Raw genomic sequence first — 59,961 nt, 5'->3', positions numbered from 1 at the left:
ACATAAAATACATTTCTTAATAATACTAGTAGGAAAGCTAATGAATGTCTTGTTTTTTATGCAGCACAAACAGCACTTGTGCAACACTTTGTAAAGCTTGCATTATAATACCAGCTGGCTGCTCAGTATTACCCTGAACCAGCAGAGGGTGGTCATGGACTTAAAGAAGCCTCACCTTTCAGCAGCTGGAGAGAAGTTAGGCAGTGGACACTGAAGTGAAGTTAATCTATTTCAGAGGCCTGTACTACGAAGCTGGTTCAACCTAGCCTGGATATGTTTAGCCGGTTGGCCTAATCCAAAACATACGCGCTCTCGCTAAACTGTATGATGTGATATGCCGCAGATTGTACTTAATGTTACTCTGATCCGGTTACTTATGTTGTGGCAGATATTTAAGTAAGCTTTCTTAATGCTAATGTTATAATAGTCAGATTGCTCTGAAGATGAAGACCCACCCACCCACACACACACACACACACACACACACACACACACACACACACACACACACACACACACACACACACACACACACACACACACACACACACACACACACACACACACACACACACACACACACACACACACCACACACACACACACACACACACACACACACACACACACACACACACACACACACACACACACACACACACAAATACGTCTGCCACAAAAACCAATGTATTAAAATGATGTTACAATATCTCAAACAAGGTTTAACAGTTTATAGACTTCATTAAATCAATATTAAATACCTTTCTCATATAAATGAATGCATATCACAACTGTTATTATTACCTTTCAAATTTTCAGGAAAAGTTATGGCCACTTGATCAAACTGTCAACACTGCGTCAGCTATAAAAGCGTAATGCTGTGTTCAGGTTTTATTGGGCATATCATTTGATGTTTTTTTTCTTTTTTTGACAAAACCACATGTAAAATGACCATATTTTACATTACATATTTTCAATTTGATTTGAATTTAAATAGGATTCTTATCTTTAAATGTAAAGGCAATTACACATTACTACATTTGCTTTTAATTTAAAAATAATGATGGAACAGAGGAATGTGTTTGCAGGGCTTTGCAGACAGAAAATAAATGTTAGACATTTTTTTTTAAATGCTCTATACATTCTATAAACAGATATAAGGGGCATCTGATGTAACAAAGTTGATACCTGAAACATATATTTTCTGTCTTATGCTTACACCTGGATCAGGCTGATAGTATTTAGACATCCCCCAAGGGAAGGGTAGGGACCAGTCTTACTGTGAGCCAATATAGGGCAATGTCTCAGGAATAATATTGTTATTATGTTAATGACCCTAAACTCCCTGTTTCATAAAAGCTGGGTGTGGTGCATTTGAAACCAATCAACATTCAACAAACAGCTTTAGTACATTGTCAAACTTGAGGGGTTATATATAAGGATTCAAAATTGTAAGGATTATTTATTGGCATTATGCAGCACAGTTTTGCACAGTTACAAAACAAAAGCAGTTGTAGCTTAGTCCATTATTCTACACACAAACAGCAGTAATAGCGTGCATTCCTGAAGTGCATTTGAATTAACATCAGGATTTATATCATTCTGTATACTTAGTTAATTTATGAAGAAATCCTTTTTTTCAGCATGGCAACATATACATTTGTATATAATTGGATTAGCAAATGTTTTCCAACTCTTGTGATAATGGCTTCAAGTCACTTAGCACAGTCTTTTGTAGGTGAACCCTATGATGGTCATTCCTCTCATAAAGGCATGGATGGTTTAAAAGCTTCCATGGCCACATTAGACAGACACCGATTTTTCACATTATTTTCAAAGCTACCCAGACATCAGAATAATACTCTGATACCAAAGATTGATAGGTAACACTGCTCAGTAAATTATTGGAGGTTGGATAGTGAGAACTGAAGCTTCTTCTTCAAATGTCTCCTGGGCTCTCTTCCAGCTTTAACAGTTGTAAGAGGCTGACAGTAGCTCACAGATTTACTGAGAATTGTTTGTAAAGGCAGAGCAGGATTTAGTGACACAATTTAAATTGCAGTCTCAAAACCAAAGTGCTCTATTATCTCTGTGCTATGCATCAGGTCAAATGGCTCTGAAACAGAAACACATTCTGGCTAGGTGTAAGATTATAAATGTAGCACATAATTGCACTTGAGAAGCCACAGCAAGTTATTTGACATGTTAGAGAACTGTGCTGCAGTAAAAAGGCACTGTGAGTGAATGAGCAGGGAAGAATGACTCATTGACTTATTCCACTCAGAAATAAGTGGCTTTATGCCAGTTGGTTTTGTGTTCACACCTAAGACAAATCTAGGCAACATTTTTTGTTGATTTTCAAGACAAAACTTTTATTTTGGGTATGTTTACATATCCTGTTTATTTGGGTAATTTGGTAGTTACATGAAGGGATCAACAACAGGCTATAGATATTGTGATAAGCTTACGGCTAAACACGGGCCCGGCAGGTCAAACATCAAGTCTTTAGTAATTCTTGGTCGATGTTTCATCAGGGGATGAATGATAAACTAAGCGATTAGCTGATCTACAGACATTTTGTCTTCAACCATTTTAATAACCAATCATCACTTTAGCTATTGCTTAAGTAACAATGCAAAACATTTGCTGGATTCAGCATCTCAAACGTAAGGGTTATGCTTTTCTTTGACAAACGTGAAACAAGAATATCTTTGGGTTTTAGACCAATTGGCCATTCAAAGATGTCACCATGGGATGTGGGAAACTATAACATCATTGCTCTTTATATATTAAGTATCAAATAAGTTTGTCTTCAGAAATACACAAATGCATTATTTTTTCTATTGCATTGCTGTATGAAGATGCCATCATTTGATTATTGTTGTATCAGTATTATGTGTCAATACTACGTTGGAGATTTGGAGATGAACCGTATATAATCAATAACATCGAAACATTTGAATTTGAATAAAAAAATGTCTTACAAAGTGGGATATCTAGCCTGATCCTGTTCTGCAGACAGTTTCATGTTACAGTTAATGCCATCAAATCCTGATCACAAACAATCTATTTATATATTCACTCAGCTGTGGACCCAGTACAACAACATATGTAATTGGCAAAGGTTTGTCAGTACACTCAGACAAATCTTAAATCATCCATGAGGAGAAAAGTGGAGAAGAAGGGAGGGGGTTGGGGGAGGAGTCTCTGATTGACTTTCACATCCATTCAGCCTTTTCTGCAGCAGCATTGAAATTGCAGAGAGGGGGAGAGAGGAAAAAAAGGGCAGACTGGACAGTTGTTTTGCAGAAGGAGCTCGGTGCTTTCATCGCCGAGGCTGCCATAGCGGTTCCTCACAGAGCTTACTCCAGGCTTCTATGAAATGTGCATCAAACGTGAATTGTTTCCCGATTCACTGAAGAGTACTGCTGGAGAGGAGTGGTCAGGGATCAGTATGCACTTTTAGGCTCGACGCCGCCTTGAACGCAGCACAGCAACATCGCAGATTCTCTCAAGTGCGTTTAATATCCGAAGTTGTGTCAAAGAGGGCGGTTATTCGCATCTGATTGTTGCTCTGGAGAGGACTGCACACGGGCAAACGCTGCATTGTGACAACCAAGTCGCTGACTCCTTCGCGAGCATTGCACAATCTGTGCTCCCCAAAATGTCATCTCATGCGAAAGTCAAGAAGGACAAAGAGATTATTGCCGAATATGAGACCCAAGTGAAAGGTTGGTAACGTGCAGGCCTGCTCGTATTGTTATTCTGTGTGTGAAGGCACCATTGCGTAACTTTACCACAAGCTTTGGCTTATTAGCGTGCAGGGCTGTGGGGTGGGACACACAGTTGAAAAAAATGACAGCCATTTATTATCTTTCAACACATATCTTTGATAAATATCTCAAAAATGCTCATTATGATCATACTTTAATCCAGTCAATCGATGAAAGATGTAACTTGGTTGAACTGGTTTCTCTGTACTGATGATGTGTGCTCATTAACATGCCAAGCCCTGCATGTGTGGCCATTTAAGCCACTGGAGCCTGATGATTCGTTTTTTATATGCAGTTGGTATGTACTGTGAGAATGTTCTGGTGCTGTACACCCAACAAGGGAATTCACCTTGGACAATCCTTTTAGTAGACTGGAGGTCATGCACCTCAGGTAGGCAGGCACTCATACAGGATACTAGGAGACATCTTGGTACTTACATTTTCTTCCTAGAAATAAGGTTTGGAATAAATTGGCATCTTACGCATTTAAAAAGACAATAAAGTGTAGTACTTCGATGACACGACAATGTGTAATTGTATCAGATGAAAAGGGAATGCTAGGGAAGATCAAACAGCAAACAGTTCATGAAGTCCATAAATAATGTATGCTGTCTGTATGAATTATGAACCATGAAAGGATTTTACTGTCTGCATCTAAATATGTGACTGGATGAACCAGCCAGAGAGAGAAGAGTGTCAGAACAGTAACACTATTTTGGAACAGACTGTGCAGGATGTACAGTATATAATGTATGTGTGTTGTCTTCTTAGTCACAACTTCATGCAGTGTGAGCTTTTGTGCATCACCTTTGCACAATTGTGGTTTTGCTCAGTAGGTTTCAGTACAGTGGCGCGTAGAGCATAAGCTTTCTGTGATAATAAGATACCATTTAAACCAGGATCACTAACTACAAAACAGGCCAACATGGATTATCCCTACACAGTACATAGTCACAGGTTGCAATATCAGCATCTTCTCAGACCCTCTGGTTTAAAATCAGGATCACACTAATCTAAAACACCCAACCTACAAAGTTGAGTTCAAGTTGAACGTGCCACTGTGAACTCATGGTGTGTGAATCTATCTATCTATCTATCTATCTATCTATCTATCTATCTATCTATCTATCTATCTATCTATCTATCTATCGATATATATTATATATATATATATATATATATTATATATATATACATATAAATCTATATATGTATATCTCTAAATCTAAATATATATATATCTCTAAATCTAAATGATCAAGCAGAAATGACCCAACCTTGTAAGCATGTGTCTGGAATGATTAGCATTTTGCAGACATAGGTGTGGTTTACTTTCTTCCAGCCATTCTCTTTGTCTGTTTATTTGTTTGACTTCTTCACTCTCACTCTTTCAGACACACACACACACACTCTCTCTCTCTCTCTCTCTCTCTCTCTCTCTCTCTCTCTCTCTCTCTCTCTCTCTCTCTCTCTCTCTCTCTCTCTCTCACTGGTCTCCACTCCAGCTTTGAGAGAGCCATCACAGCTCTGACTCTCGTCTCAGTTTCAGAAAAAGCTTTCAAGCTGACATCTTAAGCTCATTTGCAAACTGGGCTTGAATCATTTTGGAGCTGTGGGGGCTTTACTCTGACACTGACACTGGCCTCCAATAATGCTGAGTTGCTCACTGCATGGTAGTTCAATCCGACGCAATCATAATGCATTTGGGGTATTTTTCGACATATCACAATTCAGCAAACTGCAGGGTCCCTGTCACATTTGAACAACGATTGTTTGTGTGATGGTGTGCTTTAAGCTTTACAGGTCTGGGCCTGTAGTTGTGACATCTGTCACTTGTCTTACCGGATCTATTGATGTTGAAATAGTCATTCATACTTTGTACAAAAGTGTTATCCTCATTGCCATCACTTAGTCATTTGAGTCATAGTCTTTTCCTTGTTTATGACCAAAACATTATTTGCATTCCTGAATCGCACTATATGCAGATTTGCTTTACAGTGTTGTAGTTAAACATATATGTTTCCCTCTAAGGAGTGTAGTTGACCGGCCTGAAGTATCTCTAACGCCCCTGCTTATTCCAAAACCAAAACACAAGAATATGAGGGGATGCCCTTCATCATGCAGCATACTGTACTTCCAGCTGTCGGCCACACTATCTCTAATGCCATTTGATCTGTTTGCGGCCCAGCCGTTTTAGTCTAATGCACAAATTGCTCTAATAGGGTATTTTGTAAACCGTTTGTTGTCAGATTTGCTGTTGCTAAGGTAACATGTGGCAATGCAGGAGTTGTGTAACATACATTTTTCAAAGATGTAAATCTTAAATTCTTATAAAATAATGAAAATAGGACTGTGTTACAATCGCTATATTGTTGTTTTAGAGATTTGATATGATCATACAAGCTTGGTGACAATCTGACTGTCACAAAATAGCATCTCACTCCTCCTGCCACCACTGTACAGAGATGCATTCCTGGAGAAACATGCAGACAGAGCCCTCTGTGTGTGTATTCATCATAATGAAAGAATGCTCAGACTGATACTGTCTTGAAATGTCAGTGTTGCGACAGTGAAACAATATCTGTGTTTCCAGTGTCTTCGTAACACTGTTGCTATGATGACAGGTACATACCCTCAGTTGATCGTTATAAGATATAAAGAGAAAATCACATAGAATTCTGCTCAGTACGTCCTAGATTTTCCTGTCCTGTGGTTGCACAAATCGCTATGCATTTCCTTGTTATAGATATGTGAGAGAGGGAGAGAAAGAGAGAGAGGGGAAGAAATGTGAAGCAAATAAACTGTAAATGCATACCATAGCCATTACTGCATCCAGAAGACAAGTGTTCACAGAACACAGCCTTGATTTGTACCAAATTATGTCAACGTGTCAGTCTGGGTTAAGCATGTGCCACGCATGGCTAACTGCAGACACAGCCCCGGAGACTGCTGCTGGCCATTGCAAAAACTGTGCTAAATTTGAGCTCCCGTGGTGACAAGAATGTGATATTTGGGGCTCTATGCTGCCGCAGTACAGGAGCCTAACTGGTAACCCTGCAAGGCAAACGTTACCGATAGCTTCCCCCTATTAAATGGCATTATCTGTCAAAGATCCAAGTAGCATCTAGACATGCGGTGTTTGAACTTGGCGAGCGGATTTCTTTTCTCCTTTTGAATGTGCAGATTAAAGGAAGTGGTGAGCCTCCATAAAAACTGAGCATAGGCAGGTCGTTTTGATTTTTAAAGACACAAACCTTCAGACATGACTAAACAATGTGGGTGGAGGGGATAATGTTTCAGCCGAGGGAAATTATGTCTGTCATTATTCTAGTTTTCAAACTACAAGTCTACAACATGATTGTGTGAGTGTTAATGTAAATTCTCAATTATGACCAGAATAAGAATTTTCCTCAATGTTATCCTTGACTGAGTATTAATTAATGCTTTAAGTGCTTGTTAAAGTCACACATATAACAAACAGGTCTTATTAAGGAAGTTCCCCCTAAAGTCTTAGGGTGTTTTTATTTTACATGTTCATAGGCAGCAGATATATTGGTCTAGCATACAACATTGTATATTATGTCATCAATACAAATAAAGAAAATAATCCCAGAATTTAGGTTTTGAGGCTTATTCCTTGGTTTATTCACATGGACTCCTCGCCGGCTTCCTCGTAATTATGCATTGCTCTGCAAAGGCTTGAATCATTCATTGAATGTATTGCAGAGTAGTCCCTAGTAACAGTTTAGGTTCTAAAAATAACATGCTCACAGGAGAGCGAATGCAAATAACACAAGTTTATTTAATGTCTTGCTGGTAAAATGCTGCGGGTAAATCCATTTATATTTGCTCTTTATTTTCTCTGTTCATTCTTTAACAATGCAACCATTTCATTAAGAGTGATTAAAGTCACACAGGCCAACAACAAATGATGATGTTCAGGGCTCTAATTCAGCGCAGGAGTACATTGCAGTGACTTTTATTTCTATTTTAAACTTGATTACTGCTTGGTTTATCAGCACAGGCTTTTTATTGAGTATTTCAAGGCAGAGAAAGTTGCCCTTGTTCTTGGCCATTATGCTAAACAGCCTGACTGCGACTGTCAGAACAGGGAACTGGCCTGCTCTCATTGGGATTCCTCCAGAGGCATGTAACCAGGCAACTGGGCAACTATGGGGACCACAAGGGGTACATCTCCTAACAGCAAGGGACTACATATTTACTCTGTCTTGCTAGCTCTTTCATTCATGTATTGGGTCTCGCAGAAGATTTTGTAGGCTTTATTCTAAATCTGTTTTATTGTAGATTCAGACAAAACATTTGGAACTGAACTAATAGGTTTTCTTCTGCTGGGCCATCTTTTCCATTGATATTCTTCACAGTTTCTATCATTGTACAGCAATCATGTGCAAGGTTGAAACAGCCTATCGTAATAAAATCTTCAGCTATCTTAATAATACTCAATGGTTTCTTATTATCTTTAAAAGAGTAAAGTCCCCCCCCAGGCTGTGTGTGCTAGGTCTCTAATAATAATAATAATAATGTGTTTTTCTTGAAACTCAAAGACACTTTACAGAGTAAAACTTCATAAAAACAACTCACTTAAACTATGTTGCAAATGTCATCCAAGTTGATGATTTAACAAATTTTGTGAAATATTAAGAGTTCAATGTCCAAGTCTGATGTTACACGACATTCATTTTGTGGTTTAAGAAAGATAATTTGGCAATTTAGATAAATTGGTTGGCCTTCTTTGGCCATAACTTTTTTTAATTATGTTTTGTTATTTATCTATAGTTAGTTAGTTGCATGCTAGCTTGCAGTGCTATACTTTCACAGTAGCTTCCACTACACAAAGGATATAAATAGAGATTTAGAAGAATATCCATATCAATATCCTTATAGTGATCACTCAGCCATAGGCTCTCGTAAGATTTATGGTTTGTCTGCATCCACACATTCAGAAGCCTTTTAGCCACTGGATTTATGATAGCCTTGCAAAAGCAGTATATGGACGAAATAAAATATTATTTGTGTATCTTGTTAATGTTAATGCAAGACTGTAAAAGAGACGGGACTTACGTTTACGTTTTTGTTTATCCCCTGATATCCTAGAGGTCTATTAACTGCCATCTACCTGCACAAGCTGCCGAACGGGGAGTCTGTAGATTTCTATTCTTAGTCATTAATGAAAATCTTAAATTCAACTATATTACTACCACGAAAGCTTCAACAGTGAAACATTTGGCACAGTATCGGTACAAACTTCAACTTGAACAATAAAAACAGGAAACACTCTATTTTCCTAAGTTAAATATTGTTCCAACAATAAAATAAAACATATTCTTAAATTACATTTCAACAATGTTTTAAAATATAGACCATAAATATGTTTGGCTTATCCTCAGACTATGATTAGGAGCAGTGATTTTCCAAAACTCACTGAGAGAAACCACAGTGTTCATGTAATCAAAAGAATGCCCGCAATTTGTTTTTTCAAGACAATTTTCTCTAAAGGCTCGCTCAACACAATGCATTTTGAGAAGCTGACCTATTTTTTATTTTCCATGCTGTCTGCTGCAATCACCAGACATGCATCACATATGCACGTGTGCTTCCCCAGCATTTAGACCCCCCCCCACTCCCTCCAACTACACGCACATGCACGCAAACACGCATGCACACACAGGGTAACAATTAACTCTGACACCCAGTTTATCCAATTATGATGACTTTGTTATTTTATTAGTGCCTGTGCTTGACTGTATCCTGACACATTTATATTTACTACAAGAACTTAGGGTTAAATGCTGACCTGCAGCTCTGTTTGGCAGGCAGACGTGAAGCCCCACATGTGAGCGCTCTCCTCTAGAGGCCTTATTAATTCTGAAGGTGGTCTCTCCCTCTTTGATATGCAGAGATCCGTAACCAGCTGGTGGAGCAGTTCCGCTGTCTGGAGCAGCAGTCTGAGTCCCGGCTGCAGCTGCTCCAGGACCTGCAGGATTTCTTCCGCCGAAAGGCCGAACTCCAGCTTGAGTACTCCAGAGGCTTGGACAAACTGGCCGAGCGCTACTCTGCCAAGATCCGCACCTCAAGAGAGCACCATCACTTTAAGTGAGTCTGCCCACTGTCTGTCTGCTAAGTACTGGAATGTCTGTATCAAATGTGTTTGGCCGATTAATAATGTTTACATATTTGTCATGGATCACTGGCACGGCACTGAGGGAAATAAATAAAAAGAAAGGCAGAGGAGGGATAAGCAACGAAAAGGAGAGGAGGGATAAAAGCAGAAGAAATGACCTGAAATGGAGCCAGGGCCAAGGAAGCTTGTGGCCTTAAGCTGCTGTGTTCCTCCCAACTAGGTCAGACTCTTTATCCACCCCCCCGTTTTTCCTCTGTGGCTGTCATTTCATTTCCATTCTCACACTCCACGCTAGACTGCTACCCAAATACTTTTTTCAATGGACACAGAAAACTAATTAGTGCTTCAGTTAGGAGTCTCCAAAAAGCAGAATGGGCTTGTTTACTAAGATATACCTAAATAGATTGTGTAAGGGAGAGCTGTGGTCATGAAATGGACAAACCCTACTACAGCATGGTGAGGCTGTTTAGATGCTCTGACCAGCCTGCAGCTCACTGTGACTTTCAGATAATAATCCTACAGCCCATAGCCGTGTGGTTCATTCGAATCAGTGGGCATAAATAAGGGAATTAATAATCAGAATTAACATGTATAAATTAGGGTACATTCAATGAACATTTTGAATGTTATTGTTTGCTCTTCACCTTGAAAATTGTCCAATCAAGCCTGCCAAATAAGGTTTAAACCTTAAAAAGGTAATAAATAAATGTTGATTCATTTGTGAAATTAAAATCTATTTGAATAATCTGCTTTTGTATTTAATTAGCAGTGCAGAAAATCTTAAGAAATCTTAAGTTCTTGCCTTAGGAGAGGCCTGCACTTACCTTACAAAGCACTACAGTAAGGATGGTACAATTGATACGTCGGCAGTTGCGCACCCTTTGATGTGACCTGGCTGTGGCAGTCATGCGTAACAACACGTTGGTTTATTCAGAAGAGGCTTCTCCATCTCTCTTTCAGTCTCTCCGGTCAATTGGACATAAAGAGTAATCGTGGTGGAGCGCTCCCATCACTGGGACATTGATAAATGGAGCATTCCCTCGCAGGGAGACCCTTGCAAGAGACTCCCATTGCATGACTTCTCTCTGTCTACACCATGCTGTCCCAGTTTCTCCCCCATCACATTAAATGGTCATCACTGTATCTATCTGTCTCAGGCTAGATTCACTCTCAGTCTACAGTGGACTCTCTATCATTAATAATCCCATGCAGTCTTCTGGCTCTGCACTCTCCTTTAATTAAAACAAAATTCAATTGCAAAACCTCAGTGCCCTTCTTTCTTATCGTTCAGATTTTAATTTATTTTTAGCAGGGCTAATAAATCGGCTGGCAAGAGATTGTCAAGGAACATTTTGAAAGCTGCCTGTAATAGAGTGGCTGCAACATAAATGTGATTATAAGAGAACATGTTTTACGAGTCAACACAGTCAATTAATGCAAAAGTTCACTATAGTTCAGCTTGATGGTGCCAGTTGATGTACCTTATGTAGGCTTTCAGGTAAAAAAAGTTCTTCCATCATCTTCCATGAGCAGTCCTGTTTCACTTCCTTTGTGTCCTGAATACCACAGACTCATCCTTATTCAAGATCAGGCAACAGTCAAAGTTGTACAGCAGGTTCCTGGCATCCAGTGTCCAGGATCAAACACGCTCCCTGCTTGAACGGAGGCCAATAGGGATAGCTAGCTTGTTCATGTTTTATTATTATCAAAGTGGTAAAGGATGAAAGGAACACCATTTCTGATGCCCAGCAGTCTGGATTACCTTTAGCATCACCATAATAACAGAACCTTTCACATTTCTGTTATCTTGTAAGCAGGATAGAGACATACACTGGAAAGTCAACCATAACCATTAGGAGGGGATTGTGATGAATGTGATTGTAATTTCTGAAACATATCAAATACACTTGTTAAAGCACAAGTGCAACTCAACAGATGTTGGTATTAGGCCAGTTTCTGATGACATTTTGGCACTGCCTTGGGCACATGATGGTAGCTACAATGTGGCCCTTTGTTAAAATGCAGCAAGCATAGCTGAATCTGTGTGAGCTTCTACATGACAGGAAATAACTCATATTTCACTTCAAAAAGGAAATTAATCCATGAATAAACCTCTTCAAGTTTCAAATGATCAATGTTTTTTGACAGTTGAGAGAAAACAAGTCAGGATATTTCTTCAACACTGAGATGAGACAAAAATAACTGCTGCGTATCTGACTCAAGGTACAGTCTGAGAAAAATAATAACTGTAGGAATACTTATTAGCCATTGCTTTCTAGAACTTGTGATACTGTTGCATTTAGTTTTTAAGACATGTCTTAAAAATGTACTGGCAATTATTCATCAAAAAAGTATTTTTTAACTAATTCAAGAATCCATTGGTCATCTGTCTGTGGTTTGCATCTTCTGCAACCTCTTCGTTTTAATGTGTAAATTATGTTGTGTTGATTACACACATATTATCTTTTGATGTGTTTAGCCTTAGGACTGTGTAACCTGCATCCACTAACCATTCACATCACATCACCATCTCACTCATAAGCTAAAGTACATCTTCTTTGAGTTTTCTGCCTGAGTTTAGACTGGTCAGACACTGGTGCAGCTCAGTTAGTGTGTGCCTCAGTTTCTTGTCAAAATAAGAAAAAGCAGTTAGATTTCCAAATAACAAGCAATCTGATGGTTTTTAGTATGAAAATATGTTTTTTTTCTTTTTAAATGAACTTCTCTAAAACGTCTTAGATCTTCAAAGAGAAACGCATCATCACTCATCTATAGCTGCTGACTGTTTTGTGATATGATGAAACTTCTGTGGGTGCAAATCAGCACAGATGCCTATCAGTGAGTGAACTTCATTTTGAGTATCCTCTTCCCTGTTAACAAAGACACGCAAAGGGTGAAAATCATAATTTCCTTTCAACAGATACTAAAGGTGAAATACAATTAGATCAGAATTTTACTCGGCATGAAACAGCTATATGCCCAGAGCAAAATGCCTTCACACACACCTTTTTAAGCAGGCTGTATACAAAAAAGTATGCAGCATTGTATTAACAATTGTTGAAAGCTGTCTTAACCCTCCGGTATCACTGTGGACGTTTTTGTCCATATGGGTCATTTTTCACATTTCATTTTGCAATAACTTTGTATGTGTTGGTGCAAATGACCAGATTGTTTTGTAACTAGGCTATTTTCTCTGTTTTTATCATGAATAACAACAGCGGTTTAATGTATTCAAAATGGCATTTAAAGGGTTAAAATCCTGAAATGATTACATTTTCGATTAGGGCTGAAGTTGCTTTAAAGATTGAACCCAAGAAAGTTGTGAAAAAAACCTTTTAATATAATATAAGTATTTTGCAGTGGACATTTTTTTTCCCGAATGACTAATTTGCGTAGTCCAATCGAATGATACCGGAGGGTTAAGACAAAAGATGAAGAAAAGCAACGCTTCGATTGAAAGATAATATAACTCACATGCTCCTTCCAGCAAGGTGTGTGTGTGTGTGTGTGTGTGTGTGTGTGTGTGTGTGTGTGTGTGTGTGTGTGTGTGTGTGTGTGTGTGTGTGTGTGTGTGTGTGTGTGTGTGTGTGTGTGTGTGTGTGTGTGTGTGTGTGTGTGTGTGTGTGTGTGTGTGTGTGTGTGTGTGTGTGTGTGTTGTGTGTGTGTGTGTGTGTGTGTGTGTGTGTGTGTGTGTGTGTGTGTGTGTGTGTGTGTGTGTGTGTGTGTGTGTGTGTGTGTGTGTGTTTCACCCATCAATGCTGATTCTTTGCTTCATGTGTACTGACCTCTCGATTGGGTAAAGTCCCCAGAGCTGGTACCATTGGATCAAATATAAGAACTGTGCGGCCCGTTGGGTGGTCTTCTTTCTGTTTTACGTTGAAGCACACAGAAAAAAAGGCCTGATTAAAAGAGGGGGACTAGTTGCGCAACAGTTGGTATTCTTAAAAAAAACGTTTCTTACTCATGGACAATATACTGTATGGTAATTGCAGCTGTATAAGTGTATGTTAGGCACCTTTGTAGAAATGTGTTATTGAGACAGACAAATGTTTTAATCTTTGAAGTGTTTCCTTGGCTGTTTCAGAAAAGACCAGAATCTTCTTTCTACTGTGAACTGCTGGTATTTGGTCCTAGAACAGACCAGGCGGGAGAGCAGGGACCACGCCACTCTCAGCGACATCTACAACAACAACGTCATTGTCCGTCTGGCACACGTGGGCGAGGATGTCATCAGACTCTTCAAAAAGGTCAAAATCTGAATGAAATGTCTGAGGGCATGTAACCCTGACTGTTACTAACTCACACATTCATAGTTATCTACTCAGAACACATGGATGATGCCCACAGCTGGGAACTTGACCCAACACCAACACAAATATGTAAAAATATGGGGAAATGTATAAGGCTCTACAGTATATCTTGTGCTGCATTGTTTTCATACAGCATTTTCCTTCAGGGGACAAATCTAAGATAATTCTGACTCATGTGACTAGCTTTACTGTGTCATAGCCAGTTACACTAAATCGTTTGCATGCAAGACCCCCATCCCCCTCTTTTTACTGTCCTGTTTCATATAATGGCAGTTAAGTTGAATATTCTTACACTGCAGTTTTACCAACCTGAAATGTCACCACAGGCTTACATTAGGCCCTGGCTACCATGTGTTAGCTTAGCATGGTTGGTGTGCTTCCAGTTCACATCTTAATTTGACCTCCTCCATTCATCATGTGTGTTGTCTTTCATAATATCATGCTCAGATTGCTCACTATTTAGATACTAACCTTTTCGACGCTCTTTACAACTCATAAGCCAATTCTCCCACTCAGTCATATACAGTATATAGTTCTCAATGCGCCAATCTGTGGGGTTATGGTTTTGAGGGATGCAGGATGGAAAACCTCTCTAAAATCTTTATCTCTTCCGATGATATCCTTGGTTTATAGCATCAACAAAACAAAATGGGTTTTTTCTTATGTTAAAGACATAGAATACATTTGTGTTACAAGCTGTTTTCACAACTCGTAAGGCATTTGTATCTAATGAATGGTCCTCAGTTCAGGGGTGATGATGAACAATCTGCTATGGGGATCTTAGATCAGTAGCGTTTGACAGAGTCAGGACTCTACAGTAATTTATGCCCTCTAGGGGGCTCTGCACTGTCACTATGAGAACATTTATGAGACTGGGATGGCTTGCGGCCAGCAAAAAAAAGCGGACTAATGGCTCCCTGCAGAAAAACTGTCTCCCTTTGCAAGAAGTTAGCTTACATTGTGACAAAGTTCTCCAAAACAATAATCCTGTTATGCTGTGACATCCTGGTTCAGCTGCAGTGCCGTCTCACTGCTTATGAATCACACATCCGGAATGAATCTACTCTGCCGTTTGTTGAGTCAAAGATTTACTGAATGTTCTATCATTTAATTCTTGCCACATGTGAAAATGTAGATGTAATTTCCACTGTAGATGGATGACTATGTATCTCTACTTCTATCCACTACACAAAAGTGAGATGGCAGCTTCCTTATCGTGCATAGAATAGTGCTTTGGACATCATTTGAAGCCAGAGTATGTGCAGGTTGATCACAGCTATTTAGCGAGTCTCATCTAGCTGTTACGTTAGTATCACATTAGCTGCTTGGACAGAAAGACACAACAACTTACCATATCCTGTTACGTGAATTTGTGTTTCAGAAATGTCATCTGCATGTCTGCTGACACAGATATGAACACACAACAGTCCATCATCACCGCTGGCTAACCTTGCCCTTAATGTAAATGTTGCAATTATCATCAGTTATTGTGTAAATACTGTCTAAACTGTATACAATATATAGCAAACAGACAGTCCCGGTTATTACAAATGATTGACTATTGAAAAAGTCACATCTCCTATCAAAGTATCTACTCTTCATACTCTACCGGCTCAGCGTCTAGAGAAGCATCATGAATGATGCCACACCCCCTTTTAATTGCATCAAATTACTAATTAAATACATATTTATTATAAACATTAAGAAAAAATGAACACTTGAACATACACTAGAACTACCTATAATAGAGGAAAGAATAACCGTAATTTATGGTGCCAAGCGTTTCTATATATCCTCATCAGGATTTCCAGAGTCACTCTCTGCTGGCCCCATTCCTCCTCTCGGGCTATAAGCCGTGTCACAGGACACGTCCAATTCATCATAGGCGCTTAGATGCTGTAACTGAGCTGAAACTGTGACACAACTCCTTGGGAAATGTTCTGCAGTCACTGCACTGTTCTATCTTTGTGTGAATGTGCACTTTTGGCATTGTATTAGATATTTTCTGGTGCAGAGTAATGACAGAATTTCAATGCGTGCTCATACAAAATATAACTGGAACAGCCTTTACGTGTTTCACTTGTGGGATGGCAAATCTATTAAATAACCCAGTGTGTTAAATGATTGAATACTTGCATTCATCTGTCCTTACAATGTGCCTCTCGACCTATCACCTGTTCTTTATTTTTCTTACAGAGCAAAGACATCGGGGTGCAGATGCATGAAGAGTTAGTGAAGGTCACCAATGAGCTCTACACGGTGAGTTGAACAACTATTATTGTCCCTACTAGCATCACTTTTTTTACAGCAACCTGCCAGTTTTGCCTTTACCCTTTGTTAGTCTGTGTGTGGTCCATCTGAGTTGTTTTCAGAGCAGAACCTGTAACCTGTGAAGCATCTGGCATGACACTGCACACGGCAGATATGCTTTATCAGCACTGCAGCTTGTACAGGCCATTTTTTCTATCTCCTGAGGTCGTGAAAGGAGACAATTTGCATTCTTCCTCTTACTTTGAATTTCTACATCAGTTGAAGGAGAAAGCGTTCTTGCCCCTGGCATCGCTTCATGCAGACTCAGCAGTCTGTGCTGCAGAGGTTCACTTTGCTCACAGCAAACATGAGCTGCTGTAATAGTTTCAGCTAATGTTACATGTAATCACACACATCTGTTTGGGGTTTGTCACTCTGTCTATTGTTTTATTTTGAACTGTACACTACATATGCAATAGACACCCTGTGTGGAAACATGTCTACAGAAGTCATTAAACATGCTGGTGAAGATAGACAACAGCTGTGTTTAGTGCTGATGAGGAGAATGAAGTGATGCAGTGATATGCTGGCTGAGGGACAGGGTGCAGCAAACACCACCGTGCTTCCTTCTGGGTCTAGTTGTTCAGTGATACCATGATCATTAGTTATTGTTCAACAGAGAATATGCAAAGATAATCAGTTAGTATTATTTGTATGATTTTTAAAACATCATTAAAATGACTGAGCTAATTTAAAGTCTGCCTCAAACTGAATATAGGGGTAAAATAACCAGACTAAATATGTTTTTACCTCATTGTAAAATGTTTAAGAGATCAATCATGGACATTTAAGAAACTTTGGGAAGCTTTAAGCAAGGTCATTTACTTTAGATACATTTATTATCGTTCTGTCAAATTGATTGTTACCTATCAAACATTTAAATTTTTGGGTTCAATAGAGTTCTATCTTATCTTATAATATAACTATAATTGTATCAATGTTGGACAGTCTCCATCGTGATTTTGATTTAGTTTGAAATGAAGAAAAACGGAAAGCTGCTTAGCTGTTGTAGTTAGGGATGTCCCGATCACCTTTTTTTGCTCCCGATCCGATTCCGATCATTTGATTTTGACAATCTGCCGATACCGATTTTTCCCGATCCGATCTTTATGCAATGCATTAAGAGAAAAAAAAGGCAACAGATAACGGCTGGTCATCCAACGCGATGAATTCAGCTATCTTGGCTGTTATTGTGTTGGCCTTTTCACTGTTTTGGGGCAGTTTCTCTTTACTTTTAAAAGTCTCTGAAAGTGTCGGTTGTTTCAGTGCCGTTACCTGAGTGGCCGCTGTGTACTCGCTGTGTTGTTGTTGGTGTTTGTTTCTCAGGTAGCGTATTAGATTGGTCGTGTTGAACGTAGCTCTGTTCTTTCCACCACGCGGAACCTCTGCCTTGCAAACATTGCATCTGGCTGTTACACTGCCTTCGCTTTCAATTTTATAATACTTCCAAACTCCTGACATTTTCTCTGTCCCGACTCCAGAGTCACCAGCTGAACGTAGCCTCTCGTTAGCTTACTGCTACTATTAGACACTCTGTTGCCAGATTTCAGAGAAATAAGCAACCAGGTCTATGAAAACAAGCCCAAAGAAAGCAACACATACATGATGTTGTGTAATTTTAAACCAAAACTAAGTCCTCAGGATGACTTTAAGACGTGAACATGGTCATTTTTGGTTTGTAACATCAAATAAAAAAAAAATATTTTATAAAAAAAAAAGAAAAAAATCCCAATCCCCGATTTTTTTCTCCCGATCCCCGATTTTTTGAAAATCACGTGATCGGCTCCGATCCCCGATCACGTGATCGGATCGGGACATCTCTAGTTGTAGTACTAGTATATTTGATTGCAGAATATAGGACAATGTTAAATGGCAATTTCAGGAGTTAATTACCAGTAGTCCAACTCATTTTAAAAGTATTGTTGGTTATGGCTCATTTGCTCCAAGGAAAACACCACATGATCACCACCATGAAATATTCTCACATGTAACATTATACAGCACTTTCCTGCTTTACTGATATTGATTTTTCCTTTCTCTGGTTCATGCATTATTAAATGCCTGTCTGCAGCCCGAGCACAGTATGAGGAATTGCGGCAACCTGTTAAGGTTTTGGTTAGGTAAAGTTAAATAACTTAAATGAACTTCACTTTGTTAGTAATATCAGTTATGAGTGAATGTAAAGTCAGGCAGTGGGTGGATTCATCTTTGTCAGCCTGCTGGTCTCTGCTATTGATCTGCTGCTGGGTTTTTGTGGAAATCAGTAGTTTCTTGTTTCATGGATAGCAGGGACAGTTGGTCATTGTCACTTTGTGAAATCCTTCTTCCCTGCTGATCGATCACGCTGTCCTCTGCCTGTCTGCTTCAGTCAGGGTTGCTAGGAAACCAACTTCAGAGGCAGTGATAGAGGAGCAGATGTTGTTAAATGTAACTGTTGATACTACTAGTTAAAGATAACATGATAACACCTAGAGTTTAAACTATTAGTCGACTACCTTCAACCATTTTCATAATTTATTTATTTTGTTTAGTATAATGCTTGTTTCAGACATTCAGCCCCAGCATAAGACATTAATGGTTTTTTCGTGACACTCATGACAAATGTGAGTGTGGATTGTCTGTTGTGCAGTGATAGCGCTGTTGTAGTGCAACACACAGTTTGACTTGCTCTACATCGCGAGCACCTTTTTTAACTTCTACAATGATCTGGTTCAGAGAAAAAAAAGGTAGACATTGGCACACCACCTTGAGCTCAGTTGGAAAATGTAATCGCAAATCGACACACACATGATCAGAATGAGTAAGTGTTACTCCCACATTTTTATGAGTTTACTAAAAAAAGAAAATTCTTAGGTAACATAAGTTCATTTGTATTTCACATGTATCATTGGAAACAATTAGTCATGGTTATGTGGCCAAATAATTAATAGCATTCAATCTGCATTATTATTATTATTATTATTATTATTTTTTGACTATTTAATATGCCTGCATAATTTGAACTGCATTGGCAAAGGAAAAGTGGCTTTGTTCCAAAGGCCATTGCAATTCTACACAATGTCCCTTCCTGATGTTGGACACATTTGGCACTATGGATCAGCCACTACTTTTAAAACTTTTGCCTTTCCCCTTTAATATTTAAAGTAAAATATTGTTAGTGTTCCTATTGTTTGTGTGTGAATTATTTTTTTATTTTTTGCTAACCAGCTCGCTTAGAACTGCCATTAAGGGAACGAATACAGTGTTTTGCTATAAATGAGCTCTGACAAAATGAAGCAAATCTGCATCATTACAACAGTAACATACCAATATGAAGTGTCAGCATGTGGTTCTGCATACATTGTTTATTCCTATATCATCTATAAAGGTTCCTTGCTTTGTATACAATCTTTGTTTTACTATGATGCCATGTTACAAACTACAGTTTGACAGAAGATGTATGTTGTCACAGGTGATGAAGACGTACCACATGTACCATACTGAGAGTATCAGTGCTGAGAGCAAGCTGAAGGAGGCGGAGAAACAGGAAGAGAAGCACAGCGGCAAGGCCAATGACATCGGTTCCAGCCTGCTGCGCTACGGTCATGATGAACGTCCACAGCGCCGGAGCTCCGTCAAGAAGATGGAGAAAATGAAAGAGAAGGTCTGTTTTGGTTGACTGGAATATACCTGATAAAATATGTTTTACTTTACAGGTAGTGTATTTAAGGTCAAATGCATTTGTAATGAATTTCCCCATTTGCACAAATGACATTGGATAATGCAAATTTAAAGCACCAAGGCGCCCGTCTATACATTGTGAAAGTAATAGATGCATTTATAAGATTAAATCAGATTTGATTTAGTAGTCCATTATTTTAGTGCATTAGGAATCCATTTTACATCCTGGCATAAATGTGACTCTCTCTTCTCCCCCCCCCCCCCAGAGACAAGCAAAGTACTCTGAAAACAAGCTGAAATGCACAAAGGCCCGGAACGACTATCTTCTCAATCTGGCAGCTACCAATGCCCTGGTGGCCAAATACTACATCCATGATGTCTCGGACATGATAGATGTAAGTAATCAGTAATTGCCTGAACCAAAAATGCAGAACTTCCTTTTAGTCACAGAGTTTCTTGTGTTAGCTCTATGCCTTTGATTGGTTTGTAGCTAATGATAGTGCTTGAATGATGAGTTGATGAAACATTTTGATAATTTATTAACCAAATCAAAAATTGTATACAGACATATGAAAGATTTATGAAACTTAATATCTTTGGGTTTTGGATGGCAGAAAATAAACATTTAAAGACATCACCATGGACTTCAGAGATTTGGGATGGACAGTTTTCAGATTTTTATTGTTGATCAGACAAATTATGATACTTAAAATTAGTGGCAGACCTAGTTATTTGTTGTTTACTTATTGGTTCTCATGTTAGCTCTATGCCTCTGATTTGTTTGTAACTACTGATTGTGCTTGAATGATGAGTTGACTTATTAAATAGTGGATCGACAGAAAAATAATCGCCAACAATTTTGATAAACTATTAACCATTCAAATTAATTTAATTCAAAAATCAATAAAATGCTATTTAGACAGCTTTTCTCTTTTATTTATCTTATTAAACTGAATATCTTTGGGTTTTGGACGGCAGATGTATTTTTCTAAAAACATCACCTTGGAATTCAGAAACTGGGATTTTTGTTTTGTTTTTGTAGATCAGACAAATGATGAAACTTAAAAATAGTGGCAGACCTAGTTATTAGTTCACTTTTTGTTCTCAGTGCTGCGACCTAGGTTTCCATGCAAGCCTGGCACGCACCTTGAGAACCTACCTGTCCGCGGAGTATAGTCTGGAGACTTCACGCCACGAAGGTCTGGACTTGCTGGAAGGATCGGTAGATGCCATGGACAACAGAGGAGACAAGCTGAAGTGTATGGACACACACAGCCAGATTTTCTGTCCTCCAGCACGCTTTGACTACCAGCCACACATGGGGGACGAGGTGAGTCACTAGGGAAAAAGATACAATAATGGTTTGTTTTGAAGGTCTTAGTCTTTGACATAAAGTGCCTCTCATTCTGTTTGATGTTCTCTGTGTTAAATCCTCTTGGTAAACTTCCTTTCTTTCTTAATCCCAGGTGTGTCAGGTGAGTGCACAGCAGCCTGTCCAAACAGAGCTGTTGATGCGCTACCACCAGCTGCAATCTCGCCTCGCCACACTGAGGATAGAAAATGAAGAGGTGAGAGTGCGCACAAGTGTCAGAGGGCTGAAGGTAGTTAGTGTCCGTGTTTCTTTGCAAGCAAGCTTTCTGCAAGCATGCTAAACACAATAATGTTATTCTCTGCCGGGTCATATGTACTGATATACAGTCAGTAAAATATTTCCTCTAGGACATTTTTAGGCTGAGGTGATAGACTAGCCAGGTCTTAACACGTCATCTTGTGATCCATTAAGCTTGTAGATGAGGTCCTAAACAATAGCCAAACGCATTAAATATGTTGCTTTGGCATTATGAAATAACACATCCGCTCTTTTACCCTGAATGTTACATTTTTTGTTTAGTAAAATGCTGACAATTGTATGATGAAAGTTGTAGGCTTTGTGGGCTTTTGTACTAAAAAACATTGGGGAAAACCTTTATGGTTATAACAATGTTTACACAGTTTGTATTTTTATATGTATAAAATATATGAATTTTAAATTTGGCAAGGTGTTGGAGATGAAGAAAAAAATATGATGTTGGACAACTAAGAACCTTCTTTTTCCCCAGCTGCAAAAGCACACATATTTTTACTAGGAGTTAATATCAAAGATAATTGGTTTAAGCAAGAAGATCTTGAAAGTTGGTGAGAAACATTAAAAGACACACCTCGTATGCTGTAGTGTAGAGTAACATGGTGTGCACATAATAGTCTTAGACATTTAAAAACAGAGGCCATTGCATATCACCAGGTTATTGCAAAATATTCTGACAGGAAATGAATGTCTTATCCACTTTCAATCAAATAAAACGCACAGGAAGCCGTCTGCTAAGATCTCTTTAATATCTGCTAACACAAACTTGACATGTTTTGAAGTCTTTGAAAAATAGTTTTTACAGACCTATAATAAATAATTGAACGTTTCGTATGAACGGTGTGACATTGAAAGTTAAGGAAGCTGCCTGATTGTGGTAGTCTCATATTTACCATACCTTCACGAGAGTGGTTTAATCCTCATATTCATCTCTCAGTCAAAAAGAGAATGTCACAGTTATTTGAAAAGCTGTTTCTCTATAAGGCATATCATTTCTATCATGTTAAAGGTTTTATATTTAAAAAATAATTCTATGTCTTATTTTAAAGCAGGTCTAGGAGCTGGGAACACTGTGACACTATCACAATGGATAATCCACAGAGAAATGCACATACTGTAGCTGTTTTGAGAAAATAGCCTTTAAACCAAGACTTCGTTAAATATAAATATATATATATATATACTATAAGTGGAGTGCAGACAAAGAAGACCCTGTCCAATCAGATCAGATCAGATTTTTTTTTTGTATCACTTTAGCCAACACACTCTCACTCCCTAAGTGTCCAATAGGAATACTTACAATTACAATTGGACGCCACGGACACGTTTGGTCAGTGTCCGTGGCGTCCAATTGTGACGCTCCTAGGCTCCTTCAGCGTCATAAAGGGACGCAAATAGCTTTCAACTGATTGCAATGTATTCCCATCTGCGTCGGGATTTGACGCTCATGGAAGCACGACATTCGTTTATGCCGGCTGCCCTTAAAGGCAATGTGAGCGTCCATTCCCATTGGATAACGGAGAAGTGTACAACCGGAAGTAAGTATTCCTCTTACTGTCGATTGATTTTACATTGATATCTGCACTACTCATCGACTAAAAAACACCAGATTATCCTTGTTAATTACACAACATTGATTGGTTTAAATTGTGTGCAATGCTTTTGTATTTTTCCCCTTCGATTCGGAGAAACAAATATTTTTTCGGAGTAAAGGATGGCAGAAGACACTACACTACCCAGAATCCCCAGCTATCGTTTGGACTACACCATGTGCTCTGTTTGACAAACCCCGTTTTTTTCACCATTCATTCCGATGGCTGGCGTCTATGTCACATGATCTTCAAATTTCTCCCTGCAGAAAAAGAAAACATGGCCGAACTTCGTTTTATTCTCGGTAGAAAATGCCTATTTTAAAGTTAGTTTGGCCATTAAAATGCGTTTTGATGTCATTTGATGCGACAAATATGAGTTGTTATTTCAGATTATATGTGCAGTGGATGTACATGATCTTTAGTTTGCTAGTTATTACGAAGATTACTTCAGGAAATCGCGACGTTTTCATTGTTACCAAGGTGGTTGCTAGGGACGCTGCTATCGATATTATTTCTGTTATGTTGTGTAACTGTTTAATGGTGTTATCTTTATTGCTACCCCCTTCCCCGTCAATGTATAGTGTTGGTCCACAGCGCAAACATATTAGTTTAACAAAATCCGCATCTAAAGATAGCCTACATTATTTCCCCCTGTGCAATTCCAGTCTCACATCTCACAGCACATCGTCATTAACAAATACCGGAAACAGACCGAAAACATTTAAAAAAAATAATAATAATACCTTATTCCGAGTGTGCTTGCTTTTCTCTTTGAAAGTCATCACATAATGGCATTGTAATACAAGGTTCGGCTGCATTACATATTACATATCTGCCGTAGTTCTGTATTTATAGAGCCCTGATGAGAAGACAAACATGAGGAACTGAAAAGGTGACGTGGATCATAAATATATCAGCCATTAAACAACATCTTACATTTCTTTTCACACAATACGTCTCCTTGCAGTATCAACACTAATTCGGCTCACTTTTATATTTGATCCAATTGGTAGATAGGCTGTATTTACACCATAAAGGTGCACAGCTGATATAAAGGGACACCTGGTGGTTAAAGCATGTTATTGAATTTAATTATTTTTATTATTAGATATTAATACGATTCCTATAAAGTATATTCATTACTCGTTATTCTCTACTAATAGTTAATTAAAGACTGTATGTAATGACTATTTTGCACATCCCTTTCAAGATTTCAAGATTTTCTAAGGTTTATTGACATATCATATAGGCCTACACAACTATGGTGTAGTTCTGCACTGAATGAAAAACTTGGGTTGCAGGTTCCTCAATAGTGCATTACAAGACATCTATCAATATGTGTGCATACCTCCATCAATGTTAACTATGTTGAAGCACTTATTTTAACTGATATTATACATAATGTATTATACTCTTATAAGATGTATGTAGATATTTCATCTCCGGCCTTGTCAGGTATTGAACAATCAATAAATAAAGAACACAGAATTGTTGAATATAAAACACAGAATTTGTGTGATTATACTAAATGATTTTCAAATAAACACCACTGCATATTTAACTGTTACACATGCTGATGTAACGCAAATGTTCCAACTTGGGATCAATAAAGTATATCTTATCTTAAGCTGATCGATGGCTACTGCCATATTTGCAAAATGTGCCTCTGAACCTTGACAAGTGCATGTTTCAGGCTCATCAATTAATGTAATGTAATGTTATCACAGGGGTCACACACATAAGACCAGCTGTTAAATAAAGCTCTTCTGACCTTAGCTGGCATGTGTGTATATATATTAATACTGCCCATAATGGGCACAAGCAATTTTCACCCATTTATTAATTATATGTTTTAAATGTGAGTGTTTCCTGTCCCCTAAACCTCCAGGGATGTACACAGTTTAATACTGGCAACTTCTTATTATGGGAAATACGAAAACGTCTTTTAAAACTACAACTCCCAGTAGAGACGTGCCATAGAGAACATGTTGCGAAACAGAATAGCCAGCATGTGTAGTTCTGGGGACGGGGTGGGGGAGGGGGGACGCGGTGGACCCGTTCAAATCCAGTTTTGGGCAGTCTGCCGTGGTTCCATCCCATGGAGCACACTCTCCAATCACAGAGCTTGAGGACTATCACGGGGTTTGTCAAACAGAGCACATGGTGTAGTCCAAACGATAGCTGGGGATTCTGGGTAGTGTAGTGTCTTCTGCCATCCTTTACTCCTGGGAATGGACGCTCACATTACCTTTAAGGGCAGCCGACATAAACGAATGCCGTGCTTCCATGAGCGTCAAATCCCGACGCAGATGGGAATACATTGCAATCAGTTGAAAGCTATTTGCGTCCCTTTATGACGCTGAAGGAGCCTAGGAGCGTCACAATTGGACGCCACGGACATTGACCAAACGTCGCTATTGGACGCTTAGGGAGTGAGAGTGTGTTGCTTTAGCACGTAAAAATGCTCTAGTACCAACCCAAGTTACAAGTATGAACCCGTATTGGACATAATTATAGTGAATCACTGTTTGTCTTACTTCAAGCACCCGAAGCGTCCTTCTTTGGCTTTACGTTGTTTAAAACGGGATTGGCAGCCTCTCATCTTTATCACTGTCCACTAACATGTAACAGCAAACTAGTCCTCAGCAGTCACCCTGCATTTATGTTCATCTTTAGTCTGACACTGACCTGTGAGGTCATCTCTCATCCAGTCTTCTGCTCCAACCTCCCAGTATGCTCCCTGGCATGCTCGCCTGGAGTCACCAAGGCCACGGTGACTCAGGCCTGTTTAAAGGTCATCTGGGTGTGTATGCATGAATATGGAAATGCACATTGCCTCCCTGTCTGCCTCACATAGTTAATCTTGCATGTCACGTAGCCTCATGCTAGGTAGCTACTGTCAGTCAAACTTCTGTGGAAAGGGCCTGCAGTTGTCTAATCTAAGGTTTACATTGTGCTGATATTCATCTTCTTTGAACAGCTGTACTGTATCTGAAGCATGTACATTATATATAATTATAATATTCCTGTTACTTTTGTTTGTACAGCACATCTAATTAATGTAATCGTCAATTCATACTTTGTTGAATTAAAGTCACATGTTTCATGCTGTGTGTGTGTGTGTGTGTCAGGTGAGGAAGACTCTGGACGCCACCATGCAGACCCTTCAGGACATGCTCACAGTGGAGGACTTTGATGTGTCGGAGGCCTTCTCGCACAGCCAATCCACTGAGTCGGTCAAATCGGCTTCCTCTGACTCCTACATGAGCAAGGCAAACATTGTGAAGAGACGAGCCAATCAGCACGAGACTGAGGGCTTCTACTTCACTGTGAGTTCTCGGACAAATAAGGGCACAAAGGCACGGCATCATAGAGAACATACCATGTGACAAGAATGTACCTTGCGGCTATTTATCTTTATGTCATCAACAGAAATATAAGGAGTTCCTGAATGGCAGCAATCTGATCATCAAACTGCAGGCTAAGCATGACCTTCTGAAGCAGACGCTCGGAGAAGGTGAGACTTATTAGCGGAGTGGAGAGTAGTGGTAATAGTTTGTGGTTTATCTTTTATTGTAACTTTAGTGAAAAGTTGCCGACCCTTTATCTGTCTAAATAAGGCGAGATTAAAGCTTTAAAAAATAATGGGGTAAAGAAATGTACCATAAAATATAGTAATAATAGTAATAGTAAAAATATAGTACCATAGTAATATTTCACTACTACGTTATTTATCTGGAGTTCGTTCCATATTTTTGGAAATAGAATACAACATATAATGAATTAGTCATTTCCTTGACAGCTTGACAGTTTTGAGACCTAAACAGGGCTATTGGCAAAAAAAAAAAAACTAGATTTCCTGGTCAGACTGATTGTGCTTAAATGTTATGACATGTCATGCCTTCAATATTTTTTTATTCAGTCAAATGTTTAAATAAGGAAGTATATCTTGTTGTGTCAACGTGTTGCTACATCAATCTTCCATCTGCTTTAAATCAAAAGAAATGTAATTAAGAAATTAAATACAACATGTTGGTATACTGAGGGTGTCATTCACTCGACAGCTTGACTGTTTTGTCCTCTTTTAGTTCCAAAAAATATCAGGCTGTCAAATAAATGGCACATTGTAGACACACAGAAACAGCTAGGACTAGTAGTATTGTATTTGAAGGATATTCCTTGCTATACAGTTTATCCTCTGCTAGAAGAATGCATGAAAATGAAAATGTTCCATGTTATTGTGTTTCTAATTCAAACTGCTCCTATGGGTTTGACATAAAATGTAATTGTGTCGAAGCTGCTTCACACATGTCCTGATCCGCGAACAAACATTTGTTAATTGACTAACCAGTGTGCGATGAGACAAATGTGTTGCTGATATCATGACATCTTCACACTGTACAGATCAGCTCTCACAAACCTCCCACTCTTGTTGCCCCTGGAAACATTTTCACTTTGCAGAGCGTGTAGCCAAGCTATCCCCTTCTGGGGCTCTGGTGCCGTTTCTAGGGCAACCGCTGAATGACTACTGCCTGGCGGAGAGTCAAATGCAGCCATGGCGCTCACCCCATTGAGCCTGCCTGAATAGATGCCCGGTTTCTCATCAACACCCCTTTCCGTCTCCATCTGCCAGCCTTGCATAGTCGGCCAGCACTCAACCGTACAGCGAACTTCTGTGATTGTAAAACGAGCGTATACTAATGTTGTCTCTTTCTCTCTCTTTTTTTTCTTTGTAGGGGAAAGGGCTGATTATGGGACAACAAGGTAAGCTGTGAGTGCAAATAAAGTAGGCGATGATGTGTGAAATGCTTCCTGTGTCCCTGGATGAGATCACAGTGTGGGAATATGAGTGTGTTCTCAACTTCTCTCTTATTTGTTCAAACAAAGGGTTTGATCGTTATCAGAGAAGACAGGGCTGATATGTTCTTCTCAGATTTAATCGATAAAAACATGTCAGGAAAAATATAAATGCCAGTGAGATGAATAATGTCCTGCTTTTCTATTTTTAAACAAGGTGTTGAGCAGGGGATTAACAATTATTGACGAGCCAAGCACAAGACTACTTGAATTCAAGTGTTTGAATTCTACCTATTTTAAACAAAAGTACATCCGTTAAAAAGTCAAATCTTTCTCATTACATTTTTTGTCAAACGTTTTCCTGTAGTCATTATCCATGACTTTAATAAAATGTGGTACAGCAGCTCTTTCTAAGGTCATTTGAAAAAAAATAAGTTTGACGATTGGGGAAATATTCTTTTTAACTTTCTTGCCAAGAGAAAATTTGAATATCAGTACCGCCTTGTAAATTTTAAATCATAAAAAGCTTCCACTTACAGATCATATCTTAAGCATAAAGATCACGAGCAGGATGAACCACGTGTGATTTTTTTCACCAAGTGATGAAACAACTAACCTTATCTCAGCGTTTGGTGGCTTTAGCTGAATATTTAGCTCAAATATAGAGTTTGATATCAAATGTGTTCATGAATGTAAGAATAACTGTGGTTAAAACACCAAAACATGTTGGAGAAAGTTGTCTGTATTTGTATGGCTGTACCAGTTGCATTAGCATTCATATTTACCCTGTACCAACCGTGACCCCCCACCATCTCCCCAGGCCCCCCTCTCTTCCCCCCAAACCCTCGAGAATGCGGAAGTCTAGACCTCGCTCCGTTTTTTACCGTAAGCTGTTTAACGGCAATATGGAGGCCTTCATTCAGGTATTAGCCCATCTGCGCTCTTTGTCTCTCCACGAGCTCAGCTGTCTCGCTAGCGGTCCTTTGGGGGGGGGGGGGGGGGTCCTTTTCCTTTGCCTTTGCCTTTGACCACTCTTTCACCCAAATGTTGGCTCACTCATGCACTGACTTTCCTCTTGCTCCTTGCCTTGTGTCCACAGTCTGCAGGAAAGACAGGCTGAGGTGAAAACCAATCAAACTAATTCTGTGGTTTGATTTAAGGAGCATTGCACTGATGCTGGGTCTGCTTTTTTACATATTTTCTCCTGTGTTCCCCGGCATCCAGACATGTATATGGCTTAATGTATGCCAGCTGGCCATGTACCAGCACCATCACTCTGTCAGGCTATGCAAATAAACACATGGAAACAACTATTCAAAAGCTCAATCAAACACAGGCAGGAAAGACTGAGTGTGCATTTACAACATCAGAGCAGTACAGCTTAAAAAGTAGCTCCCTTCTTCCTACACCCCCCCCCCCCCCCCCCCTGCCGTGCCATGTGCCCATGTTTCACACCCAACAAGGCACTGAAGCTTTGGCTAATTTCTCCGGCCAGGCCTCCTCTTTTTCTCTCTTGGTACAGTCTGCTTCTCTCACTAACCTGTTGTGGTTCTTGTTGCCTCTCTTCCTCTGTTCCTGCCTTTCTGCTCTCTGCCCAGGGGAAGAAGGAATGTCCGTGCCAGGAGTCAGGTACTCTCACAGCGGGGTGATCGCACTTTGTTTCAGAAACATTCTGTGATAATACTTAAGTATTAGTTGCATATGTTGGTGGAAATACTAACACAATTTGGCTCTGCTTATTTTTGTTCTACACACTTAACATCAGTTGCTAACCAACATTGGGAACACTTTTTTAATGACGCCCATGTCTGTAATGCATTATAAACGTACTTCTTTGTTATGCGTTCTAATCCGATATAACACAATATAATCATAGTTTCCTATAGATATTAATAATAATGCTTAAAATGTCAAATTACTTATGATGTCTAATATCATAAATAAATTACAATATGATCCTAGCAGCAATTATGAAGTATTATTTTTATGGTCCAAGGTTCTTTATTTGTCATACGATATTAGGTCACAGGCTTCTCCAACAGTGCAACACAATAACACAGATAAACAGAAAAATATAGTGCAAGTAAATATTAAAAAGTAAATACAAAAAGAAAATTAGTTTAAAAAAAAAGTGAAATAAGCGTCTATATGCAAGCTATTGGAATGATATATTAGATACATAATTCCTAAGTAGCAGATGAATGTTATGGATGTTGTTTCAACAGTTCAGGTGTTCAACAGCTTCATCCTGCGGGATGAAGCTGTCTCTGAATCTGGTGGCTTTTGTCCGGATGCTGTGGTAACGCCTGCCAGACGGCAGGCGTTACCAGATGGGGGTTACCAGATGGGGGTCTTTTATAATCCTGAGGGATTTCTTCCTGAACCGCTGGGAGTAAAGGTCCTCCATGGATGGCAGCTCCGTCCTGGTGATGTTCTGTGCAGTTTTCACCACCCTCTGTAAAGCCTTACGATTGAGGGCGGTGCAGCTGCCAGGCCGTGATGCAGCCAGTCAGGATACTCTCTATGGTGCACCTGTAGAAGTTGCAGAGTATCCTGGAGTCCATGTTGAACCTCCTCAGCCTGGGGAGGAAGAAGATATTATGATGGTATGACCTTATGGGTCATTATTAAATGCTGATTATTGTTATAAAGAATTATGATATAGGTTTATAATGTATTGAAGACATGGGCTTCATAAAAAGTGTTATAAAAACATTGAATGATTAACAATGTTCTTTCATTATTTTTGAAGTTAATTGACTGAGGGGCTGCCTCAAGCTTCTAGTTATAACGTCCTGCCAGCATGACTTATCTGTTATTATTCATAGTTTTCAGTTTATGTGCCTCCAATATTAATCATTTTCAATATGCCTGGTAGGACTCCGGCCAGTCTATACCTGCGGTGGTTGAGAGCTGTGTTCGATACATCAATCTGTATGGTAGGTTCCTATTTTACGTTCATATGTTGGCTTTCCACAAAACAAAAACCCCTCCTTTCCCCTGCTTAACCTCCTGACACAAACATACATCCTCCAGACTTGTTTATAGCCTTTACCACCTTCATGCTTTAAATGCTGGTTACTATTCTTAAACCTTAAATGTGCTGGTAAATTCAATGGAAGGACATTTGTACATTTTACACTAACGGGTCTATCTGTCTACAGGTCTTCAGCAGCAAGGTATATTTCGAGTTCCAGGCTCCCAGATCGAAGTCAACGACATTAAAAATGCATTTGAGAGAGGTCAGTCCCAGTGCGCCTGGCTATCTTTTCTTGATTGATTTTAAATTGCATTTTGTCCACCTCAAAAGCCACGGCCTCTTCCACAGGCCTTCAAAGTGCAGATAAAGAGCCCATGTGTCACATGTAACCCTCTAATGGACATGCATATCCTTTCAGATGCATTATACATAAGATCAGCGTCTAGGGGTAATAATAAATGAGGAAGAAAACGCACTCTCAATGTTTATATTAACCTCCCAACTTAAGATGCGCATAAAAAACTGCATTAGTGCTGTGTTACATGGACACTGATGGTAATGAATGATTGATTGAGTGTATTTAATATACACTATATCTACAGGAGAGGATCCTCTGGTGGATGATCAGGCCGATCATGACATCAACTCTATAGCCGGCGTTCTCAAGCTCTACTTCAGGGGGCTGGAAAACCCGATGTTCCCTAAGGAGCGTTTCCTGGACATAATTTCCACAACCAGTGAGTCAAAATCCAGGAAAATATCTCATAGATGTAAAGTTTTATTTGTTTTGTCTTTCTGTTAATGCTTCCTGTTTGTCTTTGCTTCTTACTTTATATTCAGAGCTGGACTCTGGTGCAGAGAGAGCTCATCACATCCAGCAGATAGTTGTGACTCTTCAGCGGCCTGTGATTATCGTCATGAGATACTTGTTTTCATTTCTCAATCAGTAAGTCCTGCCACAAAAAAAAATCCCTCGTGTGACACTCAGAAAATGATACTAATTGCTTCTGTCTTTCCAGTGTTTCTCAGTACAGTGATGAGAACATGATGGACCCCTACAACCTCGCCATTTGCTTTGGCCCCACATTGATGCCAATACCAGATGAACAGGACCCTGTGTCCTGCCAGGCGCATGTTAACGAGATCATTAAGACCATTATCATCCACCATGAGGTCATCTTCCCCAGCCAGCGTGAGTTGGACGGACCTGTGTATGAAAAATGCATGGCTGGAGGGGAAGAGTACTGGTAAGTGCAAGACACTGTTTCCAGCATGTGTCTGTATAGTTTAGAGGGCGGCTGAGGAGTCAGGAGTGTGAGTGTGTTTTTGAAAGAGTGAATTTAAGACAAATTGTGAAGCCCTTTGGATAAAAGCTGCTATTTTTAAGCAAACATTTACTGCCCGTTTTTTATCAGTTGTTAACAGCCTAACAACTGACTTTTTGAGTATGCACAATACTATTTAAAAAACATAGCCATAATAACAACTGTTCAGCTATTATTCTTTTATATTAGACACAGATTAAATAAATACATTTTGTATAATAAAATTCAATACAAATGTTATCAAATATAATTTATATGAAAATGTATTTTTAAAATGTAAAAATAACCATTTATGTCATAATGCATTTGCATCAGGGTTTCCGCTAGGATTTTTTCTCGCCGGTCAAATGTCCGGGCAGAATTTATTTTACCGGACAAATGTGAAACTTACCGGTCATATTTCAATAATAATAATAAGAGTTGTGTAGCAGAGTTTCCGTTAGCAGGTAATTACCGGACTATGAGCAGATATGCTTCAGTTTAAAACTCAGTTCACGGGCTCGTTTTTATATCGCTTCAGTTTATAATCGTAACAGATCAAAAATTCAGATTCATTTTTCAATAAATTATTCCACAAACAACATAATTATTACATTCAAACAAACTACTTGTAGTAGATAACGTACATTATTCAAAAGTTTACATTACATTTGAATAATAACACGGGAGAAACGGATCCTCTCTCTCTCCCTCTCCCTCTCTCTCTCTCCTGACAGCCTGTCAGTTTCTCATGCAGCTCCTGCAGCCCGCTAAACAGAGGGCGGGGCTTCAGGTGATTATGCAGAGCTGCGTGTCTCGGTCAGACTCAGCAGCTGATCTGATCTCTCTCTCGCGTCCGGTTACACTTCACTCGCGTTTATGTCCATATCGATCAGATCCAGCTCTGCTGATCGGCCTTTATAGAGAGCACCGATCAAACTATTAAGAGTGAATATCGGCCGATAATGACCGGCGGCCGATCGATCGGAGCCTCCCTAATTATTACCAGACATTTTGACCGGCAGGTTTTGAATTTACCGGTTTTTAATAAATGTTACCAGCTAAAAACCGGTAATTACCGGCTAACGGAAACCCTGATTTGCATATATTGGAAATTAAGTTATAAGAACAATTATTGAAAATAATTCATAAACTATATGACGGAAAGCTTAATATTCATCTATTTGCTACATTGAATATGATTTGAGGGATCGCTGTCTCCATATTTCTCCATTCAGTGAAAGCCCCCACAGTGAGCCCGGAGCTCTTGACGAGGTAGACAATGGTACCGGACCCAACACTAGCGATGAAGGTGAGTCACACTGCAGAGACACCAGCCGTACCTTTAAGAGCTGAAGTAGTCTCAAACTGGATTCTGTCACATTTCTCTGAGTTGTACTTTCTTGTGTTTTTGTATTTCAGAGTTGGAGCAGATCGAGGCCATCGCAAAGTTTGACTACGTTGGCCGCACTCCGAGAGAGCTGTCCTTCAAGAAGGGAGCCTCTCTGTTGCTCTACCTGCGAGCCTCTGAGGACTGGTGGGAGGGCCGACATAACGGGGTGGACGGGCTGATTCCACACCGTTACATTGTGGTGCAGGACATGTGAGTGGGATACATTTGGTCTGTAGGGCTCCCACATAGATTTTAGTTATATAACTGCATCAGAAAATGTCAGTACCTTGGTTCTGCTGCAGGGCATAGGCTGCTTGGGCTGCTCATTATTTATAGCGCTCTATTTTTCCCAAATGCATTATTCTATTCGTATTTTTACACAATTTGTTGTATTTTCTAGCTGTTTAAAAAGCTTGCCGTTATAAAAACAGTGCCTTTGTAAGGGGCAGTGTGAATACAATGCCATGTTTTTCTGCATTCGTCTTGTTTCCTTGACAAACCTGGTTGCAATGGAAACCAAATAAATGCTCCGTAATCAGCAAGGAAAGAGCACAAGCACTTGATCACTCTACAAATGCAGCCTTTAATTCTGCTCCAGCCTTTTTCCTGATAACCACTCCTGCATCACAGGGCAGGTAACATAATTAAAGCTAAATGAAAAAGAGGATTGATGTACTTTCTGTCAAAAGTGGCTGCCGGGGACTGACAAGTGATTAATTATGTCTGTAAATGGAATGAGGCTTTCTGTGCTGGTGACATTTTTCTGTTGTTTTTGTGACAAGAATTTAATTGTAATGGACTCCGTTCTTCCGTTTGAGAAAATTAACATCCCTGAGAACGGAAGCCATTAATTGCAAATCAATTCTTCTGTCTGTCTGTATCAGGGATGATGCATTCTCAGATAGCATTCAGAGGACTAATAGTGCAGGCAGCGGTGGACTACAGCACGATGAGAGAGCCCCTTCCAGAAATGACCACCAATCTCCCTGCGAACACACACCGGAGCGCCGCTTTGGAGCAGCACTGGGAAGGTTAGTTAAAGTGGACCTATCATGCAAAATGCACTTTTTGATGTCTTTTATACATGAATATGTGTCCCCGGTGTCTCAGGGCACTCACAAAGTGTCAGAAAATAAAACCCTCTCTCTTTTCCTCCTTCCCAAATCTCTAAAACGGGGGAACAACGGAGCTGATCAAGATTTGCTGCCGATATGACGTAATATCGGAAATGTGGGCTGGCTTTACACTCAAGGCCCTATCAGCAACAATGCGTGACGTGTTTTGGACATACACTGAACAAAAATATAAATGCAACACTTTTGTTTTTGCTCCCATTTTTCATGAGATGAACTCAAAGATCTAAAACATTTTCTATATACACAAAATAACCATTTCTCTCAAATATTGTTCACAAATCTGAAAAACTCTGTGATAGTGAGCACTTCTCCTCAGCGGGGTAGCTGTGGGTGGGCCCGGGTGGGCCTGGGCCCACCCACATGCACGTCTGGCCCACCCACAGCCAATCAGCGTTTCATAGCGCAGAGCCGGGAAGCCCAGAAGGAAGTGCCACAAACTGCAGTTCATCTAGTGGCCGACAGGGGATGGATGCAAAAAGGAGCAATTCCCATAGACCCCCATGTTAAAATGCCCAACTTTACAGCAGAAATAAACATGTTTCTACGGAGCCCCTAAAGGGACATGAAAAAAAAAAAAAAAAAAACAGAGGGAGAAAAAAAAAAGTCAGGATAACGGGTTAGGATCTCGTGCGCACGAGAAACGAATCGGGACGTGCGGGAAGATTCCCATTGGGCCGGTACCGAAGTGGGCCGCCCGTTGACAGTTTACGTGGGCTGGGCTGGGTGCGAGTCCCGGGCTGATTTTTAGTCCCAGTCCGCCCATGATTTATAGCTGTTCAATGAAGGTAAACACAGTGTAGGCGGTGCGTAAAAGCTCTTTGAGCGCTGGTGCTGCTCTTCTCTGAGTTACACCTCCCGCTGCCTCCTGGAGTGACCACACACCCCTGGCCGAAATGTCCTTAAAGTGAAGTCTAAGTACGATATATATCTCAAATAATGTATGCACTGTCATTTCCCCACGTAAACATAACAGTCTGCAATGACATGGTTGTCTCGTGTTCCACTTCCTCCTTGGTGCATCGGTAACTTTCTCAAAAAAAAATAAAGTCAGGATAACGGATTCGTTTCTCGTGCGCACGAGATACTAACCCGTTATCCTGACTTTTTTTCTCCCTCTGTTTTTTTTTTTTTTTTTTCATGTCCCTTTTAGGGGCTCCGTATGTTTCTAGCCTGGATCCAATAAAACTTATTCTGGATATAGTTAGATTCCACCTTCATGACAATGGAATAGGGAGTGCATTTTTTTACCGTGAGTTTTTATAGTAAGTAAAGTAACTTTTGCCGTGAGTGAATGAAAGTATTATTTCTTCTTGAGGTCTGCAGTTTAGCGTGTACACATTTGCTGAATATGAAAACACTCAGTGTGTGCCCACTTTGCGACTGTCAAGGATAAACAACCTGTGCCCCCGATATATGTTGTATGTATTATTGCTACACAAACATTACATTGCAGTTTAAGTGTCGCCAACTCCGTTTAAGAGATCTATCCCCCACATGTGTGCGAGGGGGCGGGGCAGTTTACACACACGCAGCTGCTACATGCAGCAACACACACACACACACACACACACACACACACACACACACACACACACACACACACACACACACACACACACACACACACACACACACACACACACACACACACACACACACACACACGGAGGAGATGGCAGAGAGAACGTGCTCCGAGGTGTGGTTAAACTATAGCCGTGTCGATGGGGACAATACTCGTTACCAAAAGTGGAATACGAGTTTAGCATGTAAGGGCGGTAACACAAGCAATTTGTCTAAACATTTAGCAAAAGTGCTCCACATCCAGACGGAGGAATGCACCGGGTTGGACTGTCTTTCTAGTAGCTCTGTAGCCCCATCCACGAGTAACGTTTCCACGTCAGGTGTTATGTATGCTAGCAGCAACACACCGAGTTAACTGCATTATACAAACATGGGTTAATGATTAGAGGAAACTGAATTATTTATTTTGTTAAAGTTTCAGCTATTCTGTTTACAATTCTGTCATCAGATTATTTAATATGATTTGTTAAAACATTGTTGTTTCTTTTGATGTGAAATATTATGTATTTAATTTAAATAAAAAGTAATGTTAGTTTTGTTCACAATTTGTTTAGTTAGTTTACCTTATTTTTTTTCTCCAAAAGAACCGATAAAAGTAATGTTAAAGGACCGGATCGATAAGACAGACATACTTTATTGTCATTTCAACAAGACACAGAGTGTACTATTAAAACGAAATGTCGTTGTACTGGCTTACAGGAACAGGACAATATAAAAACTTGCTAAAATTGTACATATAAATAAATAATAGTGACGTGGTGCTGATAAAATTAAAGATAAAGTGTGCATTTAAAATATAAAGACTTACTATACATATAAATAAAATAGACATACTATATAACAAATATGTGCCCTTTACACAGCGTATGTAATCTTTATGTTACTGGTCTGCTTGCTGTTCAGCAGTCTGATGGCTTGGGGGAAAAAGCTATTGCAGAATCTGGCTGTTCTGCTCTTAATGCGGAACCTCTTGCCGGATGTTCTGGGCTTTTGTCAGGCAGCGTTTCTGAGCGGTGTCTCTGATGAGAGGGAGAGAAACTCCGATGATCTTCTCTGCTGTCCTGACCACTCTCTGCAGAGACTTCCAGTCTTTGGCGTTGCAGTCTCTCGACCAGATGGAGATGCCGCTGGTCCGCACGCTCTCTATGGTTCCTCTGTAGAACGTGGTGAGGATGGGAGGGGGGAGCTGCGCAGGAAGTGTAGGCGCTGCTGTGCCTTCTTAAATAGTGATGTAGTGTGAGTGGACCAGGTCAGACTGCTTGTGATATGCAGCCCCAGGAACTTGGTGCTGTCTGTAGTCTTTACTGCTGTGCCGTTGATGTGGAGTGGTGGGTGACAGTGCTTTATGTTCCTGAAGTCGACAATGATCTCTTTTGTTTTATCGACATTCAGGATCAGGTTGTTGGTGTTACACCAGTCTGTCAGATGTTTCACCTCCTCCCTGTAGGCCTGTTCGTTGTTGTCCCTGATGAGTCCCACCACTGCTGTATCGTCCGCGTACTTTATGATGTGGTTGGTACTGAACCTGGAGCCTAAGCATAAGCGCTATCGATAAAAGTAGTAGTACCGTTAAAGCCTTAACGATACCCATCCCTATGTGGATGTCAGTTTTACACACATTCTGAGGCCGCCGTGCCTATGTTTGTTTTCACTGCTAATTTATGCTTATGTTCTATTAGTGAATTAAAAAATCATTAAAATCATTAATGAAGTTTCAGCTCAGACCCCACGCTTAATATGTCTCCCCCTGGCCCACCTACATTTCTCCAGGCCCACCCACACAATAATTCCTGGCTACGCCACTGCTTCTCCTTTGCCGAGATAATCCATCCCACCTCACAGGTGTGGCATATCAAGATGCTGATTAGACAGCATGATTATTGCACAGGTGTGCCTTAGGCTGGCCACAATAAAAGGCCACTCTGAAACGTGCAGTTTTGCTTTATTGGGGGGGTCTGGGGGGGTCCGAAAACCAGTCAGTATCTGGTGTGACCACCATTTGCCTCACGCAGTGCAACACATCTCCTTCGCATAGAGTTGATCAGGTTGTTGATTGTGGCCTGTGGAATGTTAGTCCACTCCTCTTCAATGGCTGTGCGAAGTTGCTGGATATTGGCAGGAACTGGAACACGCTGTCGTATACGCCGATCCAGAGCATCCCAAACATGCTCAATGGGTGACATGTCCGGTGAGTATGCTGGCCATACAAGAACTGGGATGTTTTCAGCCTCCAGGAATTGTGTACAGATCCTTGCAACATGGGGCCGTGCATTATCATGCTGCAACATGAGGTGATGGTCGTGGATGAATGGCACAACAATGGGCCTCAGGATCTCGTCACGGTATCTCTGTGCATTCGCAATGCCATCAATAAAATGCACCTGTGTTCGTCGTCCATAACATACGCCTGCCCCTACCATAACCCCACCACGGGCCACTCGATTCACAACATTGACATCAGAAAACCGCTCACCCACACGACGCCACACACGCTGTCTGCCATCTGCCCTGAACAGTGAAAACCGGGATTCATCCGTGAAGAGAACACCTCTCCAACGTGCCAGACGCCATCGAATGTGAGCATTTGCCCACTCAAGTCGGTTACGACGACGAACCGGAGTCAGGTCGAGACCCCGATGAGGACGACGAGCATGCAGATGAGCTTCCCTGAGACGGTTTCTGACAGTTTGTGCAGAAATTCTTTGGTTATGCAAACCGATTATTGCAGCAGCTGTCCGAGTGGCTGGTCTCAGACAATCTTGGAGGTGAACATGCTGGATGTGGAGGTCCTGGGCTGGTGTGGTTACACGTGGTCTGCGGTTGTGAGGCCGGTTGGATGTACTGCCAAATTCTCTGAAACGCCTTTGGAGACGGCTTATGGTAGAGAAATGAACATTCAATTCACGGGCAACAGCTCTGGTAGACATTCCTGCTGTCAGCATGCCAATTGCACGCTCCCTCAAAACTTGCGACATCTGTGGCATTGTGCTGTGTGATAAAACTGAACATTTTAGAGTGGCCTTTTATTGTGGCCAGCCTAACCCCCTAATCTTATCAGGAACATCTGCGCTGCGGCTGCGGCGTTTTTAGCGATCGCGGCCACTCTAGTCAATGGGTGCTATTCCACCAGACCCGCTGCGCCGCAGCTCGAAGCGTCCCAGAAGCTCCTCGCCGCAAGGAATTTCTAAAATATAGGATGAATCCTATTTTTTATGCGGCGCAGCGCGGCGCAGGCAGGAAGTGGAACGTTCATCCAACAACTGCGAGGCTGCACACACGACGCTCCGCTTCCGCAACGTTTTGAAACGCGCCTGGTGGGTTATGACGCAGGAGGAGGTCGCAATGCGGCACAGCCGCAGGGCGGCGCAGACGCTTCCGGTGGGATCAGGGGGTAAGGCACACCTGTGCAATAATCATGCTGTCTAATCAGCATCTTGATATGCCACACCTGTGAGGTGGGATGGATTATCTCGGCAAATCACAGATTTTTTCAGATTTGTGAACAATATTTGAGAGAAATGGTTATTTTGTGTATATAGAAAATGTTTTAGATCTTTAAGTTCATCTCATGAAAAATGGGAGCAAAAACAAAAGTGTTGCATTTATATTTTTGTTCAGTGTATATGGTCTGTGTTTACATTAGCAAGCATCGCAAACACTCAGAGCTAACCTGTGCTGGAGAGAGTACGTGTAAGAAAGCAGGAAATAAAAAAAGGAACTCACCTTGTGGTAAACCCGCAAGAGAAAAAGCATTTGAGCTCTATACTGTTTCAGAAATAATCCTTGATGTGGTTTGGAACATGATATGGCGTTTCATCACGGCAGCATTTAGCTGAGTTTCTGGGTAGAATTCTCCCGCATGAGCAGGCATAATCTCCGCTCCCTCTTTTTTTTTTATATAAAGCTTTATACCCAGAATCAGCACTTTAGTAACAGGGCTGAAATAGACGGATATGAGGCATGGCTAGAATTGGGGATCTGTTTGGTATTTTGAGCAAAACACTTCATAGACATGTTTTTTATATATTTGTATATATCTGAGACCTATAATATATGCCTAAAAATAGCATGATAGGAGACCTTTAAGACTCAATGGGCTCACACACTACGGACTGCGCATACACTTCATACAGACATTAAGTTTAGCATTTTAAATTCCTGTAGAAGAGATTCAAACTGATCAGTAATGTATTTTTTCTCAGGGTGAGGATGCGATCAGATGGTGCTTCCGGGTCACACCACAGGAACGGCGCTGACAGTCAGAGCCCCACCAGAGCTGCAGATCACCCCCCTAAGGTTCTGCCTCGGCCCTGCAGCCCACACAAAATAGCGGTTAGCAGGGGCCCAGCAGACAGTCCCGAGAAACGACGCCTCGCCACATTTGGCAGTGCTGGCTGCATCAACCACCCGGACAGAAAGGCCTTCCTGGACAGCCATTCTCAGCGATCTTCACCCAGCACCACTCGGCACGCGAGTTTAGGAGATCACAAAACCCTTGAGGCTGAAGCACTCGCTGAGGTGAGTGTTAGTGTACTTTTGAAAAAGACAAATGATTAAAATATGAATACACTTAAACATATTTCTACAAAGCAATTTTGTACAAACATCCTCATTAAGAAGAAAGCTGTCCTTTTATGCCATACCTAATGTTTAATATTTTATTCATATTGAAATTCTTACATTTATTCTGAAGGATATTGACTGTAAATTATAATATGGATTACATTATTTATGAATAGGACAAACAAAGAAAGCCAAATACTTGCTGCTACCTGTTTTAATCATTACTGCTCTGAGGGTAATAGCTGAAATTGAAGCAATCCATCCTCCAAAGTGCTTTAAACACTGTTACATTTATAATGTTTTCACACACATCTGGATTCTGGAGGAGGACACCATTTACAGAAATGTCAGCGTGTAAATCAAAGTATAAAAAAGTATAAAAGTAAGGCTAACAAGTCTCTCCCATCTTTGGTTTAACATGGTTTTATTTACTTGGTATTTCTCTGATTGTCAAAACATGTTCTCCTTCTGCTTATGTTTCAGGACATAGAGAAAACAATGAATACTGCCCTCCATGAGTTGCGTGAGCTGGAGCGACAGAATGTAGCCAAACATGCCCCTGACGTTGTCCTGGACACATTGGAGCCCCTCAAACGCCCCGGGGGGGCGCAGGATCCGCCCTGCAGCCCCCTCCACACCATAGTGATCAGGGATCCAGATGCAGCGCAGCGACGTAGCAGCAGCAGCTCCTCCTCCGAGACCATGACCACTTTTAAACCTGCTATAGCAGCACGTAGACCCAGTGCCCCTCTAAGGCCCCCGCCTGTCAGACCTGTTCGGCCGGCCCCTGTGATTGGAGCGGGGCCATACCGCTCCAGCAGCTCGAGCTCCTCTGGTCTGGGCAGCCCGGGCATCACACCCACCGACAGGGTCTTTCCCAAACCTCCCTCCCCATCACCTTCCACTTCCTCCTCTTCCTCAGACAAACAAGGTAACATGTAGTTCCAGTCAGTCACAAGTCGAGTGGTTGAAGAACACTTTGGACACCGAGGGATTGTGTTTGCCATCACGCTCCTGCACCTCTTTTCGACAGCAAAACAAACTTTGTTGTCTGTATGATGAATATTTACCACTAATCTTCTAGAGTGTAGGACGGCTACTGCTACTTTCTGACAAACTCTGGGCCAACACATTACCTTGTTGGTGGACAAGTTGATATAGCGCATAACAATATTACAGTAGAATTTAAATAAGAAAAGTGTGCTGAGCAGACATGCTGGATAAAAAAAGGGATGCACTGGAAAATGCTTCTGTTTACTATAATCTGACAGTGAAACATCTCAAGTTATTAGGTTACAAATATGCTGTGGGCTTTGACTTTCAATCTTGTTCACGTTTCATTATGAGGGAACACTTATGGGTATGTTTCACCACTAATTGTGTAGACATCCAGTCTGTGTTGGTGTTTCTTTAGTATATCAAAACCATGACTCCTTGGCCACATCAGGGCTGTTTCTGAGATCACTCTCCATTTACTGTAAAATCTGGAACATTGTACACCTACTGTAAGTAACATTTAATAATGGAATGAAAGAAAGTAGTGTGCATGGCATGTTAACTCTTTTTTACCATCAATGAATTTACCACAATGCAATGCATCATATTTTATAGATGCAAAAATTACAGCTGTTTGGCGCTGCACCTGTTATGATGCTGATTTATAAATGTTTGAAATTTCAATGTATTGTTCACTATATGAGAGTGATTTCAGACACAGCCTATGCATGGATCATCGGTAAAACCAGGGTAGAGTTGCATTAGGTAGCAAATCTTCTAATGGCCACTACATGCTGGCTTAAAGGTAATTACATCTGTATTTGAGCCAATATTTAAAAACCTAAAAAACAATGGTTGTATGAAAAACAAGCTGTAAGACAGCAGTTCTTGCTACACCCCAACAACACACACATATCCAACCCAAGGACACTGAGTACAAAGGGCTGAAAGCTTTTCATGGACCTCACCAATTGTTACTTGGATTGGTAAATATTTCAACAAAGTAATTTAGGACAATAATTTGAAACAAGTTACAAAAATATTGTCTTTAACCTAAATCAAAATATACTCCCTTTCTGTCTTGAAATTGTCGATTACAGTTGTTCTAGGAGAGAAAAAAAGTTTGAAAGAAAATGTTCCATCAAAACTTTCCAAGCAGCTTTGTCCTCAGAAAAATGGGTCGGCTGCAGTCTGACCAATCAGTAACCCGTTTGACCTGCAGTCGAATTTTCTCAGCAGTCGACTGTTACAAACTCTTTGTAACTCTGATATTTGATCATTCTTTGTGTTTGCTGCACGTCAGTACTGGCAAGCTGTTCACAAATCTATGTCTTATGCCTGATAACAGGAGAACAGTATCACAGCCAAAACTATATTTTTCCTTCATTCATTAATTTCAGAAATAGGTCAGTGGATGGCAGAGGTAGACCAGGCTGCAGGGCCAGAGTAACACAGAGAACATTGACTATTATCGTTGACATTATAGACATGCCACCCATATGATTAATACAAGGAAATACAAATGAAAATCATAAACTGTTCTTATATTATAGTCATCTCTCTTTATAAAAAGATTAGCTGTGTTACCTCAATAAAAAGTAAAAAAGTTCTCCTACAATTCAAGTGGCTAATGCACTTATAAACAGTACAGGGAATTATGCTGCATTTGTAGGTTATGTGTATTCATTTGATGAAGTTGTACTAGAAATATGATATAGCACATCAGTACCATTCAAGCTTACATACTGTCTAGATTGCACACGGTCAGTTCAGGCTGTGTGGGTGTTTAGATGAACTTGTTTACTGTTGGTTGTGTTTGTTGTCTGTCCTATAAGGATGATCAATATATCTTTAACGTGTAATAGGTACATTGGATTGAATATATACATACTTCTAAAGGATACTTGTATAAATAACATTGTATAATAGGAACAGGATATATTATCATGTCTAGTCTGTAGATTTTTGTAACTCTTATCCTTGTACAAACATTAACAAAACAATAAATTGGTAAAACGTCACAGACATTTGTCTTTTTATTTTCTGGTGATGTTCAATAACAGTGTTAATGCAGTGCACCATATTTGTAGTCATGCAGTCATCTTTAACACTGAGTCTGATTTGTGGTGAAAAATAACATGAGCATACCTGACTGACTTGAATCACAGCTCACTCTGCACTAGAGTGGTTATGCAGTGCCATCTGCTGGTGAGCATATACTGTATGTTAAAATAATTCATATCATCATAAAATGCACCATTAACTATCACAGCACCCTGCATATAATCATAGTTTGCAAGTAATGTACTAAAGGGGAACAATGCCAATCTCGAAAAAAACTTCAATATTATTCCTTGGGTCTAAAATTGTCTCAAAATATTCAAATGTAACATGCATTTGTTTTACATTTAACTAGCCAATAGAATATAATAAACGTTTTCACACCTACAATATGAAACTTTTTAATTACAGTTAATAATAATATGTCCATGATTTAAAAAAACACAACTCTGAAATAGGCTTTTTTTCCATAGAGAGTACCTTATTTTTTGAATATATTTAGCAGACAATACTCATGTACCTTTACTTAACCCTCATGTTGTCTTCGGGTCACATCTGACCGATTTACTACTTTCATCAATCATAACTTTTTAGTTTTACATTCGATTGCATTAAGGCTTTATGATATCCTTCACAGTAGACATTTGAACATATAAAATTGCTGATCACCACTTTCATTGAATTTTGGATGATTTAGTCCAGTGATTCTCAAATGGGGGTACGCGGACCCCTAGGGGTACGTTGGGGTACTGCAGGGGGTACGTGAGATTTAAAAAAAACACCATGCATGATTACAAAAATAATCTTAGTAGCTACAATAAGTTAAATAGAAAACACAATTTTATATAAAATATTCCTAGAACCTCAAACATGTCAAATTGGTGTATTGTATTTTATAGTTTTGGATAATATATCATTTTGTTCATTGGTTTGTTAAACAGATATTACTTTGAAAAATCAGTTTACATTTTTTTTCTTTTTTCATGAATAAAATGAAAATATCCTTAGTTTGTTGTAAAGGAGTTAATAAATCACACACTGAGGGAACATCACTATATTGGAATTATTTGTATAGGCTTTTTCGATCAAACATTTTCGGGGTCGGTCAGGGGGTAATTGGCTGAGAAAATGTTTCAAAGGGGGTACATGACTGACAAAAGTTTGAGAAGCACTGATTTAGTCAACTTTGTAACACCCATGGTGTTCCCGGTCAAAAATGACCGCCATAAAGAAAAGGAATTGGTAACCATCCGGATCAGAGAAAACACACACACACACAAACACCCGCACATACTCTAGATGTGTGCCCCCTTATGTGCCCATCCCCCCATGTGAATCATACCTGGCACTCACAAACACACACACAGAACCATTTGACACATGTCCCGCTCTTATGTGCCCATCCCCCCACATGGATCACACCTGGCACACGCAATACATGTTCAGTGTCTATTCTTTGTATATATTTACTGCAGTTTTTCACATATAACAGTAGTCTGATACACTATTTACAGTTTAAAAGGGTGTTCAAATGTGGCGATGATTAATGGTTTTTATAATAGCAGTTAAAACAGGACCGGTCAACAAACCCTAACCCAAAGTAAGGGGGGGGGGGGGGGGGGGGGGACAAAGACAATAGGAGGGTTAATTAAAACAATTCAGTGCTTAACTTTGACTTGTTATGGCGGTTTTTAGATTTATTTTTACCAAAGTAAAGAATCTTAATACCTCTTCTTTATATACTAATAAAGGACTGGCTTATCTAAAGCGGGTTGAGTAGCACTTGAAATGTTTTTGCTCTATGAAACCTGATGTACTTATACGATTCTGTTTTCTTCAAGTTTGTATCGTGTTGGTCGAATGCACTTATTGTAAGTCGCTTTGGATAAAAGCGTCAGCTAAATGCAATGTAATGTAATGTATAGTAATGCACTGCATTGTTTACATTTCCTATCACATAGCACAGTTACCACTTTTGCCCTGTGGATGGAGGCATTGTCATCCCGGAACAAGAGTGAAATGATTTACCATTTGATGTGAGAAAAAGCACCTTGCAACATATCAGAGGCACACACTTACTATTAATGGGAGAGGAAAGACGGGAAATCAAATTGTGGGTTCATTAATGTGTATTCATTGATTGGACTTTCCTTTTACAATGTTCCATGTGTAGAATCATCCATCCATCTTCCATCCATCTTCTCCCGCTTATCCGTGGTCGGGTCGCGGGGGTAGCAGTTCCAGCAGAGAGCCCCAAACTTTCTTTTCCCTGGCGACATCAACCAGCTCTGACTGGGGGATCCCAAGGCGCTCCCAGGCCAGCGAAGAGATATAATCCCTCCACCTGGTCCTAGGTCTACCCCTTGGTCTCTTCCCAGCTGGACGTGCCTGGAACACCTCCCTAGGGAGGCGCCCAGGTGGCATCCTAACTAGGTGCCCGAACCACCTCAACTGGCTTCTTTCGACGCGAAGGAGGAGCGGCTCAACTCCGAGTCCCTCCCTGATGACCGAACTTCTCACCTTATCCCTAAGGGAGACACCAGCCACCCGGCGGAGGAAACCCATCTCTGCCGCTTGTATCCGCGATCTCGTTCTTTCGGTCATGACCCATCCTTCATGACCATAGGTGAGGGTAGGAACGAAAATGGCCCGGAAGACAGAGAGCTTTGCCTTCTGGCTAAGCTCCCTTTTCGTCACAACGTTGCGGTAAAGCGACTGCAGTACCGCTCCCGCTGCTCCGATTCTCCGGCCCATCTCACGCTCCATTGTTCCCTCACTCGAGAACAAGACCCTGAGATACTTGAACTCCTTCACTTGGGGTAAGGACTCATTCCCTACTTGGAGTGGACAGTCCATCGGTTTCCTGCTGAGAACCATGGCCTCAGATTTGGAGGTGCTGATCCTCATCCCAGCCGCTTCACACTCGGTTGCGAACCGATCCAGTGAGTGCTGAAGGTCGCAGACCGATGAAGCCATTAGAACCACATCATCTGCAAAAAGCAGTGGTGCAATCCTTAGTCCACCAAACTGCAGACCCCCTCCCCCACGACTACGCCTCGAAATCCGATCCATGTATATTACAAACAGGATTGGTGACAAAGCGCAGCCCTGGCGGAGGCCAACCCTCACCGGAAATGGGTCCGACTTACTGCCGAGGACCCGGACACAGCTCTCGCTTTGGGAGTACAGAGATTGGATGGCCCTGAGTAGAGACCCCCTCACCCCATACTCCCGCAGCACCTCCCACAGTAACTCCCTGGGAACTCGGTCATACGCCTTCTCCAAGTCTACAAAACACATGTAGACCGGATAAGCGTACTCCCAGGCCCCCTCCAGGATCCTTGTGTAGAACTAAGTAAGTAAATATAGTTAATTATTTTCCACCTGCCCTATTCTTTCATCTTACTTTGAAAATATTGTTTTGTAGTAAAATAGGGTTCATGTAGTTGTAAGTAACGATCAACAGTGCTGCTCTCAGTGCTCTATCCAAATATTCCCAAACGTTAGAGATTTTAGAAGATTTCCGTTCAAATTGATGCTTGTTTATTTTTCCCTTCATCCTTAACCAATATCATCATGGGTGAGGAAACACATTGTACACCTTAAGTCACCAGCTCCAATGCCACCGTTCATTAAACAAGTTTACTCTGTAAGGCTTGTGAGTAGCATGTGTTGCCCTCCATCCTCACCCCCACCCCAAGCCCAAGCTCAGCTGCACATAGTATGATCACTTTAATTGGATGACTAGGAGGTCAATTTCTCAGGGCATCAGAGGTCAATGCTCTTAGAGAAATCCTGACCTAAAAGAAACTGATAAGTACAGTGCCTTGCAAAAGTATTCACCCCCCTTGGCATTTTTCTTGTTTCATTGCTTTAAAACATTTAATTTAATTATATTTTTGGAGAATTTGTATTATTTGATATACACAATATGCCTACAACTTTGAAGATGCAAAAAGTATTTTTTATTGTGAAACAAACAAGAAACAATAATGAAAAAGAGAAAACATGAGCCTGCCTAACTATTCACCCCCCCCAAAGGCAATACTTTGTAGAGCCGCCTTTTGCAGCAATAACAGCTGCAAGTCTCTTGGGGTATGTGTCTATAAGCTTGGCACATCTTCCCACTGGGATTTGTTTCCATTCTTCTTGGCAAAACTGTTCCAGCTTCTTTAGGTTAGATGGGTTCCGCTCGTGTACAGCCTTCTTTAGGTCATACCACAGATTTTCGTTTGGATTAAGGGCTTTGACTAGGTCACTCCAAAACGTTTAAATGTTTCCCCTTAAACCACTCTAGCGTTGCTTTAGCAGTATGCTTTGAGTCATTGTCCTGCTGGAAGGTGAACCTCTACCCATGCCTCAAATCTCTGGCAGACTGAAACACAGTTTCCTCAACTATTTCCCTGTATTTAGCTCCATTCATCACTCCTTCTATTTTTACCAGCTTCCCAGTCCCTGCCGATGAAAAACATCCCCACAACATGATGCTGCCACCACCATGCTTCACTGTGGGGATGGTGTTCTGAAGGTGATCAGAGGTGTTGGGTTTGCACCAGACATAGCGTTTACCTTGATGGCCAAAAAGTTCAATTTTAGTCTCATCCGACCACAGGACCTTTTTCCACATGTTTAGGGAATCTTCCACATGCCTTTTGGCAAACTCCAAACATGTTTTCTTATTAGTTTTGCGACTCTTCCATAAAGCCCAGCTCTGTGGAGTGTACGGCTTACTGTGGTCCTATGTACAGATTTTCCTCTCTCTGCTGTGGAGCTTACCAGCTCCTTCTGGGTTATCCTCGGCCTCTTTGTTGCCTCTCTGATCAATGCTCTCCTTGCACGGTGTGAGAGTTTTGGTGGGCGGCCCTCTCTTGGCAGGTTTGTTGTCGTGGCATATTTTTTCCATTTTAAAATAATGGATTTAATGGTGCTTCGTGATGTTCAAAGTTTGTGAGATTTTTTTATAACCCAATGTCTCATACTTTTCCACAACTTTGTCCCTGACCTGTTTGGAGAGCTCTTTAGTCTTCATGGTGTCATTTTCTTGCTTAGAAAGGCCACTTGCTGTGGTATGGAAGACGGAGGCCTTCTACAACAGTGGTATAATACTAATTAATTAATTAATATAATAATTAGAGATAATGAGGCACTTGATTGCACACAGGTGAACTTTATTTAAATAATTGTGTGACTCTGAAGGTCTTTGTTTGGGCTCAATAGCGAAGGGGGTGAATACATATGCACACACCACTTTTCAGTTTTACATTTTTTGTTATGTTTTAAAACGTGCTCTTTTTTTCTTTCACTTCACCAATTTTGACTGACTTTGTGTGGGGTCTTGCCATAAAATCCCCACAAAAATATAATATTATTTTTGGTTTTAATGAAAGAAAATAGGAAAAATGGCAAGGGGGGTGAATACTTTCGCAAGGCACTGTATTTATAGATTAGCCACAAATAAAATACATGCTTTCGACTAAAAACACATGTATATAAAATAGAGATACATTGGAATAAAGGACAAAGATGGTCGTCACTGACTTGTTCTGCTTCCACCATCCTGTTTGCAGGTAATTCTTATTTTATTTCCACCATGGACAGAAAATTGAATTAATTAAGGCTTGTTTATTGAGATTAAAATGGGAATATAATCAGATAAAGCTCTTTCCCAAGGCCATAAAAGCTGCGAAGAGGGAACGGACCACCCGTGGAATAACACCCATCTTTCCGGCTGTGGCTTCCTAGTTCGACAGGACTTTTCAAGGTTTGGAATTGTGTTGTCAATCCTCTCAGCATTTCTAAACAATGTGGTCCCAGGGTATTAAGATATAAGTGTTGTAATACACATTTAGAAAATAAACAATATGGATCTGTTTATTTTGGAAACTCTTATAGATGTTACAGCTCATGCTCTGCAAAGCATTTAGAGTAATGCTCCTCTGGCTACAACATTAATGTTCCTGTACATAGTTTTTATTCATTAAGAGCTTTTTATGTCCTTCTTAACTCATGGTAAAGTACATATTGCCGTTGGCCCAGAAGCTAGAACGAATAATACCTTCGCATCAGTCTCTAAAAGAGAATGCAAGCAGCAGTCCCTGACAGCCTCCTGATACTTTAGGTAATGCAAAACCCAAGTAATACCGGAAACATGGTTTACATTTCTCTTTGATATTCATGTTTCCAATATACTGTATTTGAATAATAATAAAAAATGACTTATGTTTTGTGCTAGGCAGTTACAACATGGATGCTTTAAAGCCAACCGGGGATCGCAGTCAGGTGGTACAGTGCTGTGGGCACTGTACTTTGAGCGACCGCATACAAGTTGTGAAGCGATCCATTGCGAATACAAACAGAGATTATATCTGATTCAAGCGTGGTTTACTTGGGGCCTCCTCATCAAACAGTACATGTATATGAGTTGTGAGTGATGCAACCCCCTGTATCTTTTGTCCCATCGGGTTGGGAAACACTGTTCAATAATGCTGAGTAGACCAAATGAGATATCATTTGTCCCTAGCACGAGGTAAAGCATAATAATTCCAGTTTAGCCATGTCATTTGTAAACACTTCTTGTGCTTGCTCATTTCCTCTATTCATAACAAATCTGTTTGTGGTTTGTTCAGGTCTGTCTGTGTGTGAGTCAGAGGTAGGCATTTGTTGGACAAAGGCAAGTAGATTTCAGTATAAGGCGGGCCTTATTGATGATGCCGGTAGTGGAGGGGAAGAAACTGACTATTTTTCTGTGCAATAAGTTACAAAAATTGAGCATGAGGCTTTTATTGTCCCTTAAATTATATGACTAAGCAGTCCTATAAAGTAAATATTTGACTGCATCTACTACTACTACTACTACTACTACTACTACTACTACTACTACTACTACTTACTTTATGCTTTTGCACCTTATGTTTGTAAGAAAAGTAAACGGTCCAGTTTAAATGACTTCTTACAGTCTAAGTTAGTTCACTTGACTCGCTGGTGCAAATACCCCAAAGTCATCTCAGCGTCATAAATGTGATGATCTCCACGTTTCTGTTTGATCAGTGCATTTAACAAGTTCAACCTGACAGGAAAAGAGCAATTCACATAAGCGTATGGACTAAAAGTCATTGAAATGATTTCGAATCATTGATTAATTCGAAGCTTGTCTCTAAACTACATTTCTTGAAACTCTTTACATTTTGTATTTTTAGTTTATATTGCCATGCGCTACATTGCGTTAAGGTTATATCCCAAAATGAAGTACAATTTGAAGGTGCCAAAACAATGTGGACCAATGAAACCAGCAGCTTTCCTGGAACTTCATGCTGAAATTGAGAGTTTTTTTCATCAAGTATGCATGACCATTTTTAGATTTACTGCACCAATGCTGTTCTCTGACCCCTCCATATCTCATCTTCATTAGGTTAGGTTCATTAGGTTTCCTTAACTTTCAACTGAGCTGAAATAATTGCTTCCTACAGACCAACCGTGTAATGTGAGTTGTGTCAAACAAAAAATAAAAAAATAATGACAAAATACAACAGCAGCATTGTGGATGTTTTGCTAATGTAATGCCAGCTGCATATCAGGAAATATATATGACAACAACAGGAGGCAACAAACAACACATCCAGCAGATTTTAATTACAAAATGTTTTGCTTCAAACAGTGCCATGTTATTTGTTGGTCATTCTCCACTAGTGACTTTGAATAGATGAAAGTAGATCACCTTGTACATATTTTATAAACTATTTCATGCTTGAGCTAAAGTGTTGTGAAAGCTTCTAAAATTCTTAAGATTCGTCAAAAAAATGAATCTTTATCAGACCTATTATTTACTGTTTATAACATAAAGGATGTATAGGGTTGTTTATTACATTCTTTCTCCTTTTTCCTTGAATCCATTATAGTATTAGACCCACGCTTTCTGTTAAAGTTTCCAAATTACAAAGAAAATTGAATTGCATACTTTATATAAAAGCTATTTATCGGTCTCTGACTGAAGGTGATGAAGCGATGAAGCAGAAAAACCCAAGTAGATTTGTTTTATTTTCACCTGGTCTCACCTGTTTCTGATTTGATACGCAGGATTTTGTCTGACTTACAGGCAAATGGTTGAATTCCCTTGTCAAGGCTAAATCATAATGTACGGGTGGTCAGAATTGCACAGTATGATTTGTGTTCATGGTCAGGAACGGCTGCCAACATTTTTCTGCATACCTTGTGTTTGTTCTATTTTGGTAGATCCCCTACAGCCTTCATACTGTATATTTATTTTCCTCTCAGTCAGCCTACCCACAAAGCTGCTGTCGGCACTAAAAGACTTCACATTCATCTTCGTCTATCTGTTTATTTAAACAGATAAGACAGAAAATAAATAAATAAACCTTATTTGTAGGGATGTCCCGATCACCTTTTTTTGCTCCCGATCCGATTCCGATCATTTGATTTTGACAATCTGCCGATACCGATTTTTCCCGATCCGATCTTTATGCAATGCATTAAGAGAAAAAAAAGGTAACGGATAACGGCTGGTCATCCAACGCGATACATTCAGCTATCTTGGCTGTTATTGTGTTGGCCTTTTCACTGTTCTGGGGCAGTTTCTCTTTCCTTTTAAAAGTCTCTGAAAGTGTCGGTTGTTTCAGTGCCGTTACCTGAGTGGCCGCTGTGTACTCGCTGTGTTGTTGTTGGTGTTTGTTTCTCAGGTAGCGTATTAGATTGGTCGTGTTGAACGTAGCTCTGTTCTTTCCACCACGCGGAACCTCTGCCTTGCAAACATTGCATCTGGCTGTTACACTGCCTTCGCTTTCAATTTTATAATACTTCCAAACTCCTGACATTTTCTCTGTCCCGACTCCCGAGTCACCAGCTGAACGTAGCCTCTCGTTAGCTTCCTGCTACTATTAGACACTGCGCCCACTCTGTTCCCAGATTTCAGAGAAATAAGCAACCAGGTCTATGAAAACAAGCCCAAAGAAAGCAACACATACATGATGTTGTGTAATTTTAAACCAAAACTAAGTCCTCAGGATGACTTTAAGACGTGAACATGGTCATTTTTGTTTTGTAACATTAAATTAAAAAAAAATATTTTATTAAAAAAAAAAAAAAAAAAAAAATCCCGATCCCCGATTTTTTTCTCCCGATCCCCGATCTTTTTAAAATCACGTGATCGGCTCCGATCCCCGATCACGTGATCGGATCGGGACATCTCTACTTATTTGTGATCGATTGGAAAGAGTAAGGAAGTCTCAAGGAGGTAATGATTTACCCTTAGCATCAGCTTTGAATGACTTCGAGCCACACAGAGACAATGTACTCACTCACTGACAAACATAAGTCCCATCCATTTCAGAAAGTGAGAAATGTGAGTACCAGTGATTACTAAAGAAAATGCTTTTTATAGTTCTTCTGTCGGATGAATGATTTTATAATGAAATAAATATGTGTGGTTCAAAGTATTTTTTGGAGCCGTCTAAAAGATTAGGATACATAGTCTTTTACTTGTCAAAGGTTAATGTGGGAGTGAAACAAGGGTCAATGGTGGTAAAATCTTTCCCTTTTCTCATCTACACTGAACAAAAATATAAATGCAACACTTTTGTTTTTGCTCCCATTTTTCATGAGATGAACTCAAAGATCTAAAACATTTCTATATACACAAAATAACCATTTCTCTCAAATATTGTTCACAAATCTGAAAAAATGTGTGATAGTGAGCACTTCTCCTTTGCCGAGATAATCCATCCCACCTCACAGGTGTGGCATATCAAGATGCTGATTAGACAGCATGATTATTGCACAGGTGTGCCTTAGGCTGGCCACAATAAAAGGCCACTCTAAAATGTTCATTCATCCACGACCATCACCTCATGTTGCAGCATGATAATGCACGGCCCCATGTTGCAAGGATCTGTACACAATTCCTGGAGGCTGAAAACATCCCAGTTCTTGCATGGCCAGCATACTCACCGGACATGTCACCCATTGAGCATGTTTGGGATGCTCTGGATCGGCGTATACGACAGCGTGTTCCAGTTCCTGCCAATATCCAGCAACTTCGCACAGCCATTGAAGAGGAGTGGACCAACATTCCACAGGCCACAATCAACAACCTGATCAACTCTATGCGAAGGAGATGTGTTGCACTGCGTGAGGCAAATGGTGGTCACACCAGATACTGACTGGTTTTCGGACCCCCCCAGACCCCCCCAATAAAGCAAAACTGCACGTTTCAGAGTGGCCTTTTATTGTGGCCAGCCTAAGGCACACCTGTGCAATAATCATGCTGTCTAATCAGCATCTTGATATGCCACACCTGTGAGGTGGGATGGATTATCTCGGCAAAGGAGAAGTGCTCACTATCACAGATTTTTTCAGATTTGTGAACAATATTTGAGAGAAATGGTTATTTTGTGTATATAGAAATTTTTTTAGATCTTTGAGTTCATCTCATGAAAAATGGGAGCAAAAACAAAAGTTTGCATTTATATTTTTGTTCAGTGTAATTGAATGTAATGAAGAGGAACATTTCGAGGACAGGTGGAAGCCAAAAGGTCTAATGCAGAAATATATTTCTTCTCTTGAAGCACTATTCCTGAACCATTGCAAACCAAGAAGAGTGCATAGAACTGCCGAAAATCAAGCTGTGAGATGTAAATATGGAGCTTGCTTTCGTGTGAAAACTGTGCCAATAACAGGTTTGATATTAAACGTTAATGGACTGAATCCTGCATGCAGCCTCGTCAGCCCCTGCAACGCGAGAGGTGAAAATGTCTGTTTCAAATCACAGAGACATGCCCCCCCCCCCCCCCCCCCCCAATCTGCTCCCTGGAGCAGCTGGATTTTACAGCAACAACTGGAAGGTGCTGAGGGAACTGTGAGGAGATGTAGGGGTCTGATCAACTAAATCTCTCAGGAGACAGGAATTCTGGCCCAAGAGGAAGGAAAGAAAACAGTCAAATAATAACTGATGACCGGAGGCAGACATCAAAGTGCCTAAATACTCCTGGCAGGTCACAGCAATTAATATCTTATTCAGCGAGTCTCAGGATCCATTACTGGTGGAACAAATACGCTTATGGAAAAATGAAGGTTATCTGTATCCTGGATATATTTGGATATAAAGAGATCCTCTTAAAGTCGTATTAAAACTATTTTTGAACTGAATGCTGAACTGAACTGCTTTCGTGACATGTGCAATGTGTACAGTCTGGCGATTTTTAAGAAGCAAAAGGTGTTTTTACGCTTCTATCTAAAGTATTTATGCATTAAGATCTCAAAGCTGCACTGATCGATGTTTCTATATTAAAACGGTCAAAACGTATTTCTGGCCACTTGAAGGCACTGGAAGTTGAGAAAACAACCTTTAAATATCATCACCTTCTTAGTTGATTTGGTGAATTTGTTAGCAAACAGTTGCTTATATACTCTTCCAGTTCAGGTGCAGAATTATAATTCATTTGTTTCTGGCAGCCTGCTAAATGTAGGTCCAATTTCCATTGTTTTTTATCTCAGTTGGTCAGTCTCTACTTTTAATAATTATCCTTGTCTTAAGCTGCTGAATGTGCTCACCAGCTGGTTGCTTACTTTGAGAGAATCAAACCAGTGGTCATTTCAAATAAAGGACTTTTATTTGTCTGTTAAAGTGTGAGGGAAAGGTCAAGTGCATTTTAAAGGAGTTAAGGTGATACTTCCTTTCTGATCTGTTCACCACACACTGTTAGAAGCCAGCATGTGCTCAGGCGTTGGAACTAGTCTCAATTTCAACAAACATCTTCGCTGTAAGCATAAACTGTGTTTTGACACATTTTGAGACTGGGATTATCTCACCGCAGAAGAACTCATCCACCACCATCTGGTGAAAATATAACTATAATGGATGTCCTTTTAGTATAAAGTCCAGTAGGTTATATTATGTAAATGACCAGGGGCAGCACAAATTGAGATTTTATACGGATATACTTGTTAAATAGCTTGAAGCCTTGTTCCTACATTAGACTGCTGAGAGCTGTATCAATTTCCTGGATATCATCTGTCTCTGTTTAATATGAGATGCAGATGTAGTAACTCTTTCCCACATTTGAGATGCAGGGGATTGTTTATTTTCTTATCCTCCGCTCTTCCTGTGGACAAGGAGTGGGCAGTCACAGTGGATCGTGCCATCAGGCTGCAAGACTCTCATGCTCCAAAAGCAAGGAGGGATAAAGTCATAAAGGGTATTTCATAAAATCACATTTGTTTACAGATCCACATGCCTTCACTGTTTACTGTGTTAAAAGAAAATTGAAGATAGAAACCATATTGAAATAGACCTTTACAAATATGTGTGGATAAACTCAAAAAGGTTGGTCAATAAGGGTGCTTTTCTGAAAGGTTGACCATTTCTAAGATCTAAGCACATAAGTCTTCCTTCTTGTCCAGAATTCCACAGCTGCATTAAAGTAGCCTAACTCAAGTGCTAACGTTAACGTATTTCATTATCTATACGGTAATGACTTCTGCAGTCTAAAAAGCCATTTGGATATTTCCTTGAGGCTGAAGGGCCATTATGGGGACACTGCCAGGGGCGGACTGGCCATCGGGACGTTCGGGACGAATCCCGATGGGCCGGTACTGAAGTGGACGATGTGGGCCGACCGGTAACCGGCAGGGCTCGACATTAAATGGCCCGCTGGCCCGGAAGCACTATTTAGACACCCCGGGCCAGCATAACGTACTTTCCACTTGCCCGTTCGGGCCACTAAAAATATAAAAATTGTCCTGTGGTATTGGTATTTTGACTAGCAATTTAGTTACATTGTTTCGTTTATCAACGCTACAACATAGCGTTCAGTGAGTCGGTTGTCGTTGTTGCTGGGTGAAAAGCAAACAGCTGTTTGCTCCGGAGCGCAGCGGGAGCAGGCTCCGGTGAGCGGGAGCGCGCTGCTTCACTACAGACTAGCGCCACCTAACCATTCGCCAAATGTTTTTAATACCAGCGCTAACCGGCCAAGCGCCGGGAAAAAAACAATCTTCAAATAAAAGAAAGTCACCGGAGGAGTTAAAGGAGAGTGACAGGGAGTATGAGAAGAAGAGGGAGAGAAAGTTTCAGCCTGCTTGATGGAGTTGGCTGCAGTGACGCGTCCTAAAACCCTTTTATAATCTATCAATTAGATTTATGATTCGAAAATTATAAAAGTAGGGTAGACATGTGAAGATTATCCGGCTGAACAAAACGTGCATTTATCAAACGGGTTTGTTTTCCACAGACCTTATTTCCAGCTATTTTCCAAAACCCTTGTGGAGGGAACCAGCAGCTTACTTCCTGGTTTTAGGACGCATCACTGTCTGCACCTCTCAATATGATGCCCATATAAACAAGGTCTTCTGTCGGCTCTGTACATCAATGCCGACCTATGCTGACAAGTAAGTGAAGAGTATAGACAATATAAAGGTATTGGCATGTCTGGCATTACATGTCTAACTCCTAATGACAGGAAGGCAGAAAGTGCATTATACAAATAATAATAATAGCAGACATTTTTTAACAATGACCACAATATCATTATTTTAATAAACCAAATATGAACAATTGAGGAAAATGAGGAAGAACTGATGATTAAAATGTTGTAGTACAAGTAGTAATGTAGTTAGTGCATACATTACTATTGCAACAAATGGGTTAATTTTCTTCATTATTAGTCGATTTTTTTTTTGGACGAATGCTCCGGGCCAGTATTTACAATGGTGGGGCCAGTAATAATACAAGTCCACCGGCCCGGAGGTAGACATTATTTACCCTTAATGTCTACCGCTAGTAAATTGTCTACCCCCCCAGTCCCCCTGACAATTTATTAGCGGTATTTACTAGCGGTATTTACTTGCGGTACCGCGGTGGGCCGGCGGTACCGAAGTGGGCCGGTCGAGAGTCCCGGGCTGATTTGTAGTCCCAGTCCGCCCCTGGACACTGCATATCCTGTCAAACCCATTCAGCTGTAGGAAATGTAAAAGCAGAGGACCACCACTTGATCAGGGTAAAACAAGTATCCAATTACAGATACAAAACTAAACAACACTTTTTTCTACAGTGTGTAAATATTTAAAAGATGGTGACAGGAATTTAAGGCTGAGTATTGCTTTATGTCCTCTGCTTGTCTGCACACATCTAGCCATCTGCAGTAAAAAGAGAAGATGCATAACAAACACTTTCCAACTTCAACACTGCAATTTTGACAAGATGTGAAAACTGTCTCACTGAAAGTTATCGTTTGTCCTTTATGGTATTATGTGTCAATTCTTGTATTATCAAATTTGTGTAACTTTCATGATTATGTTTCCAATTTCTTAACAGGAAATGCTTTATTTACTAAAGAAGGTTAACAATTGTGTGATTGGGGCTCTCTTCAAATGGGAACAGTTCAAATGTTCCAGATTCATCTGATTTCCCTGGCTTTCTGTGTGTGGTTGTGATTAGCCTGAGAGCTTTGGTGTGCTGTTTACTGTCCACAATTGTTTGCTCAGATCTAAAGAGGCAGACGTGGAAAAACTGATTCTATTTGTTTATTTACTGAACTGACCATGAGTTTGCAGGGGTCTGCTGGGAAGAGACTCAGTTATATACACGACAGCAAGAACTACAAATACTGCGTGATGATCTTTTTTGTAGAAGGATTGCATGCTAACTGAATGAAGATGTCTTAATCAACAGATACATTATTTTTGCCCTGATCTGACTCATGATGTCAGATCAGGGCCAGGTGCCTGATTGAAGAGGTTGTACATTTGAGGGTAAACTGTTCTGTATGCAACATGTTCATTCTTAAAAAACAGTTCTGAATAGCTTGTAGAATTGGAAAGTTATAGACAATGTAATCAAGGTTAAATCTGTCTCAGAGCCCCCCTCACAGTCTGAAAATACTGAAAATATGTTTTAATTTTGGTGAGAAAGTGTCTAGGGTGCTGACATTTCTTTGCACTAATATTAGTTTTTGTCATGGTGCAGTCTTGGCATACCTGGGGAAATTTCATGGCCATATTTTAACTTCAAAGTTATTTGATTGTATTTCAGCCTGTCACACATTAAAGGGATGAAATCTCTGTAGATGCAGTGTCAGTGTAGCTCAACATGCTAACGTCAGTGTCACAGAAGCTTAACCCCACGTTAACCTCTGGCAAAGGCTTGTGTAAATAATAAAAAAAAGGCCTCTTGAAATGACGACATCCTATGCCACATCTTGACATATATATTTGTACATATCTTCAATCAAATTCCCAATTTGCCCGTAGTTTAAAAATATACTATGTAAATGAAAAAAATGGGAAGCAAAAATGTTCCTCAACCAAAGCCTTAAGTTGCTTTGGTTGAATTAGCTATGCCCAAAACAACTTTGTCTTGCTCTTGCAAATGTTTTTATGACTAATTTGCCTTGATGTCGTAGGTGGAAAATATCATATCAAATGCCCTATCATCAAATCATATCTAATAAAAACATCTGACCTTGATATGCTTGGTAAATGAAATAAAAACACAGATCAGTTGTCAACATCCTTTCATCACAACTAAGCTGATAAATTGATGTGTGATGAGTTATAAATCATACTTATATCAGTCTTTGCAAAAGTGGCTACACTATTTGCTATTCACAGTCCAAATGTGCACTGAAAAAAGAGAAACGTTGACTTAAAATAAATGTTATGCCAACACATTTCACATAACTGTATTAGATTAGTTGAAAGCAATAACATTACGTTTAAATAAAAAAATAGCAGG

At 40.2% G+C, this 59,961-nt stretch overlaps 1 protein-coding gene across 2 annotated transcripts; it reads left to right on the top strand.

The window, feature by feature from the left end:
- Positions 1-3,484: 3,484 nt before the first annotated feature.
- On the top strand, positions 3,485-44,182 carry LOC117446656 (SLIT-ROBO Rho GTPase-activating protein 3-like). Of its 2 annotated transcripts, none has more exons than XM_034082972.2 (22): positions 3,485-3,731; positions 9,692-9,887; positions 14,000-14,162; positions 16,422-16,484; positions 19,987-20,178; positions 20,462-20,590; positions 21,304-21,525; positions 21,662-21,763; positions 26,543-26,740; positions 26,844-26,928; positions 28,148-28,175; positions 29,029-29,131; positions 31,087-31,147; positions 31,373-31,450; positions 31,791-31,925; positions 32,029-32,134; positions 32,208-32,435; positions 33,731-33,804; positions 33,915-34,095; positions 34,770-34,916; positions 40,805-41,120; positions 41,649-44,182. In XM_034082972.2, exons 1-22 carry the CDS (start codon positions 3,665-3,667, stop codon positions 42,105-42,107), a joined length of 3,333 nt encoding a protein of 1,110 aa, XP_033938863.1. In that variant the 5' UTR covers positions 3,485-3,664; the 3' UTR covers positions 42,108-44,182. The 2 variants fall into 2 exon arrangements, with proteins under 2 accessions (XP_033938863.1, XP_033938862.1); XM_034082971.2 differs by lacking the exon at positions 29,029-29,131 and adding an exon at positions 29,807-29,837 and having other exon boundaries at positions 3,572-3,731.
- The last annotated feature ends 15,779 nt before the right edge of the window (positions 44,183-59,961 follow it).

This window comes from Pseudochaenichthys georgianus, chromosome 5 (assembly GCF_902827115.2).
Source record: "Pseudochaenichthys georgianus chromosome 5, fPseGeo1.2, whole genome shotgun sequence".
Classification (NCBI taxonomy): domain Eukaryota; kingdom Metazoa; phylum Chordata; class Actinopteri; order Perciformes; family Channichthyidae; genus Pseudochaenichthys; species Pseudochaenichthys georgianus.
The sequence above is the reverse complement of the archived record's forward strand: the minus strand, read 5'-3'. Positions and strand labels throughout refer to the sequence as shown.

Bases quoted from the DNA above. Each gene is read 5' to 3' on its own strand.
- LOC117446656 (XM_034082972.2), top strand. From the start codon at position 3,665: ATGTCATCTCATGCGAAAGTCAAGAAGGACAAAGAGATTATTGCCGAA. The intron at 9,888-13,999 runs GTGAGTCTGCCC...TGGCTGTTTCAG, and splicing joins AGAGAGCACCATCACTTTAA to AAAAGACCAGAATCTTCTTT. The intron at 16,485-19,986 runs GTGAGTTGAACA...ATGTTGTCACAG, and splicing joins TCACCAATGAGCTCTACACG to GTGATGAAGACGTACCACAT.